The 72,089-nt window shown below is 40.6% G+C and overlaps 4 protein-coding genes and 1 non-coding gene across 7 annotated transcripts in view; 2 read left to right on the top strand and 3 right to left on the bottom strand.

Annotated features, from left to right (window-relative positions):
- The window catches only part of klhl5 (kelch-like family member 5), a 77,445-nt gene extending 71,197 nt beyond the window's left edge, over window positions 1-6,248 (bottom strand). The window contains exons 1-2 of the mRNA XM_049572679.1: window positions 6,102-6,248; window positions 2,814-2,877 (exon numbers count right to left, since the gene is read on the bottom strand). Coding sequence (XP_049428636.1) covers window positions 2,814-2,877; window positions 6,102-6,144 — 107 coding nt within the window. The 5' untranslated portion in view covers window positions 6,145-6,248. The remainder of the gene's footprint in view (window positions 1-2,813; window positions 2,878-6,101) is intronic.
- On the top strand, window positions 6,213-17,138 carry si:dkey-192k22.2 (uncharacterized). Of its 2 annotated transcripts, none has more exons than XM_049572714.1 (10): window positions 6,213-6,485; window positions 7,110-7,406; window positions 8,601-8,897; window positions 11,844-11,954; window positions 12,097-12,150; window positions 12,593-12,628; window positions 12,742-12,780; window positions 12,874-12,906; window positions 12,996-13,043; window positions 16,764-17,138. In XM_049572714.1, the coding sequence occupies exons 1-10, from the start codon at window positions 6,398-6,400 to the stop codon at window positions 16,817-16,819; spliced, it is 1,059 nt and encodes a 352-aa protein (XP_049428671.1). In that variant the 5' UTR covers window positions 6,213-6,397; the 3' UTR covers window positions 16,820-17,138. The 2 variants fall into 2 exon arrangements, with proteins under 2 accessions (XP_049428671.1, XP_049428672.1); XM_049572715.1 differs by having other exon boundaries at window positions 6,402-6,516.
- Window positions 17,139-18,964: 1,826 nt separating this feature from the next.
- Window positions 18,965-34,018, bottom strand: fam114a1 (family with sequence similarity 114 member A1). Of its 2 annotated transcripts, none has more exons than XM_049572688.1 (14): window positions 34,001-34,018; window positions 33,599-33,659; window positions 30,854-31,183; window positions 29,609-29,693; window positions 29,292-29,524; window positions 27,711-27,845; window positions 27,365-27,517; window positions 27,087-27,279; window positions 24,793-24,878; window positions 21,507-21,740; window positions 21,154-21,293; window positions 20,983-21,055; window positions 20,073-20,126; window positions 18,965-19,144 (listed from the first exon to the last, which is right to left on the bottom strand). In XM_049572688.1, the coding sequence occupies exons 3-14, from the start codon at window positions 31,175-31,177 to the stop codon at window positions 19,019-19,021; spliced, it is 1,836 nt and encodes a 611-aa protein (XP_049428645.1). In that variant the 5' UTR covers window positions 31,178-31,183; window positions 33,599-33,659; window positions 34,001-34,018; the 3' UTR covers window positions 18,965-19,018. The 2 variants fall into 2 exon arrangements, with proteins under 2 accessions (XP_049428645.1, XP_049428646.1); XM_049572689.1 differs by having other exon boundaries at window positions 27,126-27,279.
- A 237-nt stretch (window positions 34,019-34,255) lies between these two features.
- trnap-agg (transfer RNA proline (anticodon AGG)) lies at window positions 34,256-34,327 on the top strand. Its single transcript has one exon. It is a non-coding gene; the product is annotated as a tRNA-Pro (tRNA).
- A 5,487-nt stretch (window positions 34,328-39,814) lies between these two features.
- klf3 (Kruppel-like factor 3 (basic)) lies at window positions 39,815-56,384 on the bottom strand. Its single transcript, XM_049572713.1, has 6 exons — window positions 56,050-56,384; window positions 46,244-46,304; window positions 45,236-45,782; window positions 43,657-43,783; window positions 41,507-41,673; window positions 39,815-40,546 (listed from the first exon to the last, which is right to left on the bottom strand). The coding sequence occupies exons 2-6, from the start codon at window positions 46,283-46,285 to the stop codon at window positions 40,365-40,367; spliced, it is 1,065 nt and encodes a 354-aa protein (XP_049428670.1). The 5' UTR covers window positions 46,286-46,304; window positions 56,050-56,384; the 3' UTR covers window positions 39,815-40,364.
- Window positions 56,385-72,089: the final 15,705 nt, after the last annotated feature.

Below are 72,089 nucleotides of genomic sequence, written 5' to 3'. Positions count from 1 at the left end.
TACTGTTAGCTCTGAGTGACAGACTGCGCTATGGGAAAGGTTATTACTGGACAAATCACTTGTTTGATTGAGTCAAATGATTAGAATGGTCTGAAGGTATGCCAAAACTCCAAAGTGGATATTTGCTGTAAACAAGTCTAAAGTTCTGCCAGTGATCTCTGGAGGCAGCAGGATTCACTGTAGCCCATAAAAGTATTGGACCGAATTAACACCATAATGGCAGCTTTGCTTTAATTAGCATCGTTCTTGCAGAGCAGCTCAAAATGTAAAGTTTGTCCTGAGGATGCTGCCAGAGCAAAGGTTATTGGGTCAAATCAAAAGGTTTATCTCTCTGAAGTTTTGATTTAATGCATTAGATTTTGATTTTTCCAGTGCACATTTAAAAACGTATACTGTAGGTGGGTAGTTTCACTAGAGGGAAGGCCACTACCAAAACATTAGTATTCATTACCAGGGAGACCTTAGATAGCTACAGAAAATTTAAGCATAGTGAGGGGAGGACATGAAAGATGATATCTGGGACTGTGCTCTACAAAGAGTAAATTACAGTACTTCTTGTGAAAAACTGGCATAATACAATTCAAAGTTCAGTCGAGTTCACTTTTCCAAAGCCAGAGGAGCAAAAATATACCATACTAAACCCAATGTTGTAACACCCCTACACATGTAACCCATATGTTTTAGTCGCATTCCACTGTCTTCATACCCAAATCTGCAACATCAGTACAGACTCACATAACCTCTCAGGAAATTTCAGGTGCAGCAGAGACAGTCTTGCCTTGACAAATCCCTGGCATCTTACTGATCTGTGATCTTTAAAACACTCTCAGAGGTGCTTAATATTGATTTCCAGCCCAGTGCAGCAGCAGCCATATTTGACATAACACAGAAAACACTCTATAAGGACTGTTTTTACAACACTGCTTGCACCTATAAGGATATTATTACACTGGAAATCAACAACTCCACCTCTTCCCACAGTTAGGGAAGATAAAACTCTCACTAAGAGGGTCCAGGGATAATTCTTTTCCATCTGGTCTTAAGTAAACTAAAAACTATACCTGATAACCCCTCAGCAGTTTCTTCCAGTTCTAAATATTTATTCATGTAGACCACAGTATAGCCCATCTAATAGAACAGCTAAGAATTGTTTTTTTCCCCTCATTTACACTTCTAGTTTTTCACTAACTACTTAAAGGAGCTATATGTAAAAAATCTAAAGCAAATAGTCGTAAACTCATCCTAATATGTCACAGAGACTAAGGAATAATGTTCATATAACATACTGATCTCACCGACAACAATAGTACAGCCAGAATATTCGCATTTAAAAAAAAAATTTACAGTCCGCAAATCATGTTTATGTTTTGAATTTGTGTTTTGGCCTGTTGCACCACCCACCGCCGTCTACCAGTCACGCAGTCAGTAGAGTCTCAGCATCAGTTACAGTTACGACTGAGCTACAGCAGCACGGCAAGCAGCATTAGCAGTGTCCCGGTACATAGCATTAGCAGTCTCCTCAGCTGTATCTAGGCAGCAGCGTTAGCAGCAGAGAAGTAGGACTTGCTCGAACGGTCCACTGGAAAACCGAAGATCAAGGACGCGGCGACGCGGCCCTGCCACTGCAGCCGCCCGTGGGCAAACAAATCAGTGTCCAGCGTGCCGCTGTCCAGCAACCTCGAATCTGTAGGGGAGGAGGGGCGGACACGACTTGCAGCAGTATTTTGAATTTGAGTGCAGCAACCGTTTTGGCCACATTCTTACATACAGCGCCTTTAAAAAAAGATGTAAATGTAAATCTAAGTAGATGTTTACTGTATTCTGTGCTTTTCAACATTTCAACAAACAAAAAGATGAAAAAAAGTAATAGCTTGACATTCTTGAAAACAGGCTATTTTCTTTCCTGCTAAATGTCAGATGAGCAGACTGATACCACTCTCATGTTTGTCTGTTAAATATGAAGCTGCAGCCAGGAGACTGTTAGCTTATCTTAGCATGAATGTTGACAGTTAAACAGCTAGCCTGACTGTTCAAAGGTAACGAAATCTGCCTACCAGCACCTCTAAGGCTCGCTAATTAACATGTTTTATTTTTGTCTGTCTATACCGCACAAAACCAAACTGTATACACAGATATTTGTGGTTTTATGGGGAGTTTTGTGCAGGGCTATTTCTATATCATCTCCAGGCTCCAGCCTCAGAGCCTATTTAGAGTACAAACATTAAAGTGGCATCAATTTTCTTGGTGTGTTGTTGAATGTTAAATAATTGATTTAGTGAGAATCTGGTAATTCGCTTTTGAGATAACTTGTTTGGGACCAAAGTTTTATTCGAGGGTAAATTTTGACCCTGATGGATAACCCTGAAATGAAGGGTCACAAAAATCTTTTCTCTGCGCCTCATTATCCAAACTGAATTTAATAGCAATCTGGCCAATACTTGTATATATATGTACTGCTCCGAGTAGGCCGACAAGACTCCAGCAAGCCAGCTGACATCTCCATACTCAGTTTGCCCTGCTGGAAAAGCAATAAAATGGGGGGTATAACATCCTGAAACCAGAGCGTTTGAACACCTGGCTTTCCTCTTAGGGCCGACTCTCTCCAGGCATCTTTAGTCAGGTTTCAAATTTACATCTTCCAAGTCCATCTGCTGGAGCTTCCACTCAGTCAACCCCAGTAATGATTTCTTAAAATTCTGGAAAACTGTCAGGTTGAAAGTTTGGCTGTTACTGCTGATTTGTCAGTGAACACAGCAGAATCACAGCAGTTCACTAATCACACACACGACGACTAAAGAAAAGTGAGAGCATACCTGTGGTTTTCTAAGCAGGTTTCAAGGAGGCTCGAGGATCCTGGAGGGGTTTCCATCTGGTCCCCTGAAAAATGTGGAACACTTCAATTTCACTCTGTCACTACAGCCAATAAAACTGTTTTGATCAGGCATTTCACCCTCCTCTGCTATCTTCTAACTCCCAGCCTCCATCTGTTCAGAGCTGTCAGATAGCAGCTCTCTACAAAGAAGGATAAAATGTCTGCTATACTGTCTTTTTTATCTTAAGTTTTCTTCATGCATTAAGTGAAATTCAAAAGGATCAAGTCAGTTTGGTTAAGAGGTTAAACTTATCTTTCAAGAGCATCCCAGCTGGCACCAGACATCATCACTATGACGTCAGAAAGGCATTGAACTCTTACTTTAGACAGACGTTTAATTTTGGTTGGAATGAAGGAATGATGTGGACATTAACATTATGATATTTTACAGATGTTGGGTTTTGTCCCCTATACCTTATACCTAAATGTTGTTATTCTACATCAAAATGACGTTGGCATGAGACGTTTGGAAAACATTGGCTTTTGGTATTTAACCAACCAACACTAAGACTTATTAATTTTTGTATGTTGAGGCTGATTGCTGCACACTGATTAATGACTCAGAGGTCAGAACACAGATTAGCTTCCACTGAGCTTCTTCAGGAGGGAGGTAATGCCCTGCTGAAGGAAACCTCAGCAGGGTGGGCATTGACAGAAGCAACTGCACACACACATACACACACACACACACACACACTGCTATTGTATATGCCAAAACTCTGTCAACAATCACAGGTAGTATGGTGGTTGATACATTTCAGCCATACTCTCAAAATATTTGGAAACGCTTCAAGTGTCAAGCAGCTTTGACTGAACGTAAAAGGACAGAAAATGATTTTCCTTTTTTTTTTTTTTTTTTGAGTTTTGGCAGCTTCCATCCCGTTCTAAGCTGTAGACTGAGCCCTGAGAGAGACAAGCCGCTGTGGAGTGGAGATAAGGCTCCACCTGCCAGCCATGCTCATCACTGTGTTTGTGTTTGAGTATGTGTGTGTTTGTCTGAGACTCTGTGTATGTGTGTGCAAGTGTGTTTTGCCATCCCAGGTCTGCCAAGATAAGTGGCTCTCAGGAACCCAACCGAAAAATCTGAGCTACACTAAAAACCCAACAGAGATCAAGTCAAATGCTACAAAGGAAAAAATACATATTTCTCCGGAATAGCATGAAATGAAAAACGATAAACGGAAAGGTAATTTCCTCTGCAGCAGCAGCAACAGAAACACCTATCAGCTCTCTGTGCTGTGATAACATTAATTAAAGTGAGTGGGAGCTGGCCTCAGGTCTGTGGAAGCTCAATTCTGTAAAAAAAAAACATCATTAAAAGCAATTGCACTAAGTCATGATTATGAGAGACCTCATTATTATGACTTAGTATCTCATACTTATAACTCAGCCTATCATGTCATAATTATGAAAATCTTTCTCAAACCCTTGATTTAATACTCACTATCTTTGATTTATAATCTCATAATCATAAATTACCTCCTCAAAATGATGCCATTTTATAATTGTTTGATACACTTTCTCATAATTATGAGAAACATATGAAAAATGCTCTCATAATTATGCCTAGGTATTAGATACTTATGTCAATAATTAATCTCAAGGCAATTGAAGCGAATGCAACTGGACTTAGTTTTGTCTAACTAAGTCCAGTTGCGTTCGATTCAATTGCCTTGAGATAACTATGACCTGGATAAATGAGAATATCCACAGGCTATCTGTATTAAGTATGAGCTACAGGATCCTAATTATCAGATACACAAGGCCAAGTCCCATTTCTTAATTTTATCCCTACCCCTCGTTGTTAGGTGCCACCTTTCCCTTTGGAACAGAGTTACATGGGGTTGTGGTAAAATCTTCACCTGTGTAGTGGGACAACCCTTTAAGACCCTAATACGGCATCGGTGGTCGTTGATGGTGGTGATTCCATAAATAGACACCATGAATGTTGCCGGACATTGCAAATATGTGGTGATTTTTCTTGCCTGGGCGTTAGGCTCATCCTTTGCAGTTGTTAGGATGCTTTTTTTTGTTAATAACTTAGATTCCATGCTATCAATCAATCAAACAAACAGTCATCAAATATAAAAGAATGTTGTTTCATTACCAGACAACTAGCGGTGCTCTAACGTTAGCAACCTGGGCTCCTTCACTGCCAGTCTGCACTGGTATTAGACATAAACTGTATAAAATAGTGGATGTACCAACTGTGACATCACCCCAGTGAAGTTGGGATTTGTGGGGGCCTTTTTGTGGGGCCTCAAGTGGCCTTTAGAAGAACTGCAGTTTTTTGTTGTTTAATTTTCTGCAGTTTGCTTCATTTTTTCATCAGGTTGCCGCTGGACTTCAGTTGAATTTAGATGTTGTATGCCATCAAAGGGGGAGACTGTGATATGGAAAGATGTCAAAATGTGGCACTGTCATGCACAAAATAAACAATAGCAATGTAACATTAGCTAGATATCTAGTTAGCTACCAAGACATCGGCATAAAAGTATGTTGTTTTTTTTGTTTTTGTTATGCTTGTTATAAAGAAAAGGCCATTGTATGCTGTAACGACATTACCTAAAATAATATGATTGTTATCGTAGTTATTGAATCTTTACTTCAAAAGAACATTTGTGGTTTTCTTTTGTTGCCCATGCAGTCATCTTGCCAATGATTTCTCATAACACTCAGTGTGAAGTGTGCCTGTGAAACCCTCCGTTTGGAGGGCCATGTAGCCTCTGTCATCTGTCCCAACAACATTCAGGACACCCTACCTCTATAGGTGAACACACAGAATTGAGGGGTAAGGGCTAAGCGGTAGGAGCAAAGAGTGTATCAGCATCAGGTTTAAGTCAAAACTTTTAGATAATTTTGGTCACAATCATGCAAAAGTGTTTCAAAATTATGAGATAATATGTCATAATTATGAGTAAAACATAGCATAGTAGTAATAGGCTTCCACTGAAGAGTCACAAAGTGCTATATTGAGGGGAGTTTTCCTCCTTAACTTAACATCAGCAATTGAAACTGTGTATAGTCAACATAGATGATTCTTGTTTCCCTTGTTTTGTCATGTTGAGGTATTAACAAACATTTTTTTCTATCTTTCTCCATTTTACACAAACAAACTGAAACCCTAAGCTGATGTCTCTTTACAGATATACACCACACATGTACAAAACCTTGCTGATCATCTATCTATGATCCACACCCAACACAACACACACACATTTCTACTTACATTCTGCTGCCAGAAAGTCTTTGCTGTATGTGTTGCTCTCCATTTCTCACTCTTTCTGAGAAAACGGCAGGAAGTGTAATAGGAAGTGAAGTATTGTGTACATGTGCCTCGTTGCGTTGTTGCCTGCCGTGGCAAGAGTTATGAAAAATATTACTTAGACTCCACTAAAGGCTCCTCTGATGCAGGATGTTGAATGTGTTTGTTAAAACTCAAGAAAAGGAAGCAGATACCACGAGCCACAAGTCATGAAGAGCCACATGAAGAAATGTATGATTGTGTGATGTTATGGTGCAACCATGACGAGAGCAGCACTCGTAAAACTCCTCATCCTCGTGATCCTTGCCTTTATCATTTGCCTCCCAGAATTCTTCACATTGTATAAAGGTGGGTTTATCCAAAACAGCTTTGGGTCAAGGTATGTGCACTCTGTTTTTTTTTTTTTTAACAAACGCTTCACTATCATTTTGCAACCACTAGAAGTATTAAAGAGGACTCTGTATTTGCTTTGGCTCAGTTTTCCTAGAGGTTTTGTTCAAACCTTGCATCAAAAGTCAATCTTTAAAAAGGGAGTAAACTTTATTTTGCTGAGTCGCTTTGTCCTGTTTCTTTCTCCTCATGTAGATTCGGTCTGATGCAACCCCTACCTTTCTTTCTTTCTGAGCTATAAATCACTCCCAAATATAGCTCCATGCAACGCTGAGTGACTGACAGCCGCTTTGAAAATGCTTCCGTGTTGTGTTGCTTTGAAAAGCTTGTTTCTCTTATTGAAAGCAGCTTGCTTTAGCCTTTGTACTGAGGCACGGGTTTGCCTTCAGTGGTTTTGCTTTCTGTCTGAGCCTCTCCTGCCTGTCTTTGCATGTCAGATAGAAACTGGAGGCAATAGTTTCCATTTTGAGATCTTGCTCTGATTCTTGACTTGAGAGCACTTTGGGTTTTTTACCCCCAGCTCTTAGCTTGCTCCCACCAAGAAATCATTCTGAATATTCTGTTGTTCATTCTCTTTTTCAGTATTAAAAGTGAAATTCCTCTGCTTTCCCTACCGACCCTGTGAGCGAGGGAATCAGGTGACGAAGGGGGAAAATGGGAAGCTTGGGGGTGCTGAAAGTAGGAGAAAGGATATATGTGTCCCCTCGCAGACTCCAGGAAGTGAAAAATGGGAGCAGGCCTGCACAGAAGAGCTTCAAAACAACACTACAGATCCTGAGTCAGACTACGAGAGAGGAGAAGTAGACCCAGAAAAGAGCTGGTTCATGTGTGAAACAGATGTGGACATGACAGAAATACAAAGCAACATCTCATCTTCAGGTATTACGCAGTTTTTAAAGATAAGCTTTTGTTGCTTTTAGCCATGTGGCTTTATGGATGTCAGTTGGTCCACCGTTTTAGTCCAGACTGAAATATCCTGACAACTATTGGATGGATTGCTATGGAATTTTATACAGACATTAAAATTTCCCCAAATTGTTCTCATGCCTAGGTTGTCAAATACCAACATTTCGTCATGCCCCTCTGCGTCTGATATCAACGCACAGTGCACCCCTTAGCATCTCTATGTGACACACAGGTGAAAAATATTGTAGTACCTAGTAATTGTTGTGAAACAGTTGTAATCGTTTAGGCAACAAAAGTACTTGGCTAGGTTAAAAAAAGATCAAGTTTTTACTGCGACCCTTCCACCTCTCCTCCCTCACACCCTATGCAGATTTTCTCTCTCTTAATGTTGTGTTATTTGCTCTCAAAGTCAGGTTTTGTTGCAGATGGGTTTGCACTGGAGTTAGCTGAAAACCCAGTGGGTCTCATAAGGATGCTAAAGGGTGCCTTTGGCGGGACATGACAAAATGTCAGTATGGAAACTAAGAAATGAGAGCAGAGAATTAAGTCCTATCCTGTTATGTACAGTACATTCTTTGTATAGTATGGCAGCAGTAGCTCAGTCTGTTGGGAATTGGAGAGTTGTCGGCTCAAGTCCCCGTTCAGACCAAATATGTAGCATGGACTGGCAGTTGGAGAGGTGCCAGCTCACCTCCTGGGCACTACCAAGGCACCCCTGAGCAAGGCACTGAATCCCCCCAACCACCTGGGTTGTCATGAATGTTGAAATAAGCTATAGAAACCAAAACTGTTTTTTGTTCCAGACTGTAAACATGTTTATTTCTGCTGGTAAGCTGGGCTTTTTAACATGGGGGTCTATAAGGATTGACCCACTTTTGGAGCCAGCATCAAGTGGCCATTTAAGGTACTGCAGTTTTTGTTACTTCGGCGTTAGCTTCTTTCTCACTCCCGGAGGTTGCCACACAGGAAAAAATTATACCTGCTAACATCAGCATGTTAGCATTGTCTGTGTGAACTTGCTGACATGATCATGATAATTGATAAATAATCTGTGCCCAAGGGTGCACTTACTAGCTTTTTGAGTTTCAACTACATAATACAGTTTTCCTCAGCAAATGTACCTAGCGCGGCTGTAATCTATGCATTCATCTGTCTGTCCACTCACAGCTTTAAAAGTACATTTGGAGATGTCAGTGGAGCTTCAACTCAGAGATGCAGAGACCCTGAATCTCACCTTGTACAGCAGCAGTAATCACAGCTCCTTACACCTCCACCCACCTGAGGAGGGGGAAGAAGAGGAGGAGAAGGAGAGGGATGATGAAGGACAGAGAAAGGCATTTTACTGCTGTCTCCCTGTCCCGCCCACCTCAGAGTCAGCCAATCAAAGCCGTTGTCTCCTTTGGCTCGCCAATCAAACAGTTTTGACTGCAACAGCAAAGGAAAGGCTGCTATGGAAACGGAAAGGTCGGTGTCAGGATGAGAGAGCTCTTTGTTCCCCATGTGGTCATTGTGGCTTTACTCTAAGACTAGAGAGAGGAGAGGAAAGAAATGGGCCAATCAGTTTTCATTTTAGGTTAAATTGATTCAATCTCATTCAAACCCGTCTTCTCTCTCAGTCCACAGTGGAGTCATTTTTTTCAATAGAACAAATTTCTCTCAATTCTTCTTCTCTCAAGTCCAATCTCAGCTCTGTGACTTTGTTTCCCTTCCTCTCTCTGTACTGTATGATCCGAGAGTTACAGTACATCTTAATCTGCTGTATCTCCAAGGCTGTATTGATTCTGGCTTGCTCTCTTTCTATTCGTCACTCCAACACTCCCTGAAGCTTAAAGCCAGTCATATTTTCCAGTGTGTGTGCTGAAAGCTGGATATCCATCTCACTTCCATTTTTCCACCAAACTTTTCCATACTCTCCCTTTCTGTTCTTTTCCGCTCCTATTTGTCGCTGTGTATTATTTCTTCAGTTTTGTCTCATTTCTGTCTCTGTTTGTTTTCTACTCTCTTGTGCTCACCAAGAGTATATGTCAGGTGGGTCAGTGCAAAGCACCAAAGGAAAGCAGACAGGAACTGTTCAGGGATTATTGATAAAATGAAGGTGCAAAAACTTACAGGCAGACAAGGTTAATTGTTCAGGCTGCACTTTCAGGGTTCAGATGGCTGGAAAGCAGGGCACAAAGCAACACTGACAATCTGGCAACTGGAAAAGGGGCTGGTATATATACTGACAATGTTATGGAAGAGGCTTCTAGATTCCATTAATCAATCAATCAATCAATCAATCATGTATTTGTCAAATGGAATTATACGAAGTACGAGTCTAGTGAAATGTGATCCTATCAGCTTCTTTAAGTTGTTCACTGTAATTTAGTCTTTGTTTGGCATCTTCTTACATTGTTGGCTGCTGCTTTATAATGGTGGTGTCTGCTTATGGAATTATTTAACCGTCCACACATCCCAGCCTCAACAAGATGGCCTCTCTTTCTCTCCCAGAGTGCTCGGCTCTCTCAGATATATATTGCTGGCATATAGAGGGGAGTCACCTGGTTCATTGGTGCTGTCCAGGATTAAGCTAAGTTTCAGTGAATCTAAGAAAATTACATTTGCTGATATCCTGTTGGAAACAGATGCGGCATGGAGGTCGTTGTTCAGCTGGTGCCCATCTTCTCCATCTTTTCATTGATGTTTACTTCTGCTTACATATGAAAACCTTGACCTAGCTAAAGTTTACAGACTGGTGGGTGGATTTCCTTATCTAGATGAGTGACTGGGAGCCACACACTATCACTTCCCCCCCTGCGCAAAAAATCCCCCAAAAAACATTGCTAAACACTCACTGGCCTCTGTCCGTCTTCATGATGGCCTAGCCTCTTAAATGTGAATATATTCTGGTTTCATTACTCCTCTATGACAGTAAACTGAATATCTTAGGGTTGTGGACAAAACAAACATTTAAGGACATCATCTTGGGCTTTGAGAAACACTGATCGTCACTTTTTACCATTTTCTGACACAACAACATATCAGTAAATTGAGAAAATAGTTGGCTGATGAAATTACAATAAAGATAATTGTTAGTTGCAGCTCTACTGCAGTTGAAGACACAGCTCATATGGACTAAGAAGTTGCTTGTTGTTGCTGTGTGTGCGTGCAGCTATCTGCAAGTGCCAAACAATTCTATTAGCAATTGTGTGGTTTATGATCTGTTTTGGCTACGAATCTTTAATATTTCATATTCTCCATTGCTGTTAATGAGAGTAAGTGATAAAAGTCATATGTGTTAAAGTGGAAAACTTGCCAATAATTTGCCACTAATTATGTTTAGAGATGCATTTGGTTATCATTTGGCTTTATTGACTTTCAGAAGAATATGCTTGGGTTATAGCTTTACTTATCTGTTCCTTTGTATAGAACCATAAATTAACTAACAAGTGGACAAATGGAGTGTGGTGACTTGTGCGGTTACAACAATTTAATGCCTCTTCCCTAATTAGACGTCTGTGGCTACTGACTATACCAAACCTGACATTTTAAAGGTCACTGAGAGTCAGTTCCTGAGACAGGTGAAGTTTAGTAGAGACGCAGGGGTATGGGGGAGTGGGGAAGAGACTGGATGGAGGGACAGAAAGATAGAATGGGCAAAAATAAATGCAACTGAGGAAGCCATTGTGAAAACGCCCTTATCTTTGTATCTCCTCTTTTTAGATAACAATGTGTTGCTCTTTGCACATCTCATGATGAGACGACTTTTTTAGTGTTGAAACGATCATTTAAAGCTACAGTTGGTAACTTCATGAAAATAACTTTTTGTCATATTTGCTGAAACTGTCACTATATTCAGACAGTAGTACATGACAGATAATCTGTCAAGAAATCATGTTCCTCCTCAAACAACCAATCAGAGCACAGGAGTCTCTAATGCAGCTGTCAATCATGTCAGTTACTGCTCATGAACTGTGGTCGAACTGTCAAACTAGGCAGCGCTGATCAAATATGAATCAAGATTCTGTTACTGCATTGCCTATTTCTCACCTAAAATGTTTCCTAAACTCAGGAAATTTGCTGCTGTTGGTGAGCGGTGCTTTTTTTTTTTTTTTTTTTTTTCCTCAATAAAAATGACCAACTACAGCTTTAATGCCAAACCTATGCTGGTTTCAGCTTCATATATGGGAGGATGCTTCTCTTCTTTGTCTGTAAATCAAATATTTTAAGGCTTGGGACTTGGGGAAAACAAACAATTTTCAAGAATCCGCAAGCTTGAATTTTGGACAACTGTGATGGACTAAAAAATGTAGTGTTTAATCACAGAAATAGTTGACAGATAAATCAATAAAGAAAACAACAGTTGTTTCAAGCGCGGGCCTTTTCTGTGACCTAAATCTGTCTCTGTTTGAATCCCTCTCTGTCCTCCAGATGAGTGGCAGTGTATGTTCAGGGTGATCTGGCTGGCTCTGCTGTGTTTGGTGATGCTGACTATAGTCACGACTGTGCTCGGACAAATTTACTTTAGGGGACACCTGTGCAGTAAGAAACACGCATGCATGCGCACACACACACACACACACACACACACACACACACACACACACACACACACACACGCACACATGCACATTGAGTTGGTTTGATCTTTTGAAGATGACCTGAAAATGTTTATTTTCTCCAGAAAAGCCCAAGGTACAGACTATTGGTTACAACATCACTGGCCAGCAGTTGAACGGTAAATTTGAATTTGTGTCCTCTGAATTTTGCTTGAATACAACTTTCTACTCTACTTCACACTTTCCCATATATAAAGTTCAAACTGTATGTGCAGACATATTATTAACACAACCTGTGGTCAAGTGTTCATCTTACAGTCAGCATGAAATTTTGTAATATTCAGTTCAGTTCAAAATATTTTGAATTGAAAAAGGTAAATGCACATAAACAATTAAAATCAATTCACACACATAAAATCAATCAAATCAGAATGAAGAATAAATAACATGTCATAGCAGATGTCAGGGCCCTGTGAGCACTGAGTCTGTCCTTTCTCAGAATTATACCTTTTTTAAAATTGAGGCAGGTAGACAAATTTTAGCTTTCAGTACAACTCTTTATAAATGAAAAAATATAAATATGCATTATGTGCTGTATGTTTCTAATTATCTTTAAACTAGATGGTGAGAAACACTCAGAGATCATCTTTTCCAAAGGTAAATTGTTTTGGTAAATTACACACAAATAGTCCATAAACTCTACATCATTATTTTGGCATAATTTTAAATGTAATGAATTTAGATACTAATGAGCTTTTATTGTCCAACAGGGATGATCCCTCAGGCCTATGAGTCCCGACCTTGGTCAGGTCAGTTCCTAAATGCAAACACACAGTTTGGATTAAAAAAAATTGATTAATCTGTCCTTTCAGTCCCTTGACATGTTTTTCTTTAATGGACAGGACTGTCACCCATTCAAGAAGTTGACACTCAAGGTAGGAAACTGTCCCATACACAGTTTAACATATAAAGAGATCTTAGTGATTAGTTTAATGTGTTAATAGTCTTCACATGCATTTTTCAGATGAGATAGAAACTCTGCTGGATGGAAATGTCGACCACTGCTATACAGGTAAACATGTTAACTGAAAAAAGATACTTTTGGTGTGTTTTTGTTCCTAAATTGGTTTCCATTGAGAACCATTATGAGACACCACTCAGATTTTTTAATCTGACTTGCTATTTTTTCTGATCGTGTTAGGTCACATGAATTAAATAGCCTGGCGTCTTACAGATTCGACAGTAGGCTAGAATAAAACATCCCCAAAGCAAACAACAGAACACAGAGAGTTGTGTAAATAATATAAACTACAGATACAACCACAAACAAAAACAGAGCTTCTCAAGTTTTACGCGCAATGTAGCGCACACGCACACTGCTCTGTACAGAAGGATAAAACTGAAAACCATAAAACGTCGTTTAAGGCCTAGTTCCAATTAAACATGCAGTTCCTTATACTAGCCTGGTGTGGCTACACATTGGTGACCAGAGTTGGGTATAACACTTTACAAAGTAATGCGTTAGAGTACTTTGATTACTTTTTGCAGTAACGAGTAATCTAACGCGTTAGTTTGCTGTTTGAGTAATCAAATACTTACATTACATTTTCAAACAAGACATCAGTTACTTCCGTTACTTTTAGAACACTGGTCCTTCAGCTCTGAAACAGCAACGACTGTCTTTTGGTTATAATAACGGAGATAACGTTAAACCTATCAGTCCGAAAGAAGCCATGAAGCTTGTGGCTCGCTACGTGGTAGAAGAAATGCTGCCGTTGTCTACAGTGGAGTCTAAATAGGTGGAGTAGGACTCACTGACAGACATATTTCAGACTCAGGACTTTCATTATGCCTGGTACACACTACACGATTTTTCTGCCCATTCTGAAAGTCACAATGTCACATTACACGATTGTGGAGTCATAAAATCGTGCCGTGACTTGGCCAACAGACATGACACACTACACGATGGTACTCACCAATTATCTCCGGTCGTCATACACGACATGTGTGACGTCATCGGGTTATTCTTGTCTTATTTTTATTACTTTTACTATTATTTGAGTCACTGTGTCTGTTCATGTGCCAGCCCAAATGTTGTTGTAGCCACCTAAAAGCATCAGCAGATGGCAGGAGCTTCATTTGAAGTACTGTACGTAAACATTCAAGCTACTGTATCCTCTACAACCAAGTTCCTACAAATGTTTCAGAATAAAAGCCTATGTAGAAAATGGAGGGATTCTCTCAGCCGAGGTTATAAGGGGCTTTTAATTTGAAACAAATTCAGGAAGTGTTGAGTTTGAAATGACAGCACGATACATTAACTTTACAAAGACAACGGGAGCGGATAAAAAGTAAATATATAAACACACAGAGGGATTAATAAATAACGGACCGTCTATAATGTAGTCTGTTTCAAATGAAGCTGGGAGCCTCTGCAGTTGTGGTGAGTAAAAGCCCCACCGCTATTTGTTAATGTTATTACTTTATGTCCGACCGTGAGGATGTACCATTGTTTGCTAGCTTGATGCTAATGACAGTAACGTTAATTCAGCGGGTTGACAAAGTGCCTCTGCTGTTTCACACCATCATTTCCTCCTTTTACTCTGTGTGGTAACATCCCTAGAGGAAATATTAAAAACGCTGGGGTGTTGTTGTCATACAGTTGTCTACGGCAGCAGATCGTGCTGTGTTTCTACTGGTCAAAGTGACGGCTGTGATGGGAGAATTGGATCTCAGTGAAGGGCAAGTGGTCCATAACTTTAATTTTGGAGACAAAAAATGTAGGCTTAGCGCCCTGTGGTCCATTGCCCAATAGGAAATGTAGAATACTCAAAAGTACTTTAAAAGTGCTTGAGTTACTTTTCTCAGGGAGTAACGTTGGAAGTACTTTTAAAGTGATTGAGTTACTTTACTCAGGGAGTAATGCAGGAAAGTAACTGGTTACTTTTAAAAAAGTAACACAGTAAAGTACTTTGATTACTTTTAAAGTAACCCTTACCCAACTCTGGTGGTGACTCCCTTCTTCTGCAGCTGTCATAAAGTCAGAATATGTGTCCATTCCTCGATTACCCAGTAAGTTATTTGTATTATTCAGTCTGTAAGTGTCCACCAATCAAAAGAATCAAAGAATCCAAGTTGTGAGTATTGTTTTAACAAGATGAAGCAGTGTTGCGTTGGTATGCCAGGTGCTGTGAAACAAGTGTCATAATATAATTGATATGTTATTCAAAGCCTAATTTTTACACAAGTAATATTCATACAAATTCAATTTTGTGTGAACATATTTCCCATCTTTGCTGAGCAACAGTTGTGTGTCAAAGTAATTAAAGGCCTGTCCCATATGGACACCTGTTCCTAAACTAAGCCTGTTGAGTTCATTGATTTAAGCAAATAATAGCCAAGGCTACTAATTGAAGTTTTACGGTAACTCAAAAAGCAGCTTTGATCAGGATTGTCACAAACAGCAGAGAGTCCTCACACTACTCACTGAAGGTAATAGTTCCTCTGTGGAGGCATTGCATGAACATTTTAGCATTTAGCATGATGACCAGTCACAACATGAACTGCACCTGTTGGTGACGCTGCATCTTAGGTGTGTTTGACTTGGCATGCTCGCTGGGTGGTGCATTAAATCAGTGAATAATTAAGGTAGCTCCAACCTTTTTTTTTTTTTAAACTAAAGCTAACTTTAACCTCCTGAGACCCAAATGTTTGTTTGGTATGCATTTTTAATTTTTCCTAGCTATTTGTAACTACTAGAACCTGATAAGTATAAAAACCTAAACATTATCAACGATAATAAAGTCCCAATGTCTTTAAACGACTACTTCCTAATTCCGCTTCCTAACAGTGTCGTAGCTTGTTACTGTTGCTAAAATTGGTCAAATTTGTTGCCAAACAAACATTCTTAATCATAAATAAACAAGTTTCAATCATAGAATGTGATCAGGTTTTGGACGTTGTCCACTTTTGTGTCAGGATTGGCTGCAGACTGACTCGGCCGAGATGGCTGCCATCTTGTTTTTACGCAGATTAGTGTATTGTGCTCTTACCTCCACTAAATAGCACAAAAAAGTGTCCATGAACGAGGACAATAGGTCTAAGTTGCATTGATTGCATTTTTGTACTGTTCACTGAATTGTATGTTATATTTTGTATTACTAATCTGGATCTGCAAAGTAGCCTACCACTATCTCAAACTAATGTAGCCTAACTGAAACTGTGAGTGTAGTAAAGTATAGAGTACAAAATTGAATTACCCAAGCTAAGTACAAAAACTTAAAAACCATAGTTAAATAGGCTACAGTACTAGAGAAGATGTACTGTTATGTGTAGCATGTGATTTTATGTTTTTATGGTGTATGCTTCATTTCTTCTGGACTATTATCGTAAGGCAGCAACACTTGTGCAGCTCCTGAGTCGAATTTACCTACCTAGGGACAATAAAATATATTGTATCATGTCATATCTTATCGTATCACATCATACTGCATCGTATCATATCGCATTGTATCGAATCACATGGCATCGTATCATACTAGTTAGTTTTCAGCACTGACACTTCCCACACAATTCTTCCATCCTCTCTTTTAGATGATACTGAATCTGGTCCTAGATTCACTGTAATTTATCCTTTATCCATATTTAGTGTTTCTAATATGATCAGCAGCCTGAATGAATTTACTATACATGAAATGTCATGCAGAGTTAAGATCACCTCACCCTAAATCTTCTCACTGTCATTTAACTCCAGTGTTTTTATTGTATTTTTTATCATGTCTATCTTTAGCACATCTGCATCATCGCTGCCATCCCGCCACCTCCTTCACAGAGGAGCAGGCCTGATGACAGAGGAGCAGCCAGAGGAGCACACAAATGGCCTCAGAGTGGACTGGATAAAAATAAAAATGACTGCTTCCATTGCCAGCCTCCTCTGTGAGGAAGATAAAAAACATCTGAGACACATGGAGTTGGTTAAAACTTGTTTATTTTCGACATCTCATCCTCAAACAGTCTTAGGGCACTTAATTAGAAGGGAATCCTGATACATTAGTAAACTGTCAAAACCTAAATAAATGACTTGCCTCCCAAACATTTCTCATTTCACATTACAAATCATTTTGTATTCTAAGGCAGATGCATGGCTGATGAACGGCCGTGCCCCATCTGGATATGGCTGAGAGGAGCCAAAACATTACGACAGATAGACTAATATTTTCTTGGCTTAATATCTTTCTTGCCTGCATCAATGTGTCTCTAAAAGGGAAGAAGCGGGAGGGGAAGAGAGTACTTTATCTTTTCCAGAGATCTGCTGGCTGGAGGCTGAGAGCCAATTTAACACTGGATATTAAAAACACAGATGCACTGTGAGCACCTTGGGATTGCTGCTGAAAACTCTACAGGTGGTTGCAGGAAAGGGAAAAATAATAAGGTGGAAAACAGTTGAGATGTGTAACTCTGGGGAGCACAGAGTATAAATCTAGAACCTGGCAAAAACGGTATTTAAAGCCTTTATTCAGGAGGGCAAAATGAAATAAAAATGTTTTGGCTAATGTCTTCATCGAGGTGTTCAGATAAGGATCCAACAGAGGGCATGACATGTCATTTTGTTATTAAATAAACAGCTCAACATTTTGGGAAATACTCTCATTTTTTTCTTGCCAAGAGTTGGTTGAGAAGAACAATACCACCCTCAGATATGATTGTATTTGATCTTCTCATCCAACTCTCTGCAAGAAAGCAATTAAAGGGATAGTTCAGTTCTTCTGAAGTGGGGTTTTATGTGGTACTTATCCAGAGACACTCTATTAAATACAGTAGATGTTAGTTGGCACGCCTCCAGTTTGGAAAAGCAAGCAGGAGTCCAACATGGGAGCTAAGCAATGCACTGCTGTGGTGGGGTCAGCAACAAAATGTACTTTAGCCACCTAAAAAAAGCCCCACTTGAAAAAAATCTGTATCAGTTTCAGTGTTTGCTATATCTAGAACAGTTTCATTGCTTTAGCTTAATATCAGCCAGTGATTCCACCTGGAAAACAAACTGACCTTTTGAACTGGGACTTTTTAGGTGGCTAAAATACATTCTGCTGCTGCCCCCATCCACAGCAGTACATTGCTTAGCTTCTGTGCCAGCACTCCTTTCTGCTTCTCCAAACTGGGGATATACTGACTGACATCTACTGTATGTGATACGCTGACTATGAATATGTTCCCCTATACAACCCCACTTCAAAAAAATCTGCACTATCCCTTTGAGCAAAGTTCTGAAAGTGTCAGACTACAGTATACTATTTGAGTGTAGCAGCACAACAAAACATAATGAGAGATGAATTCACCTTCATTATATCTTCGATACACACAAGGAGGAGGAAAGAGGACTAAATATTTTGTAATTTAAAGTATGAAGTTCAGATGTTTCTGTCAAATCAAACTGAATAAGAGTAAATTATAAAGTAGTGTTACTTCACATAATTTAACATAAACAAAAACAAGAACAAACTGTGTATAATCATTAACACTGGCATTTTGTCTCAAACCAGATGAAAACATTCCATTAGTGTTAGTAAATCGCTCTTTCATTTGAAATAACATTGGCCCATAAGGAGTGCAAAGAAAGCTTAATATACATTAAAGTCAAGTCCCTTCAACACAATCAGTAATTTTTGGTTCAGCTTTTGGAGAGGTATGAATCACAGCTGATCTCGAATCAGCTCTGAATACCATTTGGTTCCTCAAAGCAAAATGTCAACTGAGACAAAATGACATTCAGAGATGTAATGTGGAAGAGACATGCATACATGCTGCATGTGGGTCATTCCTACATTATCTATTTGTTAAACTGTTACCTTCAAGGTTATATTAAGTATATTTAAAACATCTTCTGTCCCCAGCACATGGCACTTGATGTAGATTTAAGCACTTAATCTGGAATAATCTATATTTTACTGTACAACAATAGATACATTAAGACAAGCAGGTGAGCAGGTAGCTTGTGTGTGTGTGTGTGTGTGTGTGTGTGTGTGTGTGTGTGTGTGTGTGTGTGTGTTAATGCTGTGTCTGTGCTGCTGGTTCTGTGGTGGACTGACAGTGCTGGCTCTGGATGTGAGAGATCTGCAGGACGGGAAGCAGCAGCTGCAATGCATTCTCAATGTAGTTGGTGCTGTTGGAGCCCTGCAGACAGGAGACCCATGAACATCATGAACATCATCAACATCATCATCATCATCATTGTCATTGTCATCATCATCCTCCTTTTCCTCCTCCTGATCATCCTCATCCTAATCATCATCAACCTCATCTTCCTCATCTTAAACATCATCACCCCCCTCCCCATCAGCCTCATCCAAATCATCATCATCATCATCATCATCATCATCCTAATCAATATTATCATCCTAATCCTCATCATCCACATCCAAATTATCATCATCCCGTAATGATCCTCCTCCTCCTCATCATCATCATAATCTTCATTAACCTCATCATCATCATCACCATCCTCATCATCCTAATCATGATTATCGTAATCATCATCGTCCCAAACTTCATCATCATCCCAATCTTCATTATGCTAATAATCATCATATGATCCTCTTCCTCCTTCTCCTTCTCCTCATGGTCATCATCATCCTTACCATAACTATCAGCTGCATGAGAGCATGTAACATTTATAACAAACACTGGTGACTAACAACACCCTATCAAAGTATGGAACACAGTGCACATGCACAAAATTCTAATAAAATACTAAAAACAAAGCATTTAATTTAATGTTGTGGAGGCACATTTGTGGTTGCGTTTTAGTCTAAAATGCTGATTGCGTTGGGAATAACATGTATTTTAAGTGTAATACCAGTGTTAAAAATCGATCAAATCAATTGATTTTTGATCATTTAAAAACATATCTCTGCACATTTTGTGAGGCTCTCACCTTATTCTCCTTTAACAGATTAAACACAATCAAATCTCATATCAGTCACAATGATTATTGAGGCATTTCTAGCAGCCACCATCAGGCAGAGACTGCCACATTATTCATTTCATTCATTGTCACTTGATTATATTCAAGATCATCTGAGGACAAATCTGTGCATCTCACCTCTAGCTGCACACTATCTACTAGTGGATTCAACTCCTCTGCTTTCCTCTGGCCCTGAGAGAGAGAGAGAAATGAGAGACAGAAAGCAGCAGTGAGATGTGAGATCTATCATGTTACTCAGTGAACTGATTAAAAATAAGTGGGTTGGTAAGAAAACACAAAAAAACTAAGACTTTAGCATAAGGCTGGTGATATTTTAGATTTTTCTTATTGTCAAAAAGTTCCAGGAAAAGCCTACTGACAAGTGTCATATATAGCAGTTTCTTCCTGCCATAGACCCCCATTATATTCCAAAAACTATTAAAAACACATAAACGAGCCACACCATTTCACTGAGTGACACTTTCTCTCATTAACATGAAAAAATATGTTGTCGCTACCTCACCAGTCAGCACGGTGCTCAACTTACAAAGGCTGAAATGTAAAAAACTTGGCAACATTAGCTGACTTATTGAAAGACTCTTTATTTACCTAATGTGTTTCCCAGCTTCCTCACGGGTGTTGGTAGAGTGGGTAAAACACAACCTTCATATACATGTTCTTCACAAGAACTCTGTATCTTTGTAGACAGAGAGCCAGCCTGTGGATGCTGCAACTCTTACACAGAAAAATCAAAACTGAACCCTCATCACCCACACTAGAAGAAAGTGTTGGCATTGTATGTTTCTGCAAACTACATATACGTTACTTTGGATGTTTCATACATATCATATTAACCTTTCTAAAGTGAGGTGGTATATGAATAGTATATATGGTATAATATGAATGGTATATATGGTGAATGGTTGATTTAACACCGACTGAGATGGGGCAGGGAAGTCAGAAAGTATCAAGTGGCAGATTTTTTATGGGATTAGTTGACTTAGAAAAAAAATAGAATAACACTATTCACACAATCCCTGTCACCTACCCCAACAAGAAGCAGGGTATCACAGAACTTCTTGGCCAAACACTCCACCTCCTTGCACATGGCACATGTCAACCTGGAATAAAAATGTTGACCTTAGCAAAGCTCACTTGTCTCATGTAATGTGCTCACTCTCTCTCTTACACACACACACACACACACACACACACACACCTGGTGAGGATGTGGGCCTGGTCTCTGGCTGGTTTCTCCAAGTCCTGGCCATGGAGGATGAGTTCTGCCACCTTGTGGAGCTGCTCAATACTGCGAGCCGTCACTTCTGCCAGACTGCCGACTGATGACAGGTAGACAGCCTGGCGAGAGGGATATGAACACACACACAGACACACAGACACACACACACACACACACACACACACACACACACACACACATACATTTGTATATGATGTATGCAGAATAACTATCAAATCAAATCAGCCTGTAACAGCAGGAGGACAGGGAGGTTAAATTAAAAGAATGAAGACAGTCTTTCCTGTCACATAACACTGTTGAGTTGACCTCACCTCTACAGATCTGGGGTCGTTCTCTTTCTCCTTCTTTTCTTCCTCTCCTCCCTTCTCTCCCTCCACCTCGCCCTTCTCCTCCCCCTGCTCTTCTCCGTCTTTCTTCTTCTCCTCCTTATCGTTCTCTCCAGGTGAGGTCTCTCCTGCCGGCTGGTCCTGCGTTTCCTTGCCAACCGTCTCCGTAGTGACAGGCTGTTCCACCTCGCTCACCCAATCATGGGCCCTCATCCGAGCCTGGAGATGCATAATTACCACCCATCAGTGCTGCGTGGTAAGAGATCGCCATCCTGATGTATGCTAATCAGATGCGTATACACGATTATATGCTAATATACATTCCATACATGTGAATTTGAATATGCAGAAGGACTTCAAAGGTGATAACTTTTGTATAACGTCAGAGATTGCGGCAGGAGAGAGAGAAGACTTTGTGTGTGAGTGTGTACCAAATATAAAAAAACCAAGGGGAGAACACTGAGGACATTTTGCAGGGATTCTATTCAAGTGATCTAAGACAAGGTTAGAATTAAGTTTATTATGAGGGTTTAAGGAATATATAGAACCGTGTAGGAGGGGACCAACATGGTCTCAGTGGACTTGGACTTCTTCGACATCGATTTTTACTTTACGTGTAATCACAAATTTTCTAAATTTCCCAGAATGCTGGTTTGGTACTATTACCCTTTTCTGCTTTTTAAATATGAACAATAGTATAGTAAAGAAAGAAACTACCCTAATTTAAAGCCATATGGAAAGCATTACGATCTGTGAGTACATAAAACCCTGACATTTAATGGGAAACCAAAAAATATTTAGGTCAGAGTCTTTGCGCTTTTCTGAATGTTTCAAAAGTTTCAATTTGTTGAAGATAGAAGGGCATTCTCAATAAAGAAAATCTGATAATTTTATGTGAAACAAAGAAAACTAAGAAAAAATCAAAACAATGAGGATGCAACAATACCAGTTCCTGTAAAAAAGATTAAATTCTGTGATCCTACATGCATGACAACAGTGAAAAACCAAGACTTTTTACAACTACAGGATTGTTGTTCAACTTTTAACTTTTAAATTTTGATCATAAAGGGGTAAGTTTTTAAAATCTAATACAGTAACAATCACTGAGCCAAGTTACTGATATCATTCTGGCTACCAATGTTGTGTCTGTTATGGTTTGGGAAATCTGTCATTACATGTACACTTGCTAATGCTGGCATTGTAATGTATGTGTGTGTGTGTGTGTGTGTGTGTGATGTATGTGATATGTGTGCCAGCAGGTTTATCAAATGTTGTTGGATTTGTGTGGTAGGACCAATGACTGGTGGCTTTCATGCACCCATATTCTGCTCAAGTGCACAGACAGCTTGTGGGATGAAGCGAGGTATAAGGAGGATTTGCTTTTTGCCAAACGGCAACCCCCGGGGGTGAGAAATGGAGCCAATGCAGAAGTGCCAAAATCTCAGTTTCTCAAATGTCCACTTGAGGCTGGGTCCAGAAGCCAGGCAATCCCCACAGACCCTCAAGTTAAAATGCCCAACTCTATAGCAGAAATAAAGCTTCAACATTACAGCCTGCTGCAAACAATGATTTTGGTCTCCACAGGTAATTTCAACATCCTTGACATCTGTACAGGGGGTGAATTTTTACATAACTCACCTGTTTATATTTTATTTATTTATTTTAAGGCTTACAGTTATGCATATTTCAGGGTGGGGCCGTTTGAGTGTAAGGCTGTCTATGAGGAATTTCTACAGTCTGTGAATTAGATCCACCCCTGGCTCCTCCACAGCTCCAACCTCTAATCCAAAAATAGTCACTTCTGGCTCCAAAAACCAAAACGTCAACAGCCAAAATGTTAAACTCAAGATTTTAAAACAGGAGTCCACAAACCAATGGATGACGTAACAGTAGCTAGTCCATTCTTTTATACAGTCTATGCATTTTGTTAAATAAATTAATGAAGCTGTTTGTTTGTGGAGGGTGGGTCATGCATTTTATAGATATTTATAGCATTTTAAGAATATTCGTAGTTCCGGGGAGGGTTAAAAAAAACAAACAAACAAACAACAAAAAAAGACAAAAAAAAAAAAGACATTCACACCCCAGCTACCCCCTCTCCTTTGATAAATAATAATCTTATTGCTTATGTGACGTGTCTATGATGGGGGTTAATATAAAGGAAAAAGTAAAAGAAAAAAAAACAGCAACGTGCTTACGAAGGAAGTATAGAAGAGGAGTTTTCGTAAGTAAACACGGATGCAAGCAAATCACACTTTCTAATCTTCTTTAAAAAAAAATGGCTTTGCAAATGCTTCATGAGGAAGAAATGTACTCAACACAATCATCAGGCCTCAAGCAAACACATAATGAGTTTTATGTGAAATACAGACAGGAAACACCACATACCCACTTGATGTTTCTGACTCAAACAGCTGAAATGAAGCTTCATTTTAGCTTCATCTGTTCACACTATGGATTTTGAATTCACATACTATGACAGCATTAACTTCATGGCCAGTGTGCAGAAGAGGAACGATTACAGGGGCCAATAAATATTCAAATGTACATATGAGAATGTGAATTATGTATGAGACAGATCTGAAATTATCTTATAAGAAAATGTTTAACAGCTGGTGAAGAAAATTAAACGTCTACCTGCTCAACCTCTAAGTTTTCCTGTTGTGTGTTGGTGTGTTTTAGTCTTAGACTTAAGGACAATTCATAGTTTCCACGTGCCTGCGACGGTCCACTTTGGTTCGCGTAACATAAATGCCGCCGTCCACACATGTCTGCGCAGACCCCATTGAGGTCGTCTGCATGCAGCCAAAAATTTGTGGCTATGTGGACTGTATGTATAGCAAGTGCGCCAACTGCTTATGCTTCAATTCCAAACTATTTCTTACTCCACACTCCAGTCCACACCAAAACGCTGCGGTCAAGCCAGCTGCTGCAGCCGCACCGTAGTGAAGTTAGTTTTAAGTTATATATTAGACAGATGTTCACTTTCATATGATATTGTCAGTAGGAGGACTGTAAACTCACCTCCAGCCCTCCCACTTTTGGGGATGACACAGACCCTCAACTGTACTACGCATAGAAGCGTGCACTTTCCATGTAGCTGTTGGCGGATGTCTGTCTGTGTGTAAAGTATGTCCGAGCTTTAAAATAGGTAGTGGAGTGGGCTAGGGTGAGGAAAATAGTTAATGAATTCATTTAAGTCAATGAATATCCTCACAATTATTGTGTGTGTGTGTGTGTGTGTGTTTGTGTGTGTGTGTGTGTAACTAACCTTATTGAGTTTGTCAGGTGTTGCAGCAACGTGAAGCTCAAACAGCAACTCAGTGAGAACGCTCACAAACTCCTCGCCATCAGTCGCTGGAAGTATTACACAATCATACACAGACAGACAATTAGCCACACACACACACACACACACACACACACACACACACACACACACACACACACACGTCATGTCAGTATACTTCACTTTACACAACATATGTTGAAGCCATAGATGCACAAACTGCAGAAGAGTAGATTTGTACCACGTGCACTGGTTTGATTTCCCCCATGCTGAGATCATAATATTGTTGTTTGCCTTCAGCTAAACAGCACAACAGAGATCTGGTGAACTTCTCACTCTTGTTTTCCTGCTAAATTAATTCAAACTCCTCAACACAAATTCCAATTAGATCTTAATGCTCAAGGCACACATGCAGATCTAATATCATTGTTGGTATGTTTTGAATTTGTGATGTGATGTGAATGTGTCAGTAGCCCCTGAACACCAACACTGGATCAGGCACCATGTTAAAACCCTCCAGGTAAGGGGACACCAGTCAGCTTTGAGCTGTGCACTGCTGTGACATCGCCTGAGGGCACCTGTCGCACAGCACAAGTTTATATACAGTCTTTAAAATGTCAAGTGACAAGTGGCTGGTGAGATATGATAAGAACCAAAACTTGGCATCACCTGACATCCCCTCGACACTGAGTTTCACTTTGGCAGAACATTTTCTTTCTCTTGAAATGACAACGGCGATATATCAGGAACAAAATGCCTCCAACACCAGGTCCCATAAGGTTCCAAGGTTTTCCGGGCATTTGCAAATAGGAATAATAATTTGTGTATGTTGACGCTGAATCAGTCAATACTATTTGTGAGAAACTGGATTTTAAAACTTTTCCCCCCCCAACACCAGGTTAATGTCTAGAGAGGCTGTACTTTGCACAGTTTAAATCCCAGTGTTGACACCCAGAGACTGAATCCCTGTTGGCTTTAGCTTTGCTCCTGCAGGACTGTTGCAGTGCACTTACTGTGATTTCCAGGTGATGATGTTAGCAGCCAAGAAGCTGTTAATCCTCTCAGTCATGTTAGTTACCTGTGACAGTCATTTGCTTAAGCTAAAGGAATGTCTAAATATTATTAGGAGGGAGAGGGGTTCAGAAAAGGGGGAGGATTTTGTATGAATTTTTTTTGGTGCTGCAGCCCAGGTCGTCTTGACAGCCTTTTTGTGTGTAAGTGACCACAGGCATCACATTTTTTGAAAATGGCTCAGTATTGAGTGAGACCACTGCAGCTGACAGCCACATAACAGGCTGCAATGTAACCAGTCAGGGCAATTATGCAGCAATTTATATTCACTGAAGGTGCTTGTTATGGCACCAACAGACTCAGATTATTATTATACAGTATGTGTTTGCCAACAGTATGTAAAGGATCCCTAAAGAGTAAGATCCTCTTTGTTTAACCAGAAACAGCCACAAAATTGCTATTGCCAAACCCTCCAGACTCCATTTTAAATAAACAGTAAATTTTGCATGCATAGAGCAGGCACCTTTTTATATCTAACTGTGTGAATTGAGGGTTTATTTCAACCAAACCAGAGTTGATGATTGTTGGAACAGTAGAAAGATGAACCATGACAGTTTTTGTGAAATTATTTTCTCTGACTTTCAATTAAGTGTTTTTTACTATGATAAAAATTACTCTTTAATTAAATGGAGTCTGGTGGGTTTGGTGAGAGTGATTTCACGGCTGTTTCTGCTTAAGCAAAGAGGATCTCACACCTTAACAATACTGGACCAATTTCAAAAACTGCTGTGCGCATTAGTAACTAAAAACATGGAAAAATAGGGTCCAGGTTAAAAAAATATCAGAGACACTCTTACGTTCTTGGCTTGAACGCTCCTGTGAGGAAAAGATTTCAAAAGCATGTCTGGCACTACTAGGACATAAAATGATTATAATTCTTCAGTGTGATGGATGGTGATGTTAAGCCTGTTAGATCTGACAAGGACTGACAGCCTGGAAGATAGAAAATATATTCAAAAATTCTTCATATGCTTTGGGAAATGGACCTTATCAACAATTATAGTCTCATGCAATTTTGCACTTACGGAAAATTCAACCAAAGTGAAAAATCAGTGCTGATCCTAAACTTCAGATCTAATGTCAGAACTTATGTCCCTTAGCCAGAGTTCGAGCAGAGAATGTGCACTAGGCCAACTGATCCTGGGTCAGTGCTCAGGGACCGCCTCTACCTCCAGCAGGTCTGGCGGTTGGTTTGGGTCACTCACATAGGGGGGTAGAACACTGTAATTGGGAACTTAGATCACCGTTATCCTTCGTCTGTTCTCCCTCTTCTTCTTTTTCCTCTTTTTCTCCTTCCTCTCCTTCCTCTCGCTTGATGAAGATGTTCTTAATGAAAATCAGCTCCTTCTTTACCTCCTCCTGCTCCTCTTCCTCCAGGGAGGAGAGGAAGGCTTGGACCTAAGAGCAGATATAGATTATATGACTCCAGAAAGACTGTTTCTGAGAAATACCTTGTATTCTACATTCCACACTTGTGCCTTACCTTGGCCTCGCTCTCATTGGACAGGATCTCCAGGGCCTCGAGGTGGGACAAGCCCTGGTAGTCGTCAAACAGAATAGTGTAGTGAGCTGTGGGCGCACTGATTGGCTGGGTGCCCAGACGTGCCCGCTCTTTCTCTTTGGCTTCCTTTAACATCTGTAAAAATGGTGAACACACATAGTGAAATCTGTCACTTTAGAGGAATGAAAATCACCAAATCATTCCATCCACACAGACACACACAATTCATTATTCATCTGATAGGCGGGGACATATTGGTGTGTGTGTGTGTGTGTGGGAGAGAGAGAGAGAGAGAGAGAGAGAGAGCTCTGAGAGTGTGTCTACATGCCTGACTCAGTGATGCAGTCTTCTGCATCAGGGTCTTGGTCTTTTTGAAACCTGGGTCACTCTCAGCAAGAACGGTCATGGTCTTCTTTCCAATGAACTCCAAGGCATCCAAACCTCCAGTGATCACAGACTTACCCTGATGACAGAGAGAGACCCCAGGAGAGAAGCATAGAGGGAGAGACGGAAATTACTGAAAAAGTTAGGAATGATAAAAAATAAAAATACTTCCTGTAAATTACAATATGATACTAAGTCTAAATGACTTACTAAGTAAAATTATTAGATACCGAGGCAAAATTATATCATGACCTGATGACATACTTTTGCCTTAGAAACCATTATGGAATAATAAATCAAGATCATGACGAACTAAGTTAAATTTTGAATATGAATAACTTACAGGATAATCGAGGAATGGATATATACTTTTAGGTAGCCAACAACCCCGTTTTATACATTCCAAGGCCTTCTTTTTTTTTTTTTTTTTTTTTTAAATGAACTGCTTGAAAACCAGACCAGGCGTCTAATTAAGACAGGTGTTTATTTGTCAAAATGTGTAGCCACACCGGGCTAGTAAAAGTGACTGGGCATTTAATTGTGACTAGACTTTTAATTTAAGTTTTACCGTAATAATTAAGTCAAAATTCTGACTTAATAAGTCAAAATCATTATATATTAAAGCAAAAGTGTGTAACACTGAGCCATAAATTAGGTAGTGCTGTACTGGTCTGAAAATAAGACCGATAAAACACAACAAAAGGGGAAAAAATTGACTTCTGCCTCATAATTTTAAAGTGGAAATAGGGAGTGTTTAAATTTTTTAAATGATACTTATGAAGTAAATGTGACTGCACAGTGTAATGGCGATAGAAAAACTACACCATTGCCATTCAGATAGTGGTGTTAGGGTGATAGAGGATAGTGCTTTTGTTGTAGCTAACCCCAGTAACTAAGTTCTTTGCAGTCACTATCCACAGTACTGGAAATGATGGTCGATGGAACAACCGCAATAACTGTGGAAGCTAGTAGTTGCTAGGCTCTGAGGAAAACAGAAACCAATCCGGTTGTCTTTGCGACAGCGACACCAACAATAACACCACCTGGAAAGGCTAGAGGGGGAAAAGTTGAAAAGTTGTCTGTTTCCACTTTAACTTAGAATTTAAATGTTGACTTACTGTCTCATCATTTTTACGTTTAAAGTCAGAATTTTTTTTTTGTTTAAAGATTAATTTTTGGGCTATTTCCCTTTAATTGACAGGACAGTGTGGAATGGGGAGGGAGAGAGAGTGGGGAGATGACACGCAGCAAAGGGTTGCAGGCCAGAATCAAACCTGCAACCACTGCAGTGAGGCACTGCCTCTGTACATGGGACGCTGGCACTATCCGCTATGCTACCGACGCCACTAAAGTCAAAAAATTTAATCACAAAGTATTGACATTAATAAGTTTAGACCTAAAATGTAAGAGGACCCCACTTTTTCAGACGTAGTTCCAGGAAATAAAAATAAAACAATACTCTTTTCACATTTCTATATTTTTTTTCCAGACCAACCCCACCTTCATTCTTTGTGTGTTCACTCACTGTGTTCTGCACGGCGTGTGTGATCGTAGAGAAGACGCCCCTGCCGGGAGCTGCAGCATTAACAGGAGACTCCCCAGAACTGGACAGGTCAGTCTCTCCACTTTCACCTCCTCCCTCTTTCTTCCCCTCCTCAGCTCCCCCTTCCTCCTCTTCTTGCGCCTCCTCTCCTACTGAGGTCCTGTGGAGACGCAGAGCTTCTCCTGCCTTCGCTTTAACTGAGGTCAGGCTATGACCTGCACACAGACACAACATTTAAGACTGAGGAGATCAGAAAGAGAGTGTGCAAAGTGGTAAGGACAAGAAAAACGAGGACATACCCACTGTGGAGGTGGCACTGCTCAGGATAGATTTTCCCCATGAACTCCAACCTCCCCAACCTTTTTCTTTCTCTTGAAGTGACCCCTGTACACACAAATACACATCACAGTAATAGTTAGAAAAACTTTTCTTAGTCTGCATTATTTTTAGAATATCTGTAAATACAGCACATAAGTTAAAACTTGTATCTACCAGCCTCAAAGGTTGAAGTCAATTAACAATTACTTTGATGATGCATTAATGCATTGGTCTATAAAATGCAAGAAAGCAGGGACAAACAACAATCACAGTTCCCCATAGCCTCAGGGAACATCTCTCAATTGAAACTAGTCAAGTCAGATCAAATGTATTTATAGCTAACATTAAAAAAACAACAGGTGTTGACCACAGAAGATTTTTAGCACTTGTGCTGGAAAAAATGATTTAAGCAGTGATCTATTTTAAAACTGACTCTAAAGAAAACTAAATCAAAGTCTAGACATAGATGAATTAAGATAATTAAGCTCAATGGAATAGGGACAAAACATTACACTGATAAATCACCCAGGCTGATGTATTGGTCAATATTAGCATATTGTAGATAAATCATATCAGTGAATATAACTGATCTGTAATAAGAAACTGCAGCACAGAAATGCCAAACTTATATTTGGATCATTTAGAAACAGAATCATCATGACACAGTTTGTCCTTCAGAGAGCAGTGACAAGTTCATTTTTTTAATTACAAAATGTCCCACTTGACACATGGTCACAATTCTTTAAAAAAGCTTATTTAAAGCTCTGGTGTGTAGGATATAGGGGGAACTACTGGCAGAAATGGAATACAAATTAAGCTGTTTTCATTAGCATACAATCATCTGAAACTAAGGATCATTGTGCCTTTGTTACCTTAGAATGAGCTATATATCTACAGCGGAGCAGGTGTTGTTTCTATAGTAGCCCAGAGAGGAAAAACTAAGCACTGGCTCTAGATAGGGCCATTCGTGTTTCTTCATGCTTGACACATGGGACAAGTTTTAATTGGTTGCAATCTGCAACCTCACTACATCCTACACACTGGACTATTAATGTTTAGGTTATGGGTTTATGTAAAAAAAAAAAAAAGTTATTGAATAATAACATATAACTGTCACAGTTCTAAACTCTTACATATCAAATTTGGTTTTAACCTAAAAAATCCAGAATTAGACAGGTTTGAGTATGCATGTATGTCAAGACACTGCAGAAACTTGTCTTACAAACCTCCACATCCTCCTCTGCAGCCTCTGGGTCTGGCTCCAGGCTCACTGGTTGGTCACATATGACCACCTGACCCTCAGCCGCAGGCTCTGGTTGGTCAGCCGGACCCTCTGAAACGTTAGTCATGGCAGTGGTGTCCTCTGTGGTCGTTGCCTCGGCGGTGGATTGTGGGAGGTCGAAGCTGTCAGGGGCCAAAGGAGGCTGCAGAGGGGCTGAGGGCGGTGAAAGGGCTGCTGGGACATCCTGACAGCAGCCAGGGTCAGTGTGAGGGGGCTGGGTGGGTGGAGGGGTGAGGTCAGCAGAGGGGTCTGCGTCAGCCTGGGACATGGTGATCTGGAAGACAGGAGATCTTTGATTTTAGTGGTTTTCGTTGTCAAAGTGCTGATGTGTGCTTCTTTATTAATCTTTGTATCCTGAACACTGCTTACATATACAACACATACATTTAAACTTACAAGGAACAAACAGATGCTTTTATTTGGGAAATTTTGTTTTCAATATTTTGTCTCTGCGAATATCGGTTGTTGTGTGTGAAGATTATAAACCACCTCAGTTTTCATCTGGTGGCTTTGGTCCAATTTCCACACCAGAATTTCAATTAGTGGTGCATCTAATAATTATTTTCATACTCGATTAATCTGTCCATTAATCATTTGCTCCCCAATGTGTCAAGAAATACTGACCTGAAATGAAACTGGCTTGCTAAATTCTTAACTCTTAAACACAAAAATCTGTCCTCACGTGCAAACAGCAAAATACTAAATCACATGCTCAGACACCTCACATATTAGCACAAAGTCCAAATGCTTAAGACACCCAGATCACTAGATCAATTCAATGTGTTTGCAAATAGGGTTGGGCAGTATCTATTTTGTCATACCTTCATACCCTCCTGAAATATCTGATGGTATGTGTGTGAAAAACAACAACAACAACAAAAAACGTGAAGTTGAGTGCTGAGTTATGAGCGATGAAAGTCATCGTACATCTATCCTACGAAGCTCTGATTCTATTATGCAATTAGCCTACTTAGACAGGACTTGCAGGGTTTAAATACTTACAGCCCATAGAATAATGAGTAGATAAGAAATAAGCAAATGTCTTACTGAAGGACACAATGACACTTGTTGCTGCAGCAGATACCGACACATCAGTGGGCTGAATAGAAACGATGTGTTGAATAAAATCATGCGGCTAATAAATTGCCGTTGTAGTCGGAAGAACTCATATCAAGATAAAGTTATACATGGCCATACTCCTTAACAGGGGTAGGGGCATTATTCTTTTCTACTAGTCCTGCAATGTTATCCCCACCATTCGTAGTCCCTGTGTTTGTTAGCTCAGCTGCCTGTTCCGCCAGTAGAAACTGACCTCTAGTGGTGCATGTTGTGCACTACAATAAATCGCCTTAATACAGCATCTCCGTATCAGTTAATGGAAAGAGACGTACTTGTATTTTTGACTGTACTGAAAATCATACCTTCAGGATTTCTATATACCCTGGTATACCACAATACCTTGATACCGCCCACGCCTATTTGCAAACATGAATCCTTATTTTAACAGCATTATCCAGGGGACCATTATTGCAACATCACTGTTAAACCCCTTCACCACTGTCCTGTATTTCTTTTCTTATTTTTAATTTTAAAATGTTGTACGCATTGGGTTGTGTATCATGCATTCCAACATAGTAAAATATCTAATGTTTGTTGTTTGATAAAAACACAAACTTTATGGTAGACTCAGAACAGTGCAATTAAGTAAAGCAACTATTACATTTTTTTTTTCTTGGATGAATATAACCTTCACCATAGTGTGAAGTCACACTCTACAGTCCATGATTTATATTTACAATAATACAGTATACTCAAGTGGATAACTTGAAAAATGTTTTAATGAAAGTTTGCGTAATTTCTGTATAAGATGCGACTGTAATTAAGATACATGCTATGTGAAGATTTTATGGTCGGAATAGTTTGTGTAGAACACTGAAACATTGTGCAAATTAATCACTGTGATTAAGCACATAATTGGTTCAACATTACCATCTAGTGGTCACTAGCAGTACATGCATCCACATCATTACTGTCATCCCCATGTTGTCAAACACTGTGAAGTTTGTTTTACTGGCAGCAAAATGTCCCTTAGCACAACATTATCTCTCACAAACTGTTTGCACAAGATGATTAATAAACCGGTACACAGCACTAATATACATTTGTCCATAACAAACAGACTACAACCTGCAAAACAAAGCACAGTAATTAAAATGTGAAAACGTTTTCTTTTTTTATCTGGAGTAGTAAGAATTAAAATATAGTACTTCATCCATAAACTGTTGACACAGGCTGTACAGATCAGATTATAGTTACTGTTTTTTCAAACTGATTATCATGAAAACAGCCATTTCATATTGATGACATCAACATGTCAAAGCCTCCTCTGCTACTCGTAACACTATTTCTACACATTATTACACAATGACAACATACAGAACAATATCCAGCAGAAACTGAGCAAAGACCACTGTTCTGTTTGAAAGCGAATATGACAATTGGGCTATTATTCGCATGTTCATGGTCTTTTTAACGAGTAACACAAAACAAATTCTCAACAGTGAAACAAATTCAAGAAACTTAAACGTCACTTTTGTTGCACATTAGCGTCATTACGTTGTTTCGGGCAAAGGAAAGTTATAAAGATCAAAGACAGTTTTGTTTTTGTGAAAGTGACAGTGCAGCTCACCCGTTCAGTGCCAGCCAGCGGCTCCTCTTCCGCCCCGCCACGTCGGCAGGCCGGTAGGTGACTGCACCGAAGAGTACCGACAGACAAGATAATTCACTGCCTCATGAACAACTGTTGTCTACTGGTTTGCAAATTCTCTCGCATAGTCAAGACAGTAAGTATTTAATATCCATGACTAACAACTACTCACAGTCATTCAACTCGCTCGCACACACAAGCTAATTAAACACAATGCTAAACAGAAACAGCCACTTTATATCCGTTATTGTTACATGCAATTTTTAAATGGTTCACAAATTAAAACAAGGTTTAAAACAGTCTATGGGATCCTATTATGACATCTGTTTTCCCTATGTTGCCATTTTTCTGCCTAAACAACGGAAATGTATCGCTGCTGCTTACCTCCCTGTGAAATAACGGGGTGAGGCGGTCCTAAACGAAGTCGGAAGTGGGAAAGAGGGAACTATCTCGTTTACCCTGGATACTTATATTTGAGTAGAAAATACGGCTGTTCTGTCTCTGCATAGGTGAATTTCGTGTCAAAAAGCTAAACAATAAGTATTATCGTACCCAACCATAAAAAAAACCGTCGAAAGAGCCATCATTGCGTGCGTAGTTAAACTTTTTATACAGTATATTTTCCCGTCGCCTCACGGCGGCTCGTTGGTCTAGGGGTATGATTCTCGCTTAGGGTGCGAGAGGTCCCGGGTTCAAATCCCGGACGAGCCCATTTTTTTCTTATTAGAAAGTGAGATTGATGAGGTAAGCAATGGTAGTACAAAATAGAGGAGTGCAAAGACAAACAAAAAATATCGGTGAGTAGATGTCAGAAATAGACACAATGCCAAACCTATAAACAAGGCAAACAGTAGGAGTATAAGTTGCTCATATCTCAAATTGCTATTTGGTGAGATACTGATGACATAATACACATGTGAAGCCTTATAATGCTGTTCATTGATAACCACAAATCACACGCACATACAAAGCCTACATGTTGTACAATGTTTAAGGGAAACTACACCCACTTTCAAAATTCATACAAGTTATTTGTAAGTCTAAGATGGTCCAAAAATAATATTTAACATTAACAACTTTCTCCCAAATCCAAAACCTAGGGTGTTAAAAGTCAAAAATGATATGTCATAGGGTATAAAGTCTGGAGCTGCTCCACAGACAATGAATTATGAAAGATGTTGTAGATGACACTCAGAGCACCCAGGTGAATGTTCTGTTTCAGAACTAAGAACAAAGACAGAATAAATCTCACTTGGGTATAAAAAAGACAAACATTCTGTGGGTCCACACGATCAGTCTCCCATTCATTGTCTACGAAGTAGCTTCAGACTTTATTCTTGATGACATCATAAGTTTGAGACTAGTTTCTGGCTTCGAGAGAGAGTCACTCATGTTCACAAATACTGATTGAACTTTCCAACCTATTGGAGTTCTTAGCTTAGGCCTTGTTCCCCAACTGTAACTACTGGAAGTGACCTTTATTCTGTTTTTGCTGCTGAATTAATTATTCTAATAATAATAATATTGTGCATGTGATGAAATCCCTGACAGAATGTGTGTCTGTGTGAGTCTTCTTCCTCTTTCGGCTGTTCCCTTTAGGGGTCGCCACAGCAAATCTATCCATCTAACCCTATCCTCCGCATCCTCTTCTCTCACACCAACTGACTTCATGTCCTCTTTCACAACATCCATAAATCTCCTCTTGGGTAGTCCCAACCTCAGCATCCTTCTACCAATATATTCACTATCCGCTATATTCCACTATATTCACTATATATGAACATGCCCTAACCATCTCAGTCCGGCCTCTCTGACTTTATCTCCAAAACATCTAATATGAGCTGTCCCTCTGATGTACTCCTTCCTGATCTGATCCAATCCATCCATCCATCCATCCATCCATCCCTCAAGAGCACCTCAACATCTACATCTCTGCTACCTCATGCTCTGCCTCCTGTCTTTTCTTCACTGCCACTGTCTCTAAACCAAATAGCATCACTGGTCTTACCACCATCTTGTACACCTTTCCTTTTAATCTTGCTGGTACTCTTTTATCACACATCACACCTGACACTTTTCTCCACCTGTTCCAACCGGCTTGCACATGTTTCTTCACCTCTTGTCCACACTCTCTGTTGCTCTGGACTGTTAACCCCAAGTAGTTAAAATCCTCCACCTTCTTTATTTCTACTCCCTGTGACCTCAGCGTTCCACTTGGGTCCTTCTCATCCACACACACGTATTCTGTCTTGTGACGACTAACCTTCATTCCTCTCCTTTCCAGGGCATACCTCCACCTCTCTAGATTTTCCTCCACCTGCACCCTGCTCTCACTACAGATCAGGGGCGGAAATCCCGGGGGGGACGGGGGGACATGACTCCCCCTTCAGTAAAGCTGTTCCCCCCCTAGAATAATTTGAGACACAATTAATATTTTTTGAACAATGCAGTAGTATTTATTAAAAGCACAATGTAAGCAGTGCTCTTTGTAATCGCGCAATAATGTGCTATTTAAATCTTAAAAGATTTAGTCCCCCCCTCCCATTCCTAGTGGTATATCCCACACTCTTTCCAACGGGCGGGGCGTATGGCTGGACCTGCTGCCCACATCGCACATTGCACGGTAAGATGTACACTCACACAGACACAGTTTAACTTACACAAGTTACAACACATCTCATTTACTGTTACAACAAGCCCCAGGCCCAGGCTGATAATATAAACTGTCTGCAACATTTCTCCTGCATTGTTCAAAAGCCAGAGTTTAGTGATAGTCAGAGAGGACAGGAGAGAAAGAAGAGGGAGAGGACAGAACAAGAGCAGTCAGTGATGGAGCGGCTCGTAGCTAATGGGTACCTGTCTGTAGGCTCTCCACCTGTCAGTGAGACAAACATGAAAGACGTGCAGTTTAACCGACAAGGAGCGGTCATTACGCACGACTATTATGCATGGTTGTGAGGTGCGCAGCGGCAGATCTCATAGCACACTGTTTATAAACCAGTTTACCAGTTTAATTGCAGGAAATGTTTAGTTGTTAAGCCATTTCTCATAAGTATAGACATTCACTCTGCCTGTTGGAGAGATAGAGAGAAGATTAAAGCGTCAAATTGCGGTAAAAGATGCTGTATAAAAGACAGGCTGCAACTTTTTTTTCCTTGTCCCCCCCCCCTGGAATTATTCTCTAAAATTTTACTGTTTATTGTCCCCCCAACTATGAAATGGGATTTTTGCCCCTGCTACAGATCACAGTGTCATCTGCAAACATCATAGTCCATGGAGATTCCTGTCTAACCTCATTTTTCAGTCACTTCATCCTTACTATTCTTTGTTACTTCCTGCACCACAATGGTTACTCTTTGTTCTCTCTCATTTTCCTCATTCATCACCTCTTCAAAGTACTCTTTCCATCTTCCCGTCACACTTGTGACACCTGTCAATACATTCCCATCTTTATCCTTAATCACCCTAACCTGCTGCACGTCCTTCCCATCTCTATCTCTCTGCCTTGCCAACCTGTATAAATCAGTCTCTCCCTCCTTACTGTCCAACCTATCATACAAGTCATCATACGCCCTTTGTTTGGCCTTTGTCACCTCTACCTTCACCTTACACTGAATCTCCCTGTACTCCTGTCTACTCTCTTCAGTCCTCTCATTGTCCCACTTCTTCTTAGCTAACCTCGTTCTCTGTATACACTCTTGCACTTCCTCATTCCACCAGGTCTCCTTATCTCCTTTTCTTCCACCAGGTCTCCTTATCTTCTTTCCTTCCACCAGGTCTCCTTATCTCCTTTTCTTCCACCAGGTCTCCTTATCTCCTTTCCTTCCACCAGGTCTCCTTATCTCCTTTCCTTCCATATGACACACCAAGTACTCTCCTACCTGTCTCTCTGATAACATTAGCTGTAGTTGTCCAGTCACTGAGTCTGTCTCAACTCCTCCCTGAAAACCACACAACCCTCTTCCTTTTTTAGCTTTCACCACTTCGTCATCTGCTCTGCCTTTGTCCTCTTCATCTTCCTTACGACCAGAGTCATCCTACACACCACCATCCTGTGCTGTCTGGCTACACTCTCATCTGCCACAACTTTGCAGTCACTGATCTCCTTCAGATTACATTGTCTACACAAGATGTAGTCCACCTGTGTGCCACCTGCCACCTTCCTCCTCTGCATCATGTCAGCCAACTCTCTAGCATTCCCTGTCATTGTCCCAATATTCAAAGTCCCTAGTCTTAGTGTAGTTCTAGACTCTTGCATTTCCTCTTCTCTCCTACTACGGACATGCCCTTCTTCTCTCCTTTTTCAACTAACATTAGTCCAATTTCCACTGGCACACTGTAGGTCAACAGCAACCTGGGCCTCGGCCGATCCATTATGGCAGTCATATTCGTGATTTCCGTGTTTGTCTGTTTAAGACCTGTAAAGTGTGCTGAGACCATGGATTACCAGTATAATATTTCTATGTCTTTTTTTTTTTTAGCTCTTATGGTGCATCTGGGATCAAGACTCAAATAAGTTTTTTTTTAGCACTTTAAATAAGCTGCTGTTGAAGTTAGTGAAAAAAGCAAATATAAATATTAAATTTATACTGTTATTAACCTGATAAAAGAGGAAATATCCAAATTTGAGAAACTTGTGCTAGCAAATGTTTGGCATTTTTTGTGATAAATAACTAAAATGATTAAATTAAAAATCTTCTGTCATTCAGCTACTCTACAAACACCTCTATCAACAGTTTCAGCACAAATACACACATAAATAAGGCACAGCACTCCATTCTGCAAATATTATCAATAAGTTTATTAAGTGGTATGAATATTCTGTCTTAAAATAAATGCAAAATTGCAGAACCTGTACAGTTATATGTTCACAGTTTAACATGTTCCCTTTGAATTGCCAACGTTTAGATTAGAAAGAGATAGGGTTTATTATAGACACGACATTATAGAAATGTATAATATCCATTATTATGAGAGTATCATAATATCATGCTTAATAAAAAAAAAACCTTTAATTGCCCTTTCAGTCTAATAATCAATTATAAAATATATATATATATATATATATATATATATATATATATTACAACTTATATTTGCAGAAATACAAAAAACATGTACAAGCAAAAAAACGCAAAGAGAATCCAGGGGCAAGATGCAGATCAGTTGAGCCGCTACATTCGGTATGTGTTTGTGTGTGTGCACATGTAAATAAACGAAAGGGTCACACTTTTCTCTGGTATTACTTGACTGGAAAATGACAAGACACCTGTTATATTTTTCCAATCAAACTGACCAGCAGATGTATGAATAGAAAAAACTGATGTGATTAGAAAATATTTGGCTTTGGGAATGTTTTATATATATATATTTATATATAAAGTGCACATTGGAGGCATGTACAAAGACGCTATAAACAAAACTACTTTGTTCTCCAGAAGCTGTAAAAACAAACTTGTGCTCTAAAGTTGTGATGGTGTGAAAAATTTGATGGCGTAATAGAAGAATATATCTTATGACCTTCGATTTAGAAAACTATTGAATTAAATGTTATTTTCGTTTATATGATATATCCTATGTGGCGGGCTGGAATAAAAACCCATCTGCTCCTAATAAACAAAAATCAAAGAGCAAATGTCCCTGCTTTGCACTTTGTATTTGTCCCATATAAAAGTGTCATACAATAAAAAAGGCTACCATGGTGTCACATCACAAACCAACCATTAGTTCATTTAGATACATAAACTTGATATAAGACATGAGACATTTCATTGCTTCAACCCTTAAACCAACCGAGTGATGTCTTTTCCTCACTGACACAATAATGCCCCTGTGCAGCAACTTTCACATTTCTGAATGAAAACATAAAAAACACTTCACTCCAACAATGATCGAGACCCACAGTCCCCACTTTGTTTTCAACCCAAATACCAAAAGCACACCAGACCGAGGCTGCTTTTTAAGTGCATGTTTTCTTGCTGTGTGTGCCGTTAAACGTGTGCATATATGTACAATAAAAAGCAAGCATTAGCTACCTGTTGTGTTGGTTTTTTTTGTAAAGTCACTTCATGATGTAAGCTTGTAGAGGCAGATGAGGTGTGTGGTGTTTAAATGTGGCGGTCCATGAAGGTGGAGTTAGCGTTATGTCACAGGTAGCTGCGCTGATGAGAGAAAGCTGATGTATGACACGATGCACAGTAGGTGTGATACGATACATTCTGGAAAGTTTCACATTATATTGGCCTAGCTAGCAAATAACATGTGTGAGTTTAAGTCCATAATCTTTACTTGAATGCATGCAGAGAAATGAGAGCTGATGTTGCAAAGAGAAGCTTGAGCATGCCACATGAGCGGGTGTCACTGCTGTTTGGTTCCGTGGACAGAAGAGGGCGCTGCTCTCAGGCCAGCTGAGATGCTGCAGCCTCTTTTTTAAAAAAAGTGTCTGGACCTTCCACAGCTGATCAGAGGTGTGGTGCAACAACCTTATTTGTATTATTATGTCAAAGTGAGCTGATGATATATCTGCAAACAAGATGGTGTTACATGACTAATAGGCTGACACCAGCTCATATTCAGGCTAATGAGGTGAAAAAGTCTAAACTTGCACCCTGAGGAACATTTCCCCACTCCCTGTCGAAGTCCAACGTGTAAGGCCAGCTCTTTTAAAGTCCCCCCCTCAAGTCAAAGTGGTACAGTCCAATGTATAATGCAGCACCAAGTTACTTTCAAGCTGCCCGGGTGGATGGTTTCACACCAGGAGGTGGCGTTTCTTGTGCAAAGCCAGGTGGTCAGAGCGGGAGAAGCTGCGTTCACAGTCGGGGCACTGGAACGGTTTGACTCCTGTGTGCTTGCGGAAGTGTCTCGTCAGCTCGTCTGAACGGGCAAACTTCCACGTGCAGCCTTCCCACATGCACTTGTAGGGTTTCTCACCTGTACATACAGAGAATAAAAAAGACAAGGGACTGTTAGTTATTTATGAGGGTAGAAGGGGTGGTGCAAAATGGGGATGGCATGTCAAATAATTTTTTGAAACACTGGGGAAGGATTTGTGCTTTTATTTTGGCTGAGAGAAGTGATATGCAACTTTAACTGGTTGTTTTTTGTAATAATTTAAACACCCTCTGAACCCCAAGGCTCACCAGCTGGTTTGAGAGGTAGTTTTCTTTGAAAAAATCAGTAGTACACATTCATCATAGCCAGAAACTGTAGAGGCAAAAATTGTCACTGGATTATTAAATTTCTGATGATTCCTGAACACAGCATGTGCAACTAGGATTACATCAGGGGGAAAAAAACAACAAAAAAACAAATTGAGCTTAAAATACTAAAATCTGATCAAAATCACAGACTGTAAAACATGACGTCACTGACTGGTTTGTGGTTTGTGCTAGCTATGTGCACTATAGTGTGTGTGCATGCATATGTGTGATGTGCACACTTTTTAATTTTTGCTGGATTTGTGTGGTAGAACCAGGTCAGGCAGCTTGTGTAACGATACAATTTGTAAAGAGGATCAGAATTTTGTTTGAGAATTTAGCTGTTTGTGTTGGTAATAACTCTCACTCACTTGCTTGTTGCATTGACTCCAATATCTACATTTGGTATAAATATTTTAAAAAAAAAATCTATCTATCTATCTATCTATCTATCTATCTATCTATCTATCTATGAGTGTCACATATTTTCCCCCGCCACTCAGGGATGCTCAAGTAAAAATATTCAGGGAAGGTCAAGATTGAAAAAACAAAACAAAAAAATAAACCAAAACAAAAAACAAAGTCAAACTCCAGCCATCCTCCTCCTCTAATAAGTAAAGAACATTCCCTAAGTGAAAATGCTTGTGATAGGTTAAAAAAGAAGTAAAGCTTGTGTGCAAATCAGGACTCTTACCGGTGTGTGTCCTGCGGTGTGCTTTGAGGTGGGAGCTCTTGGTGTACACTTTGTTACAGCCACTGAAGTCACAGCGGTGAATTCGACGCTTTTTCAGTGTGTCCGGAGACTCAGCGGGGAGAGGATGCTTTGCACCTGAATGGACTATTACTGACGGGTTGTTACCCCTGAGAGAGACACAGAGAGGAGAGCATTTATTAGATTTCATTGCTTCATGTGATTTGACCAGGAGAGGGAGGTAGTGTCACACTACAGCCGCCTCCTTCATGGTGTTGAAATCTAATGCAAGTTAAATTTGGTTGCAGTGACTCTGCGATGCAATAACAACTTCTACCAGTCAGGAAGTTGAAAAACACCTCCCGCCTTTTTCCAGTGTGCCACGCCTTTGCTTTGTCCTGTCACCTCTCTCATGTTTTCATTTAACCATTCAACGACTTAGTCACTGGAATCTGATGACATCCAGCAGAAAATAATACAAACAAGTTCTAGAAGACCAAAAAGTGTGAAATAGTAGATGCAACTTTGTAACACATTTTCCAAACTCATACCCAACACCAATGAGCCCAAGAAGATAAGATTTCTAATACTGCGCGCCTAGTGTGTGTGTGTGTGTGTGTGTGTGTGTGTGTGTGTGTGTGAGAGAGCTTTGTTTTCTCTGCGGAAAAGTACATTCAAGTCAAAGAATAATTAAGTAGAATACAAAAGAATAGAAGAGAATAGAGTAGAAAAGCAAAAATTTCAAATACTTAACAGTCAAAAAAAGAAAAGAAGGAGCTGTCTTTTCGCACATCATTAATGTGTGTGTGTGTGTAGGGGTGTGTGTATGTGCGTGTGTGAGTGTGTGTAAGTGGCAGTTGAGAGCAGGTGTCGAGTGTTGAAATATGAATCCCTCACAGATCAGTTCTGCGTAAAGGAATGTGCAGAAAGTCCCCTGCGACACACACACACACACACACACACACACACACACACACACTTAGGCTAACCCATCATTATTATACACATCGAGACGCTGAGCAAACTTGACCTCGTTCCTGAATACTTACAGTATATTTACATTGTTCTTGTGTTTTGAGAAAAGAGGTGATGACAGATAAACCCACACCCACTTCTTTTTTCTTAGGGTCCAATTATTTCACAGTCATCAAGGGTAACGACAGCCTGTGATGGTTACCGCCCTGACAACTACAGTAAAGGACGGGGCGGGGGGCAAGATAATACACTCCATTCACACACGAGCAAGAACTAACTGGCAGCATTCCCTGACTATTACACATGTAACCAACATGCAATTACTCCTCTGAGGTAAAAGCCGTTATTCTGTAAAAGAAGAACCTCTGGGAACGAAAACAGATGATGACGAGAGGTGAGGAGGAGGAGGAGGAGGAAGCAGGAAGGAAAGAAGGAGTGGGAGATGCTGGACAATGAGCGCTACAATATACAGGAAGTGCTGAGTGAGGAGGGAGGGAGGGGAGGAGAAGGAAAGGAGAGATGGGAAGAGCGGAGGAGGGTGACAAGATCAAGATAGCTGATATGAGCGTGTGCGGCCGACGAGAATGTGATAAGAGAAGGAGCTGTAATGAGAAGTGTGGCTGATGGACAAGACTGGAAATAAGCTAATAAAAGGCGCCACATAGGAATGAGGAAATCTGACACACCCAACATACTGCAGAGTCAGTGTGCTGTGTGTTCATGTGTCGGCCATGACAGTCATTGTGTTATTGGCCCTGTGTTATCTCTGTAATTTGTAAAGATTTTTTTGTAATGTTGAGAGAATGTGCGAATCAAGGCATACAGAACAGAGAGTTTGAGAGAGGGCACATGAGTAAAACTGAATGTGAGAAGTTATTTTTCTGTGCTTATGTGGATTCAAGCAAATAAATGTACTGAGTCCAAATTAAATCATTCTTTGGGTGATAATAATTTCGCTACAAAATTGTATCATCAAAATCATACATCAAACAACACCCAGCCCCACAGTCTTGGGGCTGCAGCTTAATTTTAAAGAGATCACAACAGGAACAGAGCAGGATCCGGTCAAAGCCTCTGAAAATGACTTCCATATAAAGTTAAAGGGGAAGCATCGCAGCAGACAGTGAAACTTATGAAACTTCTGGTGCTTCTTTCAAAATCTGTATGAGTGTTCTCACCCGTATTCGTGTGGTATCCTGATGACTGATGATTTCATCTCGTGGCTCCTGTCGAGGTCATGAGCGAGCTCCGAGCGAGGCTCTGTTTTGATTGGCTTGTGCAGGTCGTGGGCGTCGCCACAGTGAACTGGGTAGATAGAAATTACAGGTCAGTATGGTCAGTGCTGCGGCATGGTCAGGATTCGTTCACATTAAAGGTATAGTATGGATTTTCTGAAGTGGGGTTGTATGAGGTACTTACTCAAAGTCAGTATATTACATACAATAGGTGTCAGTCGGCTCACCCCCAGTTTGGAGAAGCAGACTGGAGTACTGAAATGAGAGCTAAGCAATGTACTGCTGTGGACTGAGGAAGCAGCAAAACGTTTTTTAGCCACCTTAAAAAAAAATCCCATTTTTACCACTATCTGTCAGACAGCCCATTCCAACAGGAAAACCATTAACGTCTTCAGTTCCCCACCTATGATCTCATCAAAGCCACCACACTCCATTGACAAAAACAGTAATCTTGGCTCACTGAACACAGGAGCTGCTGGTTTACCCCTGCAATCAGTAAGTTTGTTTTTGTTATTATGTGATTTTTGTGACTGCTAACAAACTCTTTTGAACGCCAAAGTCACTATAACACACTATAACACACTATAACTGATCGAGGCAGCGGTAGACCAGCAGCTCCTGTTTCAACAATTTCTGTTTGCCTCAATAGAGTCTGGCTTTGAAAAGAGCGATATAACAGCTTCAGGTCCCAATTAGAAATCACTGCCTGACAACAAAAAAAAAACCATTCTAAATATAGTGTACACTTAAACTGATTTTTTGAGGTGGCTTTAGTACATTTTGTTGCTGACCCACACACAGCAGTGCACTGTTTAGCTTCTGTGATGGACTCAAGCCTGCTTCTCCATACTGGGGGGGAGGATGACTGACATCTACTGTGTGTAATACACTGACTAAATGAGTACCTCATACAACCCCTTTTAAAAAAAGTATTCCTTTAACACACTGTTAATATTTTATACATCAAATTAAGGTGACAAAACAAGGCCTCAGCTGGGAAATTCAATTTTTTTCATTTCTTTTTTAATTTTTTTTGTCATGTCAGATATGAAACATATTTAGTCATGCTAACAACATGTTTTGGATTGTTTTGATGCTACAACAGAAGTGCTTCTAGGGAAGGGCGTATAATGTGAAATATGTCAGTGACATAATGTATTTTTTCATTGTCCGTTTGTATCAGATGTAGGAGACTCAGAGATGGTGACCTCTGTGAATCACAGAGACCTTCATTTGACCCCAGAAAACAGAACAAATTGAAAATAAAGCTTTCCTAAGAAACAAGAATCTGCTGAAACTGATATTCTGAAAACAGAGGAAATGAAAACTTCCTCATTGAGCTATTACTCTTATTTGGAGAAAGATGAAGCCTGCAGTTGTACACTGATGTATAACTGTCACGATCCTTCCTGTTTTGTTTTTTTAATTATTAGCAAGACATACAGTATATCATGTTAACAAAGCTCAAATCAACTTTAAAAATAGAAGCTGAATTAATTTAAAACAATGAATGAAGCTTCACCTGACTTGTGCTCCCTGCTTCGATGATGGTCGTCGTCACTGGCGACAGGTGGGCTCACCATTATGGGCTGATGCAGGTGGAGAGGCGAGGGGTAGAGGACAGACAGAGGCACCATGACTGGAGACACCATGACCCCCGACCCCTGGATGACTCCAGATCCTGAGCCGATCAGAGGACCCACCATGGTGGGGTAAGGAAGTGAGGGAGTGGGAGGCGGGAGAGCGTGGGAGGGGGAGGAGCGCAGCTGGGAGTGTGGGGGGGAGCAGCGCGGGGAGGCACGGCTCGCTGAGCTGTAGGGGGAAGGCGGGGAGCTGCGTGAGGAGGCCGGGGAGGAGGCGGAGGAGCAGGGAGGGGAGGAGGAAGAGGAGGTGGAGGAGGAACGTTTGCTGACTGACAGGTCCACTGGCTCCAGCTGGGTGTGTGTGGGGTTGGTGGGGGTGTGGGACTGAGTGAAGGTGTGCATGTGCGTGGGGTGGTAGAGGTGGGCGGGATGGGAGAAGATTACTCCGTATGGCTCCGGGGTTTTCACTAACGAAGAGTAGAATGACTGTGAGAGAGAAAGGGAGGATGCAGAAGAAGGAAGCAGAGGAGGGAGACAAAAGAGCAGTTAAAAATTTCCGTCCTGCGCTGAATAACACGGAAAACATGTTTCTGCCACACAAACAACTACAGCCAGCCAAAAAACTTTAACCCAGCTCTGGTTGGGAGCGGATAACTGTTATGTCTCAGAGTACAGTGTGTCTGTGTGTGTGTGTTCATTAGCCTGCTGCCTGGCAGTGTTTGTACCCATTGTATGCAAATGTCCACTGTACAGCAGCCTGTTTGTCCAGGAAGAGATGGAATGTGGGAACCAGTCTGTCTAGACATGTAGCAGGAGTGTGTGTGTAGGTCAGAGTTACAATATGGCATCAAAAACATGTTTTGCATGATGGGAGCGCACACACACACACACACACACACACACACATACAGCACCAAAAGCTACATTTACACAATCACATGTCTTACCGTCTCCATGTCTGTCTTCAGAGGGTAGTCATACATCAGCATGGCTGCACAGGCCAGGCTCCTACAAAATAAAGGCATACAGCCATCAGTATTGACATTTAACACATTATAACACATTTACGCACTAATTTATTCTATAATTTATTTTTATAGATACTTTACTCAAACTAAAAAAAACTGATGGTCCAGTGATTCCCAACCTAGGGGTCGAGCCCCTCCAAAGGGCCACAAAATAAATCTCAGGGGTTGTGAGATGATTAATGGGGTCAAAGAAAGAAAGAACATACTTCTGCTATAAATCTGAATTCATATTTTAGACTTTTCTCTAACCTTTGCCTTTTCTGTGTGAAGTAGTGGCCATATTTTACATCTTCGGGCCTCAAAACTGTTGTTTAAATGAAACCATGTGAGAGGTTTTGAGGGGAAGTGTCTCTTTGGTGGAACAGCCAACAACTCATACAGATGTCTGAAACGTGACAAGGGACCTCAGCTAGACTCTGCTTTTTTTGCAGTACAATATTACCCTCTGGGACAAGAATAAAATGGCAGAAAATGGAAATACTCAAGTAAAGTACCTTAAAATTGTATTGAAGTACCGTATTTGAGTAAATGTCTGTAACCCTGTTCATTTGTCATATTTTCATCTCTAACTGTACAATACCATCAACAGTTTATAAGATGATCTCATTTTCAAGGCAGGAGAAGAAACAGTAAAACTGCAAGACAACTTGTATGGACTCACACACCTCGCACACCCATGGACACACACACACACGTCTTTGAGAGGCGATGAAAAGTAAATCACGTAAAGTAGAGGGAAAGGCTAGACAAGGGTCTGTACTTAAGTATAGGTTTCTGAAATGTGTTTGTAGTGTGTGTGTGTGTGTGTGTGTGTGTGTGTGTGTGTGTGTGTGTGAGCGCTGTCGACCTCACTTCCAGTTAATCACATCAGACAATAGCCAAACATCTTTTTTTCTGTCACATTTTACACACCTTCTCCTCCTCTCTACTTTCTACTTCAAAACAGAAGCTCCTCTCGCTCCCACTGTCCATCTTGTCTGGTGTCTGGCAGACCATTTTATGACACTACGAGACATTTCCAGGTGTGATGTGGCTAAAAACTACCCAGTGTCGAAGACTAGACAGTGATACCTCACACATTTCAGGCACACACATACACACACACACACCACCTATAAAGGTCTGTCAAGTGTTTGGATCACAAGCGTGTGAGGTTTCAAAGGTGGTTCCAGTTACTTTGGCTTTGAATGGCCAGGTGCAGCTGCGATGACTCTGTGTTTGTGCCTAAACGAGGGTGTTTATGAGTGTGATTGTGTGTGTGTGTGTGTGTTCACCGGTGCATTAAGAGGCAACATGAACTGTCAAAGAATGTACCCTGAGGGAGTCTGTGTGTGTGTGACCTGATTAAAGTCCACAGTCTGGAGACAAGCTAGCCTTTAATTATTAACAAATGGGCAAGAACACAGGCCATCACACCCCAGCCACACACACACACACACACACACACAGAGTCCAGATGGGGAACAGACCAATAGGGGAGCAGGATGCTCGCTCACTGGGTCAGGAAGGGTGTGAACATGACGACTAAAGCCTCACCCTTTGCCCGGCTCCATAGAGACAAAGAGACTGCAATCAGGTGGGGCCTGTGTGTGTGTGTGTGTGTGTGTGTGTGTGTGTGTGTGTACATATGTCTTTGAGGGTGTGTTTTCTAATCCGGGTTTGTATTGTTTTGTAGTTCAACTAGAGGTCAAGCAGTTGTTCTATTGTGGTTGTGAACTACACAGAGTGGCGGAAATAAGAGCAGAAGCAGAAACAGATCGATCACAAAACAGAAAAAGGACAAAAGAGTGAGTGTACAGTGAACACTAAGTTCAGCGTACAGGTATTTTCCCTACAAGTACAAGAAATTTAAAATGTCCAATAAACTGGATTTTAAAAATCACTGGCCATTGTGGAAGTCCCCACATCCTGTGTCTCTCTCGTGTTCATATCTAAATATTTCCCCTCTGCTACTTAAAAAACAGCGTTGCATCGGGTACTCGCACTGAAAGCGCTCTGCAAGAGACACATCTCTGACTCACATTTGCAAACAAGGAGACATGGTGTCTCTGATGGAAAGCACCAGATACAGGTCCAAATGATATAATCACAGCTTCCAGCCCAAGGTTCAACATGTATGGCTGCTACTAACCATTGTTATCCTTTAATCTGTCAATCATTTTTTCAGATTAATTCTTTTGTGTGCAAAATGTCAGAATAGTCCAGTTCCCACAGTCCAAGGTAGACATCCAACGACATCTTCAAATATTTGTTCTGCCTGAGCAGAGCCCAAAGTTGTTAAGTAACACTTTACTTTTAAGGTCCAGTATGAAGGATTTAGGGGCATTTATTGGCAGAAATGGAGTATAATATAATACTTATGTTTAGTTTATAACCACCAAAAAATCTGAATCATTACCTATGTTTCCATCCAAAAGTGATTCGAATCATTGGGAAATGCGTATTGAAAGAAATACGAATCCTGTGTGTTTCCATTAAATGTACGGACTTTGGTGAAAACTACGAACTCCTGTGAGATTTCCGCAGAACCAGAAACAAAACAAGTCTTGCATTCTTCTTCTTCTACGTTTTCTGGTGGTTGGCAACCAGCTTGTAAATGCATTACCGCCTTCCCGACCTGGAGTGTGGATATCACCATGGAGAGAGGTGCGCTACATCAGACTTAATTTGAACATAACTGTTTCCATCCCCCGTTTTGCAAATCAACATTTTTTTTAAATCAACCAAAACCCAGCTAAAGCGAGTGTATTTTAGTTTGTGCGAATCGGGGGATTTTAATTTGAATTTTGGCGTTTCTATCATAATTTTCTGATGCGATACTTCTAGATGCGCATCTAAACAGGCTGATGGAAACATGGCTAGTGTGTTTTTGTTACCTTAGAATGAGATGTTTGTATCTGCATAAGGAATGGATCCTCGTCTATGGAGATCGCCCACCATAGTTGGCAGCCCAGCCAAGAGCATTCAAAAAACAACGATTTTTTTTTTTCTTTTTTTTTTTACATGTAACTGCTTTATTCAGTGTTTTTACTGGTTTTCATCACCTGGTCCATTTGTCTTGGAAAGGAAGAGACCTCTGCAGATAATTCAGTTCCTGCTAAAAACCTCCTGAACAATGAATGGTGAAGGAATTCTCACTGGGACAAGTTTCAGCTGGTTGCAATCTGCAATCCTCACCGCTAGATGCCACTAAATCCCCCCAGATCTTACGTGCTGAACCTCTGAAAAGCAACATAGCCTACAGCGACTGGTAGAGGTGGAGTGAAATATCTGTGCAGGCGTGGTTCTCTAAATCTGAGGAAATACTTCACATCACGTCAGATGACACCAGAGGCGATCTGCACATAACTAGTTAGCAAATCCTCACATTGGCAAAGCTTAAAACAAGCACTTGACATTTTTTTATAAACAATTTTAACAAATAATCAATTTTCAAAATTGTATGCAATGGATGCAATTTGTTTTCTTGTGCCATGTCCTTGCAATGAGTGCAGTTCATTCCTCCGAATAGCCGCTATTTGTGTGCACACAGCAGTTTTTCCCTTCTTTGCCTCTAGGTGGCAACATCAACATTTCTTACACTGCTGCTGCTGTTACTTTTCTTTGCCAAAAGTGGCACGTGTTGGCAAATGTGTCGAACCAATCTCGAAATGTCAAAACATCTCCCTCTGGTAGAGAATTTGTAGCTTGATAAACAGAAATGTGTAACTGCAAGTATATGAGTCATAAGCCAGTTTGATAAGGCGCTGTGTGTGTGAACAAAAAAAAAAAAAAAACACCCATCAAAAACAAACACATTTGAGAACTCAGACATGAGTGACTCAGCATCTTCTTTCAATTCTAAAATGCAAATTACCTTGTCACTGCAGGGCTCAGCTGGAGGGAGATTTACGGTTACATGTGTGTTCCTGTGAACACTCACTTGTATCTGCACAGTACATGCACATGCACATACCATGTGTGTTCACGTGCTCAACAAAATGGGCTTCATCAGTTATCTGATGAAGAGTCTAGCAAAGCCCTACAGCACGCGTACATTAAAATCCTCGAAAGAACATACCATTCTTCTCAGAGTTCACCTGTCATGCAATATTTCTTCTCACAGGCCTGCTCACATGGAGGTGAAGGTGATTTATGTAGTCTGAGACAAACACTTACGTTCAGTGGGCTAAATCTGCTTGTCATTGGTCTGGGGCAATTTGGGTGACAGAGATCTGGGTCATATAACAACAGCAGCAGATAATTAATATTTTTTTGTTTTAATCTGCATGGAGGTGTATGCCAGGTGGTTTGGGTTTACCACTGCACAGAGGTTATCAGGCAATGTGTGACAGCAGGATGGTGAGAGGGAAGAGCGTCTTTGTAAAAAAGACAAACTTTTCCCCGGGGTGTATCGTAACAGAATAAATACAATGAGACACTGAAAGTTAAGACAATCACAGGAAAGAAATTTAATTGAGCGGTGCAGCGTCTGTCTCTGTAAACCTCCGCAAACCATACAGCCTCAAGAGAGGAAAGACAATCCGGAGCTGGAGCTTGTTGATTTGTGTACAAATCAGTGCTGCATTAAGAGCTTATTAATAGATTAATCGAGTCATTTACAGAAAATGAATCAGCAGCAACTACTTTGATAATTTGTTAATCCTTCACATCATTTTTAAACCAAAATGCCAAACATTTCCTCGTGTAAGTTTCTAAACTGTAAGAATTTGCTACTTTTCTTTGCCTTGTGTGACCGTTACTTGAATTGAATAGACCTTGTAAATAATCAACCCAACTGGCAGAATAAATGTTGGCATTGTGCGTTTCTGTAAACTATAAATATGTTACATTTGTATGATATTTTGAAGCGGATACACTGAAACATTACATTTCTAATGTTTCAACAAAGCTGGAGTCAATATGTGGCTAGGTTTGGGCACAAAAACTACTTGGTTATGGTTAGAAAAAGATCATATATTGGCTTAAAATACCCGTTTCTGGTGGCACAATGTCAGCAGGAAAGGAAGCAAAAAAACAACACCTTTCATGGCACCATCCTGACAGGAAATGCAGTGATGTCTCGGTAAAAAACAACAGCCTTACGTGACTTATCTCTACTGGAAAAACAGCAACAGGTTGCCACAAACAGCCTGTTTGGTTGCTTAAAGCGACTGAAAGATGCAGTGATAACTCGCAAAAACAGATTTTGTTGTTGGTCTTGAACACTGGTGATTTGCAGCTTGCAGGTGTCTCGCCAAGGTGTCTCGCCATCCACCATCCCCTCCACCTCATGGTGATAACATCTGCTCATATACTATGTCAGTTGAGACACACTGATATGCTAAGAACAAAACATTCAAATGTTTGCAGAAATGTACAATCCCAACATTTTCTTCAGATGACTCGGCTGAATTAATACTTCACTTGAGAACAAAATCTACAGATTAACTGATAATAAAAATAATCATTGGTTGCAGCAGTAGTTGCACTGATCCTCTGACAGACTGAGGTGTGCAACAGGTCTCATGGAACTGATGGAGGGCAACAACCTACTTCTGCCAGATGGAAATCAGACAGCTGTTGCACCTCTGCGTCATCAGAGCATTCCCATTTTCAGATGTAAAATCACATACTATGACATGAAGGAACCGGCGTGTGCTGCACCTTTTTGGTAAACAAGCAGCCCTACCTTGAGTTGTTGGGGAGTTTTTCCTCCCTGTGCGCTCTACATGTGGGTGTGTGTTTGTGCATGTCAAGTGTGGTCTGCAAATATTGTCCTTCTAGGTCAGTAGAGCTACTGTGTACTCAACCCCAACCCACTCAGCAAACACTTCCTACACCCCTCTCTCCACCCTTGGACTCCGTTCTTCTCCACCTCTTCTTCACTCGCTCCTCAGCAATCATTCACGTCTTTACTACTGTATTTATCTGAACCGCACACCACCCCACACTCTTTTTCTCTCCCTCTCCATGAATGATATAAAACAACATGACTGAAGGGGAAAATATTGTGGCTTGGAGTCCCTAGCTACTGACTCAACCACACACACACACACACACACACACACACACACTTACACACACTCACAGCCGCACACCAAGTTTCTGCTAGCTCGACAGAATACACACACTAAATCACTAAAGGGCTAAATTATTACAGACACGCACACATGCTCTAACAGACACAGACACTAACGGGGCTGCACATGCACACACACACACCCACACACACACATACACCCTCTAATGGCAACAGGCTGGAGATGATGAGATCACCAGAGAGACCAGAAACCTCCAGACAACAGCTTTGTCCAAAAACACGCCGCAATAGACACACACACACACTTACAGCCTTCAGTTCGCTGCCTCTGACTCTTTTCCTTGTCTTTCTTGTCTTTACCACCTCTTTTACTCTGCCAGTCTCACCTCATGTTAGCCCCCTGCTGTCCCCCACCACGCCTGTCAATTTGATCACCAATCGCCTGACTCACTCACTCACACTCACTTCATCGCTCGCAGTGTAGAACTTCATGTACATACTGTAGCTTGACTCACACCTTGTTACCTATTTACACCCCTCAAGGAATGCACTGAGTATTCTTAAACTTCAGATCCCAATTACATGACGCATCAAGTTGACGAGCTAATATTCCGGCGTTTAACTTTTCCTTTTTCTGACCTCACCTCTGATGTAGTTTCTTCTCCTGTTGCCCTCGACTACTTTAAATTTACCCCGTCTTTAAAGCCCTCGCCCCCTACTGTACCTCCCTGCTTCCCAATTTCAACCCCTTACCTCACTTCCTACCCCTGACTCCCCTGATAATGCCTCATATGCTCTGACTTTGACTCCTCTCACTTTACGGGCCCCTGCCGAAGCCCCCATCCTCTTATTTTGGCTTCCTATTCCTTCATCTGAGCTGCCTAGCCCCACCCCCCCCACCCCCCCCCACCCCACACACACACACACACACACACACACACATCCACGTAGCCCCTCTCTACTCCTCTCCAGCAGACTGTGGGGCTGCAGGCCTGCAGACCTCAGGGGGAAGCCAGAGGGGGCCATCAGCAGGGGAGAGGAAACAGGATCCATCATCACACACATCCACACACAAGCACACACACACACACATTTAAAGACACACCGGAGTTGACATAAGGTTTAAACACTCACACACACACACACACACACACACACGTGTACACACCTTAAACTGTACTTGTCAAAGACAGCAAAGTTTTGAGGCTTTCCAGACAACTGAGGACAGAGAGAAGAAGAGGGGCTGCCAGAGAGAAGGAAAGAAGGAGAAGCGGAAGCCCTCAGAATTTAGTCCGACTGTTATTATTTCCACACTGCGTGATGGGTCGGGGGGTGTAAAGAAGAGAAGGAGGAGGAGGAGGAGGAGGAGGAGGAGAGTGAAGCCAAATGGGGGGTGCTGCTGCAGGGGGCCTGCGGTTTCCTGTCTGACACACACACACACACACACTGCACCTCCCTACCCGAAGAATGAGAGGAGAGAGTGGAGGGGGGGGATAGAAGGAGAGAAAGGGCAAAGAAAACAGCCGCTCTGACCAAACTATGTCAAAATGGAAGTGGAAAGAACAAGGCAGAGACAGAAACGGGGAAGAAAACGAAGTGGGTTTCAACCAAAATATGACAAAACTTCAATGGACCTCAAACATGGGGAGGGGGGCTGGGGGTTAGAAAGAGCTACACAGTCACAGTGGCTCAATCCAGTGGTTTAAAAGCGGTAACAGACACACCGCACCAATGTGTGTGTATGTGTGTATGTGTGTGTGTGCTTTTACATGGCTGTGTGTGTGCGTGCATGTGCTGGCACGCATGTGAAGTTGTGTAACGAGTTACAGCTTTTTACGTTTATGGCTGTCTGTTGACCACGGTGGCCTTATTCCCTTAACTTCTAATGAAGAATCACCAACTCTTCAGCAGCAGGGGTTTAATGTTTAGCCCTAATGTTCCCTAGGACATGCCCTTTGAGCAGTGTGTGTGTGTGTGTGTGTGTGTGTGTGTGTGTGTGTGTGTGTGTGGACACACTCTTGCGCATTTTGTTCCACCAGATAACATCAGCATGTTGATTCAGGAAAAAAAAGGCGTAGGGGTGGGTGGGGTATTTGGGGCGTGTGCATAAATAAGTGTGTGTCTGCTCTAATGAGACACAAATAAATAAGAAACAAACAAAGGTCAGCTCATCTTCTTCTTTTGGAATCTTTTCTAGAGCAAATGAAAAGTGTTAAGTAAGAGAGAGAGAAAGAGAAAGAAAGAGGTCGCCCTCATTCCACCCGTCCACCCCCCACATCCACATCCCTCTCTCCTCCCTTCTTTCTCTCCCTCTCTCTCTCACTCCAGGCTCTAAACAGGATAAGGGCTTCATATGCCAAGTGGAATGTGTGACGCAAGCCTCAGCCTTGAAACAAAGCACAGGAAACAGGGAGAGACAGAGACGGAGAAACACACACACACACACACATAGAGAGAGAGAGAAAGAAAGAGAGAGGTGTGTGTATTATATAGGATGCAGTGAAACCAGAGGTAAGACAAAGAAGCTCAGGTGTGACTGACTGAACACACACACACACACACACACACACACCTGTCACATATGCTCCGTGTGAGTGTGTAACACTGCACTCGGCTCTGACACCACGTAGCCACACTGAGGGTCATCTCTCACACAAGCTCCAGCATCATATTCAGCCTGGCTGTCAATACGATCTACAGCTGGAGCCTCAATCAATCAATTAATCAATGACTTTAACAGTAAAGTGAAAACAGTTTTGGAGATCAATGAATCATTTCAGTTGTTTAATCAAGAAAAAATGGCAAATTCTTGCCGATTACAGTGCCTTAAATGTGACATTTTGGGGCTCCTGTGTGTTTTTTATTATTTTAAATGAAATCTCTTTAAATTTTGGGACAAAATAAGATACTTAAATATGTCACCTTGGGCTCTCAGAATTTGTAATGGACCAGTTTTCCTTTTTCTTTACATTTCTATAACTAAACTACACATCTCTTGATGAGGACAAATCAAACATCATCTAAGGCCTTTAACTGATCACACTGATTTTAATATCTGTACCAAATCTCTAAACCTATTGTAAACTAGATCAAAATCACACACTGTGCGGTCACAGGATATGTCATTAACACTGAAGAAAAAGAGAGGAACCAGCTCCACAGACGAGACACATCACTATAAATGAGTCTCTCTTCCTTCCTCACAAGCCTATACTGGACCCAGTTTCAAACATTTTAATTAATCAAACCACACTATGCTCTATAAAAGGCTGTAAAGGCTATAAATAGCAGAGTCTCCGCTGCCTGACTGTCGGGTTACATCAGTTATCAGCCACTGTTAAGACCATTAGCCGACTGCCAATCTTTTTCTTTATTTTAACAGCAACAGATGTGCCACAAATTCAAGAAACTGCTATAAAAACAACTTCATTAACTAATGAGGCTGATGAACCAAACACAGGCAGCCGGATCTTATTAAAAAAAAGACCCACAACTCTGAATTAAGGAGTTTTTTTTCTTCCCCACAATAAAGTCTGCTTTATTACAACACATCATCTACTGCCACATCTAACCTTTAAAAGACCGCGCAGCAATTACAGGCTTCACCACAGCACATCCGAGAGGAAATAAGAGCAGGGTGCCGGGGTCACCGTCTCTAAGTGGCCGCAGCAACATCAGAGGGAGATCACGGTGTCAAACTTACTTCTCAGATGGTTTGTACAGATCTATTCCAGGAGGGCAGACGGTAGTTTCACAGCTGCCTTGCTGAACGGCAGAGGCTCCCTCTGAAACTCTACTGAGGCAACTCCGGTGAAAAAGTGACGCAGGCGACGATCGGCAGCGCTCCGCTGTGTCACTGACATGAGAGAAAAAACAAGAGTCCACTGATCGATGGCTCCACAAAACTTCCCGAAGTTACGAAACTCCCTGTCTCTTTCTCTCTATCTGTGTGTGTGTGTGTGTGTGTGTCTCTCTCTCTCTCTCCGGTTTTGTCGTTTAGAAACTGTTGCTGTCACATGATCCGGTCTGTCTGTCTGTTGTCCATGGGGTCGGGCCGCTGGGCGGGACCGGGGCGGGGTGGTCCAGTTCGTGTGTGTGCGTGTGTGTGTGGGGTTGGGTGTGTAGACCTATGTGTTGCAATATTCTTTTCAAGTGTGAAGACAGCAGAGGTGGAGGAAGTAAAGCTTCTTTTACTTAGGCTACAGGAAAAGCAATAACAAGAACTACAAAAAGATAGAAATATGACAATGAAGACATGTGAAGTAAAAGTCCTGCATTTTACTTGAACCATACTCCCTGTGCAGAATGGTCCATTTCAGAAAAAATAGTATTTTGATTTGATTACAATTATGCATCAATGTGCGTGCATCACTCTGTTGTCCAGCTGGTGAAGTAGGCTACAGCACAGTTTTGCCTTCAACATTAACTTGGATGCAGGATAATATCTGCACGTCATCAGTAATTGCCGATAGTGGCTTTAAAATTAACTTTCAAAATCAGCCAACGTGCTTTACCTTATTTTGCACATTGAATGAATATAACATACATTAAAAAGCATTCTATTTCATGTCTCCATCTGCTGGTGGGCCATCACGATAAGAGTATGCATGCATAATATCTTAATTTCCCTGCAAAAGAGACTTGGTGATAACTAAAATTAGGTGGGGAATTAAGTGAATATATCAATATCAGTTATCGGGCAAACAAGTTGTTACATATATCAGCATATCGGATATCTGCAAAAAAAATCCAATATCGTGCCTCTCTATTTATTTGTTGCTTATATTTTGTAGGCTTGTACTGATCGTAATCTGCAAAGTAACCAGTAGCCTAACTAAAGTGATCAAATGCATGTAGTGAAATCAAACATATAATATTCCCTCTGAATTATACTGGAGTACAATAAGGTAAAGTAGCAGAAAATTGAAATAGGGGAGACCAGGGTGGGTGTACCATGGGATATTTGTAACCAGGCCCCCAGGAAATCTCCTTGCAGCTAATCTTTCCCAGTGGCCACTATTGGTATTGCAGCATAAAAATCCCCTGCTGCCCGAAAAGCATTTTCCCCATAGACCACCATTAAAAAAGAGACACCTGTAAAACTGTTGACAGGACATTTCAAACTGCAAACAAGGTCAGTTATGACTTTCTATTATGATTTTTTTTTTTATCCATTGGAATAAATAGGCACCATCTTGGCTTCTGGTATCATTATAAATCCATTGTTCTAACACTTTAAATTTCTCCAACCAGGAACAAGCTACAAATCATCTGATTCACTCTGCACATCCTTAGTTTAGTCCTTATTCCTCATGTGAGAAATTAGCACTCTGTGACCGACACAGTCAAGTTTTTAAGGAAAAAACTAATTCTGGGCCAAGAAAGTACGTTTTTACTTCATTTATTTTATAATATAATAGCGTTTGCTGTTTGTAGTTAAGTCATCAAGCTTAAATCATGTTTATTATGTGTCTATGTAGATACCTTTCATGCAAGTTGTTAGCGCTAATGTTTTAGCTGTTGGCTGTAAGGTGAGCTGGTTTGTGTCTACAAGAGTCTTAGTTAGATGTAACAACATATGAAACAATATAATTTCTGAGACTAAACCATGCATTTTCTATATATGTTACAGCTACACCATTTGATAGTAGACACATGTAACTAGGTTGTATCAAATTTTGAATGCACTGGCTTACAAGAGTCCCAACATATAGATGGAAATGTGAAAAATGTTACAACAGTCCCTGCTCTCCCCTACTCAAGTAAAGTACAAGCTCTCAAAATTGTGGGCTACTTAAGTACAATACTTGAGTAAATGTAGCGTACCTCTGGAAGACAACAATTTGGAACTTTACACGCCATTTTAGTTCTAATCTTTATCAACAGCAGCAACCTGCTATTAATGAAACTGCACAGTGTGCTTTGTGTGTAGTACTATATGAATTTATCTGTTAACCTTGTGTGTTTGTGCCTGTGTTTGGATATGTGCCTGTGCATGTTTGTGTGTGTGTGTGTGTGTGTGTGTGTGTAGAGGGAAGAGGAAGGCCTGGGCGTGACAAGGAACAAACGCTTCCCACAAGGAACTGCATAACTGTTACAAGGGAGGGACAGACAATTATAAGGCGAAGTGTAAAACAGATTATATAATTTAATGTGCAACACTTGTCACTCATCAAAATACTAATTGTTGATTGGCTTACAGGTGCACATTAAAAATTATGTTTCAGGACACTCCAAACACAGTTCCTGTCAACAGTTGGCAGTTTAACTACCACCGCTGATCTAAATACCCACGGTCTTTCAAAGTGCAGGCAACCATAGCAACAATATTTATGCCCCACCCTACATTTCCAGTGAAAGATCCATTAGGCAATATTTTTGGTATCAACATTGAACTGAATGACTCCTTACAAGAGTGTGAGCTACTAGCGAACCCACTGAGAATCAACGCCCAACTCTGCAGCTTATATTTGTGCTCATAGCTTTTTTGACCATTGCTTTGGTTTTCCAGTGAGGCTGCATACTGTATGCACGTGTGTGCATGCTCACATTGTGCATGTCAGCTTTGTTATTTTACATATTATATCATTAGCTGCTAAGGTTAATTAATACAATGGTGACTTTCCGCACCCTCATGCTCAAAAATCAGTCCATGCATTTGTAACTGACATAACCACGGCGAAAACTGCTGACCAACTTTAAAAAATGAATCAGGATTTGCACACAGCCTCTGTATCTTATTAAGCCATGGTATACACTCTGAGTTGTCCTGATATTGCTGGGACACCCACTGCATTTTCATTTACATGTACAACATACTGTCTACACACAGTAATGCAGTTTCATTCTGTTGATTGATCAGCTGGCAGGTGTTCATTAAGATCTTTCACCAGGCATCTCAAACATAATTCCAGTGAACACTTATTCCTGTTATATTTTTGGCAAGGAGCCATAGTAAATTGTAGGTGTAACAAAGTGCTCCTACTGTGGGTGAGCTGATTTAGATCACATTCTTTGTGCGTTTGCTTTGCAATGCTACGTGTGTGGCAGTGCAATATCTAGTTTATTTTTCTGTTTCCATTATATTGCTTTTTATGCTCTACATTCATCACAGAATCAAAAACTCTGGCCCTCCATTTTTGTGAAAACACACACACACACACACACACACACACACACACACACACACACACACACACACACGTGCACCTACCCACCCACACACACATCTACAATAAGACATCTTGCTGATGTTGTTCATGCAGAAATAAGTGATGAAATTTTTGGGATTTCAGCCAGAAAATTTCACACCAGCATCACTCCCACACCCTGGTATGTTCATTCTTTTCTCACTTTCTGTGTGTGTGTGTGTGTGTGTGTGTGTGTGTCTACTTACAGATATTACGTATGATATACATGTGTACATATAACCTTGAGATAGTGGTAAAAAGCAGTATGAGGCAAAAAGAAAACACAAGGAAAGAAGAATGTGGCTGCAGGAGCTCACAGTAGCATCAAATAGGTGTTGTAAAAAGTAGTACCGACTGTAGCCTAGTAAAAGTGGATAGAAAAAAAAGTATAAAAAACATCAAGACTTCGATCTCCATTGCCACCTTGAGACAGTACAGCAGGATTGAAAGAATATCAGTGTTGCTGCTCAAAGTATGTAAAAAGTTGCTAGAAACCAACATTTTCCCAGAGATTGTGTCCCAGTAACTTCAAATAATCTACAATCCTTACTATGGACATTTTTTAAGACTGAAAACGTGTTTGTTTTTCTTGTCAACATGTCAAACAAAATGTATAGAGCCTTTAAATATGGTGAGTAATAAAAGCATAGAATGAACTGCTGACATCCGTTTGAATGTAAATGAATGGATGGATGGATCAGCGGCTCAGTTTTTTTTTAAGAACATATGTATCATTTCAAATCTAAGTGCCACACGTATTGTGAAATGAACGCCTGGAATTCCAGGGACACCCTTCATTGTTTGTTCACAAAGACTGTGTTTTTGTTTTCCTCTGATTCAACCTAGGTTGGTCTTAAGTTTAAAGGGACATTGTGTAGCATTTTCAGTTGTTGATTGACAAAAATTGATGTCTGCATTCATAAATATGTCATCATTAGTGTATTATTACCTCCACCAATAATCTGACTTATTCTTGTAAAAGGAGAAGTTTGGATTTATTTGTACATTGGCGGGTAAGTCGTTTGGGGCGTTCCATTACGTTTCGCCATCTTGAAAATACATCCACCAGCAAGGGACATACAGCCCCTCAACCTTGTTTTGGTTTAGAGCCAGGCCAGCGCTGTGTGACTGAGAAGCCGAAGGAGAGGAGCAAGAGGCGCTTCACTACTGCAACATAACAAAGTCCCACTCTTTGAGCATAATGCAGGATCATGCACATGCAGCATCACGGGAGACAGAATCCTCGTTGCCAAGAAAGCGCAAAAGGAAATCAAAAAGGCATCGTGACCGGCAAATTCAAAAAATGAGGGTCAACATCGGGGTAGCCTTTCCCAGTGATGCGAGGAGAGGGATGAGGTGTGTGAGGTTGAGCCACTTGTCAGTTGTCAAAAGACAAGATGTGATTGGCTTGTTTCGATTTACACCCGCCCCAACAGTCCTATGTTGTAAACACAGCCAGCATGGTGAGGGGGGGGTTTGTCAACTTGTGTTGCGTGTGTCTGTGTAGGAGCTTGAATGAATACTCCATGAAGTCAGTTTCATCAGTGTTATCATAGCTTTTTGGTACACAGCGGCTACAGTTGTTGCATTACGTGTTTGAAACAGTGAGGCGCTAGCGTGCGCTACCCATTTTAATGCAATATATGATTTCAGCGTTAGATGGAAGAAATTCCTACACACTGTGGCTTTAATGTTTTGGGGTTTTTTAATCATTGTGATGGTGGAAAGACAGAGAGATTATAAATTGAACATTTTTGCCTGTTTTGGTAATTTCTTCGCACCAGATGATGGGGAAAATTCTGTAAAAAATTAGACATGTCTGGGGCGTCAGTGGCTTAGTGGTGGAGCAGGTGCCCCATGTGCAGTGCTGTTGCTGCAGCGGCCCGGGTTCAACTCCGGCCTGTGGCCCTTTGCTGCATGTCCTTCACTCTCTCTCTCCCCCCTTCACGCTTAAGCTGTCCTATCAATTAAAGGCTAAAATGCCCAAAAAATATCTTAAAAAAAAAAAAAAAAAATTAGACATGCCTTAAAGTGTGTGTTTGCATGCAGAGTTTGATAAGAAGTTGTCATTTTCAGAGCTCACTGTTTTTTGGAAGAAGACAGTCCGAAGGTGTTTTGTTTCGTCTACCTTATATGTATCTACCTAGGTGGGTCTGAATTTATTGTCCAGATTGTCATGTTGAAAAGCAAAGATGAAAAAAAGGTTAGAAATCAGAAACTCTACTCTGACCTACAAATAGTGACAGTGTCTCAGGTAAATTTGTAATTCTGTCCAACCCCCAACTGAAACATTAAATACCATTCTGCCAAGTCCCAGAAATGTAGGCTAATATTTAAAAAAGAATAAAGCAGTTTTGATTGGCAAATGCTAACCTAACAGACATGAAGACCTAGAGTACAGTGTATTGCACACATGGTATGTGACTTGCATAATGTAAATTCTTATTTCTCGTTCCTGTCTACAGGTTCACGGTGTGTTGTAGTGTCAGGCACATCTAGTTTTCCCTGAGTCATTTTTGACACAGAAACACAGTTATGGCTACTTATCCGACCCGACAAGCCCTCCACCATGCTCCCATACTGCACTGTAAGACATCACCAACACGTCTCATGCTCCACTTCTCATGCAGACGGATCCAGCTAAGCGGACGTGTGTTTAGACTTGAAAGGCTTACACCTATACTAATATAGAAGCCATCCATGAAATAACAGCTGTCATATCATGGCTGCCTTGTTTCAACAGCCAGCTCCAAGGCAGTGCATAGCATTGCCTCACTTCGCTGCACAGAGAGCATGGAGGGCAGGGCTGTAATGACAGAGACCAGTGTGTATGTGTGTGTGTGTGTGTGTGTGTGTGTGTGTGTGTGTGTGTGTGTGTGTGTGTGTGTGTGTGTGTCTGCACATGCATGAGCCAGCATGTGCATTCAACGCAGAGTTGGCACCCAGTGGCTAAATCTTTCAATTGGATGAGTTTTAACTTTTCAGCACGTTGAACTCAGCAGGCATATAGGTCAGAGTTCAAAAGCTTTACAGCACAAACATCTTCACTCATGGAGACTTCATAGTTAATTTGGTGGCCTTATTAAGGGTTAGAGTTTTAAAAAAACAACAACTTTTAAGCATTTTGTGGGCTATCCAATAATATCACTGAAATCTGTTGCTTATCTACGAGGGATTACATAAGATTTTATGCCAAGCAAAATTACAAAGTTGTTTCTACGTGAAAAAAAAAACAAGAAAGAAATTATGCAGTTGCTTCCCAAGGTTCTTATCAAAAACAAATGAACAAAAAAGTAAATGAAAAGTTAGTTTAAAATTATTAAGATTACAGTGAAATCATCACTGCCAACCCTCCCCCAAACTGAAACTGAAAACACTGAGACATGATCTGAACATGCCGCCCTGAGCCCAGGTCATAAAGGCATACTGTGGTGCTCAGAGTACAGAACGAGGTTTAGGACAAAAGATACATTTGCGTCCAAAAACAATTGCCTGATTCATAATAATTTCACTTTCTGGATCACTCATATTATCAGCAACTAATAATAGGCAGAACAAAGGTCAGAGCCACATGTCCTGAAAGCACCCTGTGGCCTTGTGTGATCAGATAATGGGGAGCAGTTCAGGGAAATTTAAATGCACCAGGAGAGAAACGACTATTTTGTTCTCAGCCAACTTCTTATCAGACCCCTGACCTGTCAAGAGTCATAGATCAGTATTCCAGTAGATCAGGATCTGTAGACTGAAGCTGTGCCCCAAATCCATATGCCATGTTAACTTTGTAGGGAACTGCCCATTGGTTCAACATCCCATTGTTCCGACCATATTAAACTCATTGTTCCGAAGTCCGTTCCGAAATCATCATGATGCCCTGTGGTTAAGGTCTGGTTAGGTTTAGGCACAAAAACCACTTGGTTAGGGTCAGGAAAAGATCATGGTGTGGGTTAAAATGAAAAAGAAAGTGGCAAACACATAGGCCGTGAGCCTGCTCTGCCTCAAGCCGGTCGCGGCGCACCATACGCCCGCCGCGAGCCGTTCAACACCGCGGACAGTCGGACTAATGGGATGTCGAACCAATGGGCTGTCAAACCAATTACATGGACCCACTTTGTACAGCATACATACTATTCATTATAGTATACAGTTTTAGCAGTTTTAGCTTTGCTTTGCTGCCCCAGCTTGATGAGGAAATGATTAATGTGTGCCTGGTGCACCACTTCATTGGTGGCCTCTTTGTCAGCTCCGCTAAATTTGTGTCCAATTTAGGCTGTTATGTCTATTTTGCAAGTTTTGTTCGTGCTGTTTGTGGTTGGCTTTGGATGTTGGTGCAGGTTGCTCATTGGCATGTGGAAATCAACTCACCAGTCTGTAAACTCTGCTTTTGCCAACTTCTGCCAGTCATTAGTTAGCTAGCCAGGTTGAGGTTTTCAAATACAAACATCAGTAAACATCAAGGAAAGATGGAGAAGATGGGTACCAGCTGAACTACTATCCTGCTAACCATTACAGGTGTTGGAAATAAACTAGACAACCTTTGTGCTGCGTCAGTTTCCAACTGGATATCAGAATGCTTTGATTCCCTTTAACTTGTTTAAATCCTGGACAGTACTATTCAGCCAGGAGGCTTTTTTCTTATACAGATCTGACAGAGCAGAGGACTCTGGCAAGAGAGAAAGGGGAGGCATGTGCTTTCTGGTAGATAAGGACTGGTGTGACAGTGGGAATGTGAGCTACTGTCCTGCTGTGGATCACTGCTATATGCAGTTCAGAGGCTGCTGCAGTGTGGTGCTGCCTGTACTTATAGCTGTCTTGTTAAGGTTGAGATGTGTGGACAGCTAAGTCATGCAACAACTAGAAACCATGGATTAGCACAACCATCCGGACGGCATGAGAATTCTAAAGCAGCAGCTAACAATGGAAGAAGATGTCAAAAAGGACTCAATTACAGTGAACAAGTTAAAGGAGCTGATGGGATCACATTTCACTGGAGTTGTATGTTGTATAATTCCATGTGACAAATGAATAAATGATTGAATTAAATTAAATTAAATAGTATCCAAAAATATCAGTATACTTCACCATTTCATACCAAGCATGAAACAATGCAGCAGCCTACAGATGATTCTCAGATGTCAGACAAACTGTTTCTTTGGAAAACTACTTTCAATTGAACTTGGGCTTCTTTTGTTTTTTCTGGTAGGCATTGTGTGTGTGGGTGCATGTATCCATCTGTCCACAACTGATCTCACATACTTTGCACGTATCTAGTTGGAAGTGTTTCTTCACCACCACAATTTATTTGTATTTTTCTCAGCACTCTTTCATTTCCTTTGTGTGTTGCAATATGGCAGAATAGTGTCCACTGACCACATGCTTAAAAATTTAACCATATTTAGTATGCATGTTGTCTTGTTTAACTGTACTTTAATTTGTATTTTTTTCCAGAGTAACCACAGTATATACTAAAAACTTGCTTAGGATCAGTACATCGTATGGATTTGGGACAGCTGGCTTTGCGTCAGAGGAAAATAAAGACCTCTGAGTCTACAGGCTGAGTGCTGACCTCTTACTGTGCTCACACAGTTACAGTTTCACCAAACTCACTCTTACTAAGATTGAATTTCAGAGTTTTGCTGGTCCATCAGGTCTTGTGTGTGTGTGTGTGTGTGTGTGTGTGTGTGTGTGTGTGTGTTTACCTTTACAGTTGTCAAGTGTTTACGTGTTGTAAGATGGAATGTCATGATGATGCCGATTTCTGTTGAAATGGCAGATAGGATTTCTTTCAATGGAACCACACACAATCCTTGGCACTGAACCAGGGTATGTGATGCCTCACTGCTCAACAGTAAAACACATTAATGATGCTAACACTATTACAGAGTCAGTCATATGATACAAAGTTAAAACTGTACAATTATCACTTTTACTCATTTTTTAATTATGAAAAGTTAGACTTTAATGAGATAAAAGGGATAAAATACTAGCTGACTAAATAATTAATCATTAATTAAACAGCATATGTAGTTATTAGTCTGTAGTAGTTACCATTTCTGTAACCGCAATTGGTTATTTTTTATTGCGATTATCACCATTGGTATTGTTTGTAATATATTTCTAAAATAAATTTTGTGAATGGTTGTTCATCTTGATTCACTGAACTATTACGTAATAGCATTGTCGCCTCACAGCAAGCGGGTCCCTGGCGCGATCCGGGGTGGGGGGTTCAAACCTGGGGTGGGGAGCCCTTCTGTGCGGATTTTGCATGTTCTCCCCATGTCAGCGTGGGTTTTCTGCAGGTACTCCAGCTTCCTCCCACGGTCCAAAGACATGCAGGTTAGGTTAACTGGTGACTCTAAATTGCCTCTAAAAGGTGTGAATGTGAGTGTGAATGGTTGTCTGTCTCTATGTGTCAGCCCTGTGATAGTCTGGTGACTTACTGCTATCACATGTATACACTTTACCCTGGATACTGAGTGCTGCCAACTACCTGCGCAAGTGCGGCTTCAATGGTGGCAGCGAAACACTGCTGTGTATCACAGTGTAGTGCTTAATATTTCCTGTCTCTCTCATCTCCCATTTGTCTGTTTTTCTAAAGATCAGAGCACCTGCAAAAATAGAAAGCAGTTATCAGTTACCATGTTACTCATGTTTTTCATGTATATGGGATTATGAATAACCAGATTTCTCTGTGCTCATGTAAACACCATATCCCACATATAATCAAGGCATGCCTGATAAACGGAAAATCCATGTCCATGTAAACACAAAAAATTGAAATAACCACATCAAACTTTCATCCAAGCATGACAAACCCTGAGACCTACTTAAATATATACTGAAAAACATTTTTCACAGGTGTCAGTTAAAGATCTTTTTACTCAATAGATATATTTCTCTCAAATTTTGGTGGCAAATTTGTTAAAAATCCACATGGTGAGTTCTTCTTTTTTGAGATAATCCATCCACCTGACAGGTGTGGCATATCAAGATGATGATTAAACAGCATCATTACTACACAGGTGTGCCTTGGGATGGTCACAATAAAAGGCCACTCTAAAATGTAGAATTTGATCACACAACACAATGACAACCATTTACAACCATTCTTACACCATTTCTAGAAATGGTGCAAGAATGATAGTCCACTGTTGGTAATGCAGGAACATCTGTGCATGTGTGTGTGTGTGTGTGTGTGTGTGTGTGTGTGTGTGTGTGTGTGTGTGTGTGTGTGTGTGTGTGTGTGTGTGTGTGTGTGTGTGTGTGTGTGGTGGTAGAGGGAGGAGCACAGTTTGTGAATGTCAAGTTTAGCTGCAGGTGAAGGCGGTGGCATGCACACACAGACACAAACACATGGAGACAGGCAGACACACGCACACAGACAACTTTCTGTTCAGACACAATGCAAATACTAAAATCTGTCCCTGAGGGGAGAGGAGGTGATGGAGAGGAGGCCCCTCTGTGTGGGTGTGAGAGAGAGAAAGACAGTCATGAATCATAAAAATTCAAAATTTTAAGATTATTTCAATGAATAAACTAGATGAGGAAAAATACAACATCAGTCCAAAAGGCAATGATAATCAGTTTACTATTATAAAAGACAAAGATAAGCAGCAAAAATCCTCACCATTCAGAAGCTGGTTTTGAATTTTTTCCCCCAATTTTCGCTTAAGAAACAAACAATTAACCAGTTAGCCAAACAGTTGACTCGAAATCCATAAACCACAACCCTAATGAACCAAATAAATTCACTATAATGCCTACAGTATGGCAAATGTAGACTATGTCAGCCAAAATGACACCCAACCCATAATTAGGACCCTGGCTATCCATTTGTCACTGGCCAGATCATACAGTGACGCCCACTTGTCTTTTACGGTAATGACTCAGTCAAAACACAAATATGCAGCCCCCTCATTATTTTGAATGAGGTCACTCCATTGACACAGTTGTTTGACAAAAAAGTTTAACCTGGTTCCACTTTTGCTGCAACACAATGTGCCATCATCCAGCAAGGCACTGCATTGGCCAATTAAATGAGTGCACATGCACATTCCTATGTGTGATGTATTTCTACCATTTAACCTGCAATCACCTCATCAAAAGATAAAATACCGCTGCAGAGATAATCTAACTTCCTGCTTGTGCTGCTGTCACAGCCCAAGTGACAAATGGGCATGAACTGATAACGTCTGTGTTCCTGGATAAAGTACACACTGACTGCAGTGTGACTTTTGAGCAAATTAATTTCCAGATAATCCATTCATGCTCAATTCATAGTACTTGTTTTTAAACCTGTGATACTACTGATCATATGACTCTACATATCACACTACAAGCAATTCTGATTCTAATGTAAAACATGTCCAACATTTAATTGATCTTTAGCGTTAGCACCCTGGACTTATATATATATCTTCATGTTGTAATTTTATTGTTGTGAGGTCTTTATGTTGAAGTTGTATTATTGTTGCTGTATTTATTTTTGCAATGACTTGTTGTTGTGTTGCCATGCTGTTGTCGTTGCTGAAACTGTTGTGTCATGTTCTCATTTGCAATTGTGTCTTTTTTTTTTTTAATACAATGGTGTCTTTTAGCAGAAAAAATATTCTCTGTTTCCTGCCCATGGACTACAGATGAAAATTAGCTTATAGCTAACTCTGGTGCAGTTTAGTAGCTGTGCACGGTCCCTGTTAAATAAATAAAGAACAAAAAACTCTGTGGAACCAGAGATAATATCTTTAAACCAATGGGCCGCATCTATCTCTGTCATCATGTTAAATGTTCTGGAGTATGAAAGCTGTTCTAGCTGAAATAAAGGCAATTCAAAATGTTTTCTTTAACAAAACATTTCACTTTAACATGAAGTGAATGTAGCTTCTTCTGCTTTGTACAAAAAAAAAGTAAAATTGATCAAGTTACATTTCAACTACATTACTGTGGTGCGCACAATAAAAGTTGGCTGATTTGTGATGATGGTGATGATGATGTTTTGATAGTGTCAGTGTAGGAACAGTTGCTGCAGCTTGACTTGTCTTTTTATTTATTTTATCTTAAATTACAATAACTGCTTTATTTATTGCATTTCATTTCAAAAAATTGTATCCATTTGATCAGATTATATACTTGGTTTTAAAATTTGTTTGCTCCCTTACGTGATGTACATTGTAACAGGTTTGAAAGAGTGATCTACAAAGATTGTTATTATTAACATTTACAGGTCAGTGATGACGGGGCAAATCACAACTGGTTTAGAGTATCAATGTTATGTTGGTGAACATCAATAGATGCATTCAAAAGTCCCCACATATGGTAAAAGATATAATGGTGCAATTCTGATAATTAATATGTACATTGCAGTATAAAGGAGCGTGTAATATGGAGGCTTTCTTTGACACCAACCTATTGACTGATGACAGATTATCCAGAGTAAGTATAATCATCATTTCCTCAATTAACATTTTTGCCAAGTAGCTAATGACATAGCCTCCTTTTTTTTTTAACAGTCTCAGATCTTAAGTGATCCATCAGCCTGCTTATAGTATTTACTCCAGCCAAAGTAATAAATATCACATGGGCGTGGATGTTTCTAGTTGCCTCTCTGTCAGCTCTGCTAAATGTGTGCTAAATGTAGGCTATTGTGTCTATTTTGTAAGGCCTGGTGGTGCTTTTTGTGGTTGGCTATGGATGTTGGTGCCTTGTGGCTGCAAGTCACCCATCATGATGAGGAAATCAATTCACCAGGCTGTGAGCTGACCTTTTGCGGACTTCTTGCTAGCTTGCTGCTAGCTAACGAGGTTGAGGTTTTCAAATGTAAACATCAGTAAACATAGAGGAATCATGGAGAAGACATGGGCAGCAGCTGAACTAGCTTCGTGGTAGCCATTGTACAAGAGTTGAAAAATAAACTGGATGACCTTAATACTGTAGCAGTTTGCAAGGGATATTAGGAACTGTAATATCCTTTGATCCACCAAAAACGTGGCTAAATCCTGGACAGTGCCATTCAGTAGGCTCTTCTATATGCCAATCTGACAGAGCAGATGACTCTGGTGAGAGAAGAGGAGGAGGCATGTGCTTTACAGTGAACAAAGGACTGGTGTGATGGTGGGAATGTGAGCTGCTGTCCTGTTCCTGCTGTGGATCACTGCTATACACCGTTCAGAGGTGGCTGCAGCGTGGAGTTGGTGCCCTTGCTCATGAGGAGCAACCATGCCACTGTCTTGTTGGGGTTGGGATGTTTGGACAGTTATATCATCCCACAACCAGAAACCTCATATTACCAGAACCATTTGGAAACATGGACAATTATGAAGCAGCAGCCAACTATGTGAGAGGACGGAAAAGCGCAACAAGTTAAAAGAGGCTGATAGGATCACATTTTCACTGGAGTTGTACCTGGTATAATTCATTGTGACAAATAAATGACTGATTGATTGAAATACTTGTCTCTTGCTCAAAATGCAAGCACATTTTAGAATTGGTTTTACAATTTTGTCAATAACTTTTAAGGCTTTGTGTGGTCGGGTCCCCAGTTATATTGTTGAATTCTGAGTCACAGTGCAGCCTGACGTAATCGAGCAGACATCTCCCGGTTGTTCCAACCACTTGCTTTGTTATGTGGTGACCTCTTCAGCTTTGGACTTCCCCGCCTGAGCATCTCAGGCAATCCAAATCAGTAATATCTTTTAAATAATTTCCAAAAACTGGGGAACTTTATGATCATATTTGTTTTACTGTTTCACAGTGTCATTGTGTGTATCCAGCCTTGTAGTCTCATTATTTTTGCACATATTTTGCTTCACTGTGAATCACTTTGAATCATTGTTTCTGAAGTGCTATATAGAGTTGTTATCATTAATAAAGAATAAATGAATTTTGTGGTCATATTTGACAAAACTCACTGAACATTACATTGAACTTAATGCAAGGAAGAGAAGATATTTGCTCATACATGAAACATTTTTCTCCTAAAGGCACAAAGAACATACCACCAGTGGGCTGGGCCAAAATCAGAGACTGCCTGACTGCACCAGGGTAGGTCACACCCTGTGTAAAAAAGCATCACATGCGCTCTTGCATCTCCTGTTTGCACAGACTGAAGTCTTTCACTGGTTCCTCTCAGTTTAATGATGTTTAAGGAAACATAAATCGTCAGAATTCAAAGACTTTAATGCAACAATGAGCACTTAGTGCTTTACTATTGACCACTGAGATGAGTCAGTCAGAGGAGTCACAACAAAGTTTTTATTTTCTGCTGTTAAAAACGTCCAGATTATCCAAGTGTTAGTAGTGGAATCACACATCAGATCAGCAGCAAAGTAAATCTGTATTTTACTATGAAAAACACTGACCTAGAAAAATACAAAGACAGATGAAGAGGTGTGTTTTTAGGCATTTCTATGGTTTCATCTTGGCATTACCTGTCTAACCACAATACAATACACAGCACACCAGCACTGGTGTGAGGGTGATGGCAGTTGAAAGATAACAATTACCAAAATGAAACATAGTTCTGTGGAAGGCAGAGAGACTGACAGATGGCAGGTAACAGATGAGATTTCACTGGAAGCACAGGCCTCCCAGAACACTCAGGTTAAATGAAACATGACCACACTTTAATTCCTCTGCACAAAAGCAGCAGCAGCTGCTGCAAGAGTAAATGTCTCACCTTCTTCTTGTTCTTCTGGTTGGCACTCTAATCTTGATTCTGTCTAAACAGTGAGGGTGAGTGGCAACCAAGGAAACTATGAAAACTTTAAAGAGGAAAAGGTCATGACGTCAGAGACAGCGTTTGAATTTTGCATTGAAGCCAAACTTGGTGGGCAGTTCCATTAAAGTCAATGGGGTGAGCATGGAAAAACACACTATAACCTTTCACATCTTTGTTGTTTTACCTTTGACTGAAAAATCCTTCCACAGGATTAAAAAACACCCACAACATGATGTTGACTGACATTTCTTATCTATATGTGCACATTCGTTTCCCTTATTATTGGTCTCCAAACAGATCATGGCTATCTCCTTCATTACAGGAGAAGAATTGAATCACCATCCCTTGATGTATTGGTTGATGCATATTTCCTCTGATAGCTCCTATATGTTGCTATATTCTTATTCTACAGAAACTATAAAAACTATGAAAAAACTGCTTAAAAAACCTATTCCATTAAATGAATATTTTCTTATTTTCTTGAATATTTTTGTCATATACAGGTATGATGATTGCTGGGTGACATGTATGTTGATGTTGCCTATTGTCAAGTCTTATGTGGCAAGACGATACAACCCAGTAGCCAGTTCAGGCACAAAATCTGTCAAGACTGACAAGCTGAGCACATCTGCAAACCTAGCAGTCACACCTTTCAAACATAAAAGCGGCAGTAAGAAAGTAAGAGTAACTAGCATGCTCTTAGGGCCCACCACAATAGTGTGTAGTAGGGCCTGTTGTAACTACCTTACAGCATTGTGAAGTGGCTTTACGTTTTCTTCTTTCTCACCTTGTAATGTTACATGTACAGGTATTTGATTATAAGAAACTAACCAACAGTTAAAC

This window comes from Epinephelus fuscoguttatus, linkage group LG3 (genome assembly GCF_011397635.1).
Source record: "Epinephelus fuscoguttatus linkage group LG3, E.fuscoguttatus.final_Chr_v1".
Classification (NCBI taxonomy): Eukaryota; Metazoa; Chordata; class Actinopteri; order Perciformes; family Serranidae; genus Epinephelus; species Epinephelus fuscoguttatus.
This window is presented reverse-complemented; position numbering and strand designations above follow the sequence as displayed.

Coding starts and splice junctions, on each gene's coding strand:
- si:dkey-192k22.2 (XM_049572714.1), top strand. CDS start 6,398: ATGACGAGAGCAGCACTCGTAAAACTCCTCATCCTCGTGATCCTTGCC. Junction 7,407..8,600: donor AAGCAACATCTCATCTTCAG/GTATTACGCAGT, acceptor GTCCACTCACAG/CTTTAAAAGTACATTTGGAG. Junction 8,898..11,843: donor GCTGCTATGGAAACGGAAAG/GTCGGTGTCAGG, acceptor TCTGTCCTCCAG/ATGAGTGGCAGTGTATGTTC.
- fam114a1 (XM_049572688.1), bottom strand. CDS start 31,177: ATGTCCCAGGCTGACGCAGACCCCTCTGCTGACCTCACCCCTCCACCC. Junction 27,518..27,710: donor AGACTGCATCACTGAGTCAG/GCATGTAGACAC, acceptor CCATTTTTACAG/ATGTTAAAGGAAGCCAAAGA. Junction 24,879..27,086: donor ACAGTGTTCTACCCCCCTAT/GTGAGTGACCCA, acceptor TAATACTTCCAG/CGACTGATGGCGAGGAGTTT.
- klf3 (XM_049572713.1), bottom strand. CDS start 46,285: ATGCTGATGTATGACTACCCTCTGAAGACAGACATGGAGACG. Junction 43,784..45,235: donor AAGCAGGGAGCACAAGTCAG/GTGAAGCTTCAT, acceptor CTATCTACCCAG/TTCACTGTGGCGACGCCCAC. Junction 40,547..41,506: donor ACACCGCAGGACACACACCG/GTAAGAGTCCTG, acceptor CTGTATGTACAG/GTGAGAAACCCTACAAGTGC.